Raw genomic sequence first — 72,089 nt, forward strand, 5'->3', positions numbered from 1 at the left:
CAAAAGGAAGCCGTAACAGTACCAGCTGAAACCACTGCCTGAGGAGGTATGCACCCTAGACAGACAGAAACAAACAAATTAGCTTCCACATCAGGACCTTAGTCCCAGGTCCACAGCTCAGTGATACTGATAATCAGAGGGCGAAAGAAAATTCAAAAGCTGAAGATACCTGGACAGTTGCTAAGTGGGAAAGTGTGAGTGCAGAGAGAGAGAAAATACAACTCAAGCTGAGACTGCAAACTAAAAACTTCCAAACACTGCAAAACTTCCAAACACTGCACAACCAAACAAATCACTAGAAAAGTAAGTTTATCCCAAGCAAAATTAAAATGAGAGAATGAACTAATCTGAACTTAATATTAAGCAGAAATGGAGAACATTTGTATTTCCGTAATTCTGTAGAATATACACTGGTCCACGTATGAGAACATTTACTGCAGCATTGCTTGCAGAAGGAAAGAGTGGAAAGACAGTTGATTAATTTGGGATGAGAAAGGAAAATGTAGCACAATGGAGAAGTATGCAGTAATCAGAAGCAATATATAGCATGGATTAAGGTCAACATTAATGGTTAGTGAAATAAAATTAAAGTTATGTAATAATTGCACATAATATATAATTTTGCACATTAAAGCACAAACACAAAACCAACACTAAATTTATAAAAGCTCACACAAATATTGGGGACCTCTGGGTGTCTTTGTCAGTTAAGCATCCGACTCTTGATTTGGCTCAGGTCATGATCTCATGGATTGTGAGTTCAAGCCCCACATTCGGCTCTGTGCTGAAAATGTGGAGCCTGCTTGGGATTCTCTCTCTCCCTCTTTTCTTCTCCTCCCCCACTCACATGTGTGCTGTCACTCTCTCAAAATAAATAGGTAAATGTTTTTAAAAAGAGGCGGGGGGTGTGCCTGGGTGACTCAGTTGGTTAAGTGTCTCACTTTGGCTCAGGTCATGATCTCACAGTTCATGAGTTCAAGCCCTGAATTGGGCTCTCAATTGTCAGTTCAGAGCTGCTTCGAATCCTCTATCCCCCTCTCACTCTGCCCCTCCCCTGCTCTCTCTCAAAAATTAAAAAAAAAAAAAGCTTAGGGGTGCCTGGATGGCTCAGTCAGTTAAGACTCTGAATCTTGATTTCAGCTCAGGTCATGATTTCTCGGTTCGTGATTTGAAGCCTCACATCAGGCTCTGTGCACTGGCAATGTGGAACCCGCTTCTCTGTCTCCCCCTCTCTCTCTGCCCCTCTCCTGCTTGTGCTTTCTCTCTCAAAATAAATAAATAAACTTTAAAAAAAGTAAAAACAAAAAAAAACAAAACAACAAAATAAAGCATACACAAACATTTAAGTAAATGCAATATGATGGAAGTTTATGAGCAAGAATGAATGCATCTTAGGATAGACTGAGGATAAAAATAACTATTTTTAAAAAATAATAAAACTGTTGACAACGTTTGCATGAATTGATGATAACAGTGTACCATGAGCTAAGGAAAAGAAAACACAAACAGCTGGTCTTATCCACCTGAAGTACTTGAAAAAGAAGACAGGATATGAACTAGTCAATCATAGCTTAACATTACAAAACCTCTTCCCTTCTGTGAAATTTCAACAGAGAACAAAACAACAATTTTGATAAGACTGTACTTTAAAAAAATTATGATTCAACTACTGAACATAATACAATGAAGAAAAAAAATACTTCTCTTCAAAGTGTGGGATGAGTTAATTTCACATCACTTACTAGTGAATGGGGATGCATCATTCAACAAGGATTTAAGACTTTAACTCAAAATGGCTGGAAATCCCAATTAAACTAGAAAACTAATGTTTCAATAAAACAAAAGTAGGAAAATTGTCTCCATGAAAGCTATTATTATATGTCATCTTTTTAAAAGTTCTTTTCTTATCCTGTAAATGGAAGGGAGCTAACCAAGTTTGCTCTCTATAAGTTGCTCTCTAGAAAAACTGATATTTATCCTGTGAAATTCAAAAAATATTTGTTCACTTTGTTTTTTTTGTTGTTGTTTATTTATTTATTTTGAGAGAGAGAGAGCACGAAGAAGGGAGGGGCTGAGAGAGAATCCCAAGCAAGCTCCATCCTGTTAGTGCAGAGCCCCATGTGGGGCTCAAACTCACGAACCATGAGATCATGACCTGAGCTGAAATCAAGAGTCAGATGCTTAACCGACTGAGCCACTCAGATGCCCTTGCTCACTTTAAGTAGCAAAAAAAAAAAAAAAAAAAAAAAAAAAAAAATCTGTAAATAGCTGAGTGCTTTTCATTCCAAAATACCTTTCACCACTATTGTGTTCAATGATAAAATCATAACAATGTTGTTTGGTAACAGATGGTGACTGCACTTATTGTGGTGAGTGCTGAGTAATGAACAGAATTTTTGAATCATTATGTCATACCCCCAAAGCTAATATAACACCAGACGTTAATTTATTTCCATTAATAATAATGAATAAAAATACAAACTTTTTAAACATTATATGCTTTGCATAACAGAATCTACAACACGTCCCTTCAGTAGCCTACAAGATGACTATCTAAACCCTTCATGAGAGAATCAAAATCTGACAAGCCCATCACACTGCCCTTCAGAATTTCTGTTTAGAATAATCTCATAAATCACTGAAGCACCTTGGTAAGTATGTGTCTGTGCTGCTGCCCAAGAAAAAGCAGAAATGGTGCCTGAATTTTGCAGACAGTGAAGCTTATCCACAGAAAACTGGAAAAATATTTTGACAAGGAATGATCTAATGATGGTTTTTGAACAAAGGGTACTGGGCTGAATTAGCACACAAAATTGTTTCCACCATTTAATCTTAATTAAAGAGTTCACTTAGTAAGTAATATCCTACTGTTGATAATAAAACCAATTAATAGATAATTATCTTAAAGGTGGGAGTAATTCATTACAATGAATCTGACAGGCTGTTTAAATAAATTAATCTGACAGTGTAATCAAAACCACTGAATCATTTAGGATATTTATTTATGCCACCAATATTACCATCTTTGTTTAAATCACTTTCAAGCAAAAGTCTCTCCAATCTGTAAGTAAGTTACTTTTTTAAATTAGTGTTTTCAGGGGCACCTGGGTGGCTCAGTTGGTTAAGCATCCGACTTCAGCCTAGGTCATGACCTCGCGATTCATGAGTTTAAGCCCCACGTTGGGCTCTGTGCTGACAGCTCAGAGCCTGGAGCCTGTTTCAGATCCTATGTCTCCTTGTCTCTCTCTGCCCCTCCCCTGCTCATCTCTCTGTCTCCCAAAAATAAATATATGGTAATAAAATTTATAAATTAGTGTTTTCATTTTCTTTTGGTAAATACCCAGTAGTGAAATTATTGGATCATATGGTATTTCTATTTTTAATTTTTTGAGGCACTGTTTTCCATAGTGCCTATACCAATTTACATTCCAAAGAGCAGGGCACAAGTTGTCCTTTTTTTTTTTTTCACTTTTTTGCCAATACTTATTTCTTTTTATTTATTTATTTCTTGTCTTCTTTATTTTAGCCATTCTGATAAGAGTAAGGTGATATCTTGTTGTGGTTTTGATTTGCATTTCCCTGATGACTGGTGATGTTGAGCATATTGTCATGTGCCTGTTTTCCATCTGTATGTTTTCTTTGGAAAAATGTGTATTCAGGTCCTCTGCCCATTTTTAAATCAGATTTGTGTGTGTGTGTGTGTGTGTGTGTGTGTGTGTGTGTGTGTGTGCTGAGTTATATAAACCATTTATATATTTGGGTATTATAATACCTCTTATCAAATGTTTCATTTGAAAATATCTTCTCCCATTCAGTAGGTTGTCTTTTCATTTTGTTGATGGTTTTCTTTCCTGTGAAAAATCTTTTTATTTGGATATAGAGGAAACATACCTCAATATAATAAAGGTAATATATGAAAAACTCACAGCTAACATCATACTCAATGGTGAAAAACTTATAGTTTTTTCTCCAATATCAGGAACAAGACAAGAATATCTATTCTCACCATGTTTATACAACATAGTATCTGAAGTCCTAACCGCAGTAATCAAACAAGATAAAGAGGCATTCACACTGGTGATGAATAAGTTAAACTGTCCCTATTTGCAGATGACATTATACTATACATAAAAAAGCCTAAAGACACCACCAACAAAGCATTAGAATACATTAATTCAGTAAATTTGCAGGATACTAAATTGCCATAAAGAAATCAGTAGTGTTTCCATATACTGAAATGAAGTGACTTTAAGAAGAAACAGTCCCATTTAAAATTGCACTGAAAGGAATAAAATACCTAGGAATAAAGTTAAACAAGGAAGTAAAAGATTTTTACTCTGATCAAAGCAATTGAAGATGACACAAATGAATGAAAAGATACTCCATGCTCATGGATTCAAAGAATCAACATTGTTGAAATGTCCACACTACCCAAAGCAATGCACAGATTTAATACAATCCCTATCAAAATGCCAACAGCATTTTTCACAGAACTAAAACAAATATTCAAATTTGTATGGAACCACAAAAGACTCTGAATAGCCAAAGCAATACTAAGAAAGAAAAACAAAGGAGGTATCACAATTCCAGATTTAAAGATATACTACAGAACTGTAGCAATCAAAAGAGTATAGTACGAGCACAAAAAAAGACACAGATGTCAATGAGCAGAACAGAGAGCCCAGAAATAAACCCACACTTTTTGGGTTAATTAATCTACAACAAAGGAGACAAAAATCTGCAATGGGGAGTAGACCGTCTCTTCAATAAATGGCATTGAGAAAACTGGACAGCTACATGCAAAAGAATGAAACTGGACCACTTTCTTATACCATCCACAAAAATAAATTCAAAATGGATTAAAGAACCTAGAACACAGGCAGCAATTTATCTGATATTGTTTGTAGGGATATTTGTCTAGAGATGTCTCCTAAGGCAAGAGGAAAAAAGCAAAAATAAACTATTGGGACTACTCTCAAGAGTTTTTGATCCGTTGAAAATATATGTATTTATGTATCATGTGGTTTGATCTTCATAATCTCAGGCTGTAAAAAAAAAAAAGGTATTCTTATTGACAAAATCAGTTATAGCAAGTTTGTGGCTTACAACCTGCAAATGTAACTAAAGCTAAGGGATGCATAAGAATCAGTAACAAATCAAAATTGCCTTCTCTCTCCTCTGCCTTTATCAACAATTGGACATGTCAACCCCTCCCCATGCCATTGGTGCATTATTTTATATTTAACAAAGTGCATTCCTTTCAATTGTCCTATATGTTTGTAACAACCAACTCTGAAAGTAGATGAAATATATTTATATTCTCAATTATTAGATAAGGAAATAAAGACAAGGAGATAATGTATTCACTTATTCAACAAATACTAAGGCCACAAAGGAACAGGGGGAATGTGCTAAAGCTCTAGAAATACAAATATGCAAAAACATAATCCACACTGTCTAAGGTCTTGTAATCAATAAAGGGTAAACAGATAAATGTAGAAAAAGAAAAACTACCATTTAGGAAGAAACTCTATATGATGTGTCAAATACTGTACTAGTCAGCTTCCATACAATGTCTACTTTAAATTTCACAAGAACCCAGAAAGATAATTTTACAGTTAAGAAAAATTAAAATTTGCAGAGATTATCAATTAGCTCTAAATCTTACAGCACAAGCTCATATCTGCAAACTCACTGCATGATTCCAAAGCTCGCCTTCCAGAATAATAATGAGTGCAACAGTGAGCTCTATATGTTCTGATAAAAGAAGAGAGTACAATGGGAACTTGGGGTATGGAGACAAAGAGCAGAGAAGGTAGAAAAGAAAGATTTATAGACAAGAACTTTTATCAGTGTGGTAGGTGGAATTTTGAAAATGATCTCTGCCCAAAATTATATGTCTTAATCCCTAGAACCTGTAGATTTAATGACATATTGCTCACACAATTAGGTTAAGTTTTCTCACACAGCTGATCCCAAGATAGGAGATTATCCAGATGAGCCAGATCAAATCATAGGAGTTCTCAAAAGCAAAGAGCTTTCACTGGCTGGTGGCAGAAAAGGTAATCAGAGATATCCTAAGCATGAGATGGATGCCATGTGTCACTGCTGACTTAAAGATGGAGGGGGCCACATGATAAGGAAGGTTGGCAGCCTATACAAGCTGACAGCCAGCAAGAAAAGGACTTCAGTCCTACAAAAACCAGGAACTGAATTCTGCCAACAATTTGAATGAGCCTGGAACAGATTTTTTCCCAGAGCTTTGAGCTAAGAAAAAACTGAACACCTTGATTTCAGCCTTGTGATCCCCTAGCATAGAATCCAATTGAGTCCACCCACGTTTTTATAAAACTACAGAACTATGACAGCCAGATAACAATTAATAAAATATCAATAGTAAGTTTTTACCTATCAATAAGTACTTTAAATGTAAATGGATTAAATTTTCCAATTAAAAGATGTATAATGACTGAATGGATTTAAAAAAATAAGATCAATGTGCTGCTTACAAAAGACTAATTGATTGTAGCTTTTTTTTAAATTTTTTTTAAGTTTATTCATTTATTTTCAGAGAGACAGAGACAGTAAGAGTGGGGGAGGGGCAGAGAGAGAGGGAGAGAGAGAGAATCCCAAGCAGGCTCTGCACTGGTAGTGCAGAGCCCGATGCGGGGCTTGAACCCATGAATCCGGGAGATCACGACCCGAGCCGAAACCAAGAGTTGGCTGCTTAACTGACTGAGCCACTCGGGTGCCCCGATTGTAGCTTTAAAGACAAACAGCTTTAAACACTGAGAGTGAAGGGATGGGAAAGGACATCTCAAGCAAATTATAAAATAAAATCAAAGAGGAGAAAACACTTCCAAACTTATTTTACAAGTCCAGCACATTCTGATACCAAAACCAAAAAAGGACACTGCTAGAAAAGAAAACTGCAGGCCAATATCCCTGATGAATATAAATGCAGAAGTTCACAATAAAGTACTAGTAAACCAAATTCACCAGCACATAGAAAGAATTATTCATCATGATAAAGTGGGATTTATCTTGGGGAGACAGGATGATTCAACATACACAAATCAATCTGTGATATGTCACATAAATAAAAAGAAAGAAATGAATAATAGCATCATCCCAATAGATGCAAATAAATTATTTTTCAAACTTCAGCATCCGTTCATCATAAAAACTCAACAAACGAGGCATAGAATGAACATAGCTTAACATAATAAAGGCCATATATGACAAGCTAAGTTCACAGGTAATATCATACTCAATAGTAAAAGTTGAAAGCTTTTCCTCTAAAATCAGGAACAATACACAGTTGCACACTCTCACCACTCCTATTCAACATTAGTACTGGAAGTCCTAGCTAGAACGATCAGGCAAGAAAAGAAATAAAATATATCACAATTGGAAAAAAACTAATAAAACTTTCTCTATTTGCAGACAATATGATTTTATGTATAGAAAATCTTACAGACTCAATAAAAAACTGTCAGATCTAATCAGTGAATTTAATAAAGGTGCACGATACAAAACTAACATACAAAATTAGTAGTATTTCTATACACCTAATAATAAATTTTATAAAAAATAAATAAAGAAGGTGCCTGGGTGGCACAACCAGTTAAGCATCCAACTCTTGATTTTGTCTCAGGTAATGATCTCACTGTTTGTGAGACTGAGCTCCGCATTGGGCTCCACACTAAGAGCACAGAGTCTGCTTGGGATTCACTCTCTCCATCTCTCTCTCTCTCTGCTCCTCCCCCCTCTCCTCTCTTTCTCTCTCTCTCTCAAAATAAATAAATAAATAAATAAATAAATAAATAAATAGATAAATAAATAAATAAATAAACTTAAAAAAAATTAAAAATTAAAGAAATAAAATAAGAGAAAGAAATACATGACATTTACAAAATAGCATCAACACAATAAAATACTTAGAAATAAATTTACTAAGTATGTGAAAGATCTCTACTCTGAAAATTATAAGACATTGATGAAAGAAATTGAAGAACACAGAAAAAAGTGAAGAGTTTCTCATGTTCATAGATTAGAAGGATTATATTGTTCAAATGTCAATACTACCAAAAGTTATCTATAGATTCACTGTAATCCCTATCAAGATTCCAATGGCTTTTTTTTTACATAAATTAAGAAAACACTCCTGAAGTTTATATGGAGCCACAAGTTTTTGAATAGCCAAATAAATCCTGAGGGGGAAAAAAAAACAGAAGGCACCACACTTTATTATTTCAAGTTATATTATAAACCTATAGACATCAAAACAGTATAGTTTGGGAATAAAAGCAGAAGTACAGACCAGAAAAAAAGAACTGAGAGCCGAGAAATAAACCCAAGCATAAACAGTCAGTTAATACTTGACAAGGAAGCCAATAATCAAGGGAGAAAAGACAGTCTCTTTAATAAATGGTCCTGGTTTAAGTGTACATTCAAATGTAAAAAAAAAAAAAAATGAAACTAAACCCATAAACTTACATCACTCACAAAAATTAACTTGAAATGGATTAAAGACTTAAAAGTGAAGTCATGAAACCATGAAACTCCTAGAAGAAAACATAGGAATAAGCTCCTTGACTTGATTCTTGGTAATAATTTTTTAGACATGACACCTAAAACACAAGCAACAGAATCCATAATAAACCAGTGAGACTATATCAAACTGAGAAGCTTCTGCCCAGCAAGAGAAATTAACAACAAAGTGGAAAGACAATCTGCAAAATGAGGAAAAAATACACACAAGCTACATACCTGGTAAAGGTGAATAAGCAAAGTACATGAAGAATTCATACAACTCAATAGGAAAAAAAAAATAACCCAATTAAAAAATGGGCAAAAGGTTTGAACAGACATTTCTCCCAAGAAGATATGCAAAAGGCCAACATGTAAATGAAAAGATATTCAACATCAGTAGTCAGGAGGTAAATGCAAATTAATACCACAATGAGTTATTTCTTGCTTGTTAGAATGGCCATCATCATAAAGACAATAGATGACAAATGCTGGATGTGAAGGCAAGGAAACCCTTGTGCACTGTTGGTGGGAATGTACACTGGGACAGCAACTATGGAAAACAGTATGGGAGATGCTCAAAAACTTTCCACAAGAACTACCACATGATCCAGTAATGTCACTTCTGGGAATACATCCAAAAGAAATGAAAACACTAACTCAAAAAGGTACCTGTACTCCAATGTTCATAGTAGCATTATTTGCAATAGCCAACACATAGAAACAACCTAAATGTCCACTGATGGGTAAGTGGATAAAAAATTTCTGGTATATACATAGAAAATAGATTTCAGCCACTCAAAAAACAAAAAACAAAAAACAAGGAAATCCTACCGTTTGTGACTACACAGATGGACTTTGAAGGCATTATGCCAAATGAAATAGTCGAGAAAGACAAATACTGTATGATCTCACTTTTATGTGGGATCTAAACAAACAAAACAAAACAAACTCATAGGAAAAGAGAACAGACTTGTGTTTATCAAAGGCAGAGAGGGAAGGGTGGGAGAATTGGAAGAAGGTGGGTAAAACCTCCAATTTCCATTTACAAAGTAAAGAAGTACTAGGGATGTGGGGAGCCTGGGTGGCTCAGGCAGCTAAGTATCTGACTTTGGCTCAGGTCATGATTTCATGGTTCATGAGTTGAAGCTCACATTGTCAGCACAAATCCTACTTTGGATCCTCTTTACAAACCTCTCCCCACCCGGCCCCCACTTGTGTGCTCGCTTGCTCTCTCTCTCTCTCTCTCTCTCAACAATAAACATTTTTTTAAAAAGTACTAAGGATGTAACATAGAACACAGTGACTGCAGCTAACACTGATGTATGATATATATGAAAGTTGTTAAGAGACTAAATCTTAAGAGCTCCTATCACAAGGAGAAAATCTGTCTTTCCTTTTTACTCCTGTTTATTTTTATTATTGTATCTATATGAGAAGATGGATGGTAACTGACACTATTTTGGTAATTTCACAATATATGTAACCAAACCATAATGCTGTACACCGTAAATTTATACAGTGATGTACATCAATTTTTTCTCAATAAAACTGGAAAAAATATATGTTTTAAAAAAACCCTATAGGACTGTTAGCTAATAAATGAGTAGTTTTAAGCCACAAAGCTCATGGATATTTGTCATGCACCAGTATAAACTAACATATCAAGGAAGTAACTCTTCATAGGGTTATCCTGTGTGTTCCTCAGAATAAGAGAAATAAGGAGAAACACATTCACAAGTATGGTGGTGTAGCAAATGCTTTAAATGTCCACACCTCTTGGGCTTTACCACTGGATAACTTTCCAATGCCAGATTCTGAGTTTCTTAGATTCAGGACTTTTCTTTTCTTTTTTTAATGTTTATTTAATTTTGAGAGAGAGACAGACAGAGGAGGAGCAGAGGAGGAGCAGAGAGAGAGGGAGACACAGAATCCAAAGCAGGCTCCAGGCCCTGAGCTGTCAGCACAGAGCCTGATTAGGGCTTTGAACCCACAAACTGCGAGATCATGTCCTGAGCCTAAGTTGGACACTCAATCAACTGACGTACCCAGGCGCCCATTTGAGGGCTTTCTAAGAAGTTGGTAAAGGCTGATCTGCAAAGGGCACGGCAGATCAGAAGAGCTAACTGGTTAATACAGCCAGGTAACAGCCCCCAACTGATGGCTAAGAATAATTGTGTATGGGGTGCCTGGGTGGCTCAGTCAGTTGAGCATCTGACTTCAGTTCAGGTCATGATATCACTGTTCATGAGTTTAAGCCCTGTGTCAGGCTCTGTGCTGACAGCTCAGAGCCTGCAGCCTGCTTCAGATTCTGCATCTTCTTGTCTCTCTGCCCCTCCCTGGCTAGCTCTTGCTCATTTGCTCATGCTCTCTCTCTCTCAAAAATAACATTTCAAAATTTAAAAAGCAAAAGTTTTCAGGGGACCTTCTGAAAAATTCCTTTTACCACTATGCCCTTCCTCCTTCCAGCTTAATAGGAAAGCAGACACAATAGCTGAAGCTTCAGCAGCCAGCTTGGGACTATGAGAGAAAGAACAAAAGAACTACAGAGACTTTGGCCAGGAAATTCATGAGTCAGTAAACCAACACCAACAACTACCTACTTCAGACTTAGTGTTACATAAAAAAAAAAAAGAAAGAAAAAAAAAAAAACTTTCAAGCTGCTGTTGTTATATGTCTATCACTTGCTGAGCATAGTTCATAAATGATAAGGAGATAGATCTGGAAAAGGAATTTGGATGTTGATTGTTTGCCTAATGGTCTGACCCAACAAGGTCAGAGAGATTTATCCCAACTTGCCATGTAACCGGAGAAATACACCATGAAATCTCAGGACATACTTTAGAAACAGCAGGAAACCCAGCAAGAAATTTCAGGACACATGGCAGAAACATCAACAAAGCCTTCCAAATTTTACTTATGAAACTTCCATGCCAACTTTATATTGCCATTTCACATTTACTTACACAGAACCTTTTGTGTTTTCAAAGCCATTTCCAATAGTATTAATGAGGCACTAAGCGACCACGTTTGGTGATCTCTGCATTTTTTGATAATGCCAACAACACATATTTCACTTCAACATCATTAAAAAATATCTTACCACATTCTAAGATCTCTAACTATATTGAAAGGAACCCCCTCCAACAGAAAACAAAACAATACTATTTTTACAACTCTGAAAAGGATAAATATAGTTCATTGTTTTCTAATGCATGGGGGATGGGGTCTATTTCTCTCACAGCATCTTACTACTACCGCAAAAGGTGAGATGAAATAACACATAAATTTTGGCACATGTTTAGACAGACAGACAGATGGATACATAGATGACAGATAAGGTTGCTGAACATTTTATAATGCAAAAAAAAAAAAAAAGCTTCTATTTCACTAACATTTGCTCAAGTCATCTTTTGCTGCATTGATGTCATCAAATTCAATAAATGGCTCCAAGTCGTGCACTGTTTTTTCCTTTGTGTATTAATGCTTGTGTTTCTGTTCCTTCAGAGGCATCTGATATTAAAAGCAAGGAGGAAAAATGAGCAGAGGAACCTTGTGCCACCCAGAGCAGATATCTGACGTTCCTCAATATTAAAAGATACTTATCATATATATTGCCAGGAGGCTAAGAAACCTACCTATGTAAATATGTTATCTGTTGATCTAAAATCATTTCTCATGTGTACGAGATCATTTGTATAAATGACGCTTGGAGTGGCATAAATACATTTTTCCTCTCTGCTTCTCATATTTATTCAATTTAGAAACCCCAGCAAGCCTTTATTCTTTTCAACACTGCAACATTAATACTGAGATGAAAAGACATGATGATATTTCTGCTTCATGCTTCAGTCCTAAGAAATTGCTCCAGAGTTGTACAAACTTTTCTTATCTTGTTACCTTTGTGACTTTAAGCGGCATTAAATAAGGAAAGCCAGGGTCAATTCAACCTTGAAGCATTTAGAGACACGTATCCTGCCCCAAACTAAGGAAAATCCATTGTCAAGAAAGGTAGTGCCATTCTCTAACGCACAGGTGAATGGTAATCAAATGAAAGAGAGGGAAGAAAATCAAAGGGATTCAGGAAGAGGTTCTATAAATGAAATCAAACCTAAAGGATTAAATTTGTCCTAAGGAGGTTTATTATTTCTTTGATTCCAAGATAAGAACAATTTTAAGAAGCCATTATCATTACAATAATGCTTCTGAGGTGAAAATCACTACATTTTATTGTCAGACACATCCTATTTTCAGGGGGTAAATATGGGGGGGGAATCAGATAAAAAATAATTAAAAAGAAAGATGTTACTGATCAGACTTTGTCTTCCTGTCTGTGCTCAATTTCAGGCACGGATGCGTCCAACCTGCTCACTCAGCTGCTTGTTGCATTTATTTGGTAGCTATTAGAATCCCACATCCTTACCTCAAAGTCAGTGGGCACTGAGCTGTGCCACACCCTCCTTCAAGCTCATGCAGCTGTTCTACATTTGCCCTACCGTCCCTCCACATGACACAGCAGCCTGCTCTGGGTTCCAAAACAATAGACAGAGCCCCACTGACAACCGTGTCTATCTCCACTCCTGTCTGATCTCAGGTGCTGCCTGAAAAACATACAGGTGTGGCCCTGACCAGCAACAGTAACATTAGCGAGAAACTCGTTAGAAATGCAGGTCTGCAGGACATCCCCTATACCCTACCCCAGAACTACTGAATCAGAAACTCTGAGGGTGAGGTTGTAAAAAGGCTTCCAGATGATTCTGATGAAGGCTAAAGTCTGAAAACCACTGATCTCAATCATTTCAGTATTTCCCAGAGTTTTGCTACCAAATGGGAAATTCCCTCTGTAACAGAAAATAAACAGACTGCCATCTACTAGCAATAGTAGCTGACACTTATTGAGGAACTGCTATAATCCAAGGACTGTTTTAAGCTCCTGATGAGGGAGTTACTGTTATAATTTGTCCCACTTACACTTTGAAAACTGAAGCAAAGAGGTTCAGTTATTCCAGGACGCAAAGATATGACACAAAAAAGCAGGATTCAAACACAACTGTCTGCTCCAAAGACGGGGCTCTCAGCCTCTTGGCTACACGGCCGCTGATCACCCTGTGTCTTGGCATTACGTCAGTGATTTCGATAAAGAAGACCAGGCACTCCAACACTAAGGGGCTTTAACACAGGCTTACTAAACCCTCAAGACAAAAAAGCGAGGTAAGCATTAATGGCCCAATTTCCCAAAAGAATAGGGAAATCTCACTAATCTGAACTTTGTTGATTTAGAATTAACAATAATTGGGTTATATTTTAGCTAACAGAATATGAAATTTTTCCATAAGAATTTTCAGACTTCTGCTTACAAAGGGAATCCAATTTGAAAATCAATCACATTTTACAAACGAAGAACCCGAAAGATGGACATTCTCTTCCTGGTGCCTTTGGTCCTAAAAATACATAAATAAATAAATAAACAAACAAACAAACAAACAAACCTTGAGTTGTCTTGTATTCACCCTGTGTCGAACACTCTCGGTCAAAAGAATATTACAAGTGGCAGTCTATAGGGAAGAGATCAGGAGAAACTGCCTGAATAAGTGACACACCTATTGGGGGCGAGTGGACATACAGGGCTGTCCGGGTGATAGTGCTGACAGTGCTGTTCCTATAGGACATTGGAAGCAAACTCTGATGGCACCGGTACCAATATGAAGGATGCTCCTCATTTCTGCACAGAACTAAGTGTAGGGCTCCAGGAACACTACAGTGTGGTACCCATGGGGCACTACGGCACTGAGCAAAAGAGCAGCAGCATCTGGCAGATACAAGCACACCCTGTGTGGACGGTGATTCCCAGGGGAAAACAGCTCCCCTGTGGGCTCTTCTGGCAGCTTAATCAACAGCAGACACCTGAGCAGCAGGCCTGAAGCGAGCGCCAAAGGAAGACAAGAAATGGCAGGGGCCACCCCTGAGCTCAGGAAAAGTGAGCCACCATAGCAAGTCCCAGAAAAGAAAGGGGGGGTGGGGTAGGGTGTGGGGGAGGGGGAGGTCATTGGTTCAAAAAGACCCGCATCAGCAAGGAAATTTAGGACAGCAGAAATTTCATATTGCATATTTATACTGCACTATTAGTTTACTTCTGTTAAGTGATGTCATATCCTTTTGGGGAGAGTTCAGTTTTTAATCATTCCAATCGCTACCATAAAATGACTGTGATGTTTAACTTTCAGATTAGTGATCGATTCTGTTGAATTTTTACCATAACATGCAAAGTAAAGCATTATCCTTTAACTTGTCTGCTTCACCTGATTTTGTATCTGCATTATACAGTTATCTAAAATGCTCTAAAATGCTTGAAGGTATATTTCCTAAAAAAAGAAAATGGAAATTGAAATGTTGTACCATGACTCATGTGCCTTTCCCCATCATGGTGAACTATTCACTGAGTGTGCTTTATATGCTGCAATCTCACTGCACTCGTGAAGAAACTATAAACCATTTAAAAGAAAAAATTATGTTAATTGGTAATGCATGTGACACATGGGAGACTTGATGCTATCTCATGCTGCACCTGAGTAACACAGTCAGTTAAGCATCTGTCTCTATTCTCAGCTCAGGTCATGATCTCAAGGTTTGTGGGTTGCAGGCCCTGCATCAGGCTCTGTGCTGGCAGCATGGAGCTTGCTTGGGTTTCTCTCTCTCTCTCTCTCTCTCTCTCTCTCTCTCTCTCTCTCTCTCTCTCTGTGTGTGTGTGTGTGTGTGCCCCTTCCTCACTCATGCATGCTCTCTCTCTCTCTCTCTCAAAATAAATAAACTTTAAAAAAATTAAAAAATATTTAAAAAATGCTGTTTCATTTATTTCATAACACAAAAGAAAACATTTTAACAAATGGAAAGAACAAAATAAAATGATGCAAAATATGTTGTATTAGGATTATTTTGCAGCAAAGGGCCATGGAAATTATTCTAGAATGACATTTTTTTCCCTAGCATGGCATTTTTTATTTCACATCCTATGACCAAGCAAGAAAGTTTGAATTCTGTGGCGTTTCAAATTGTATTTCCTATGTCACCTCCAATTATATAGAAAGAATTCCAAAGGCTGTTGCCTGAATAAGACCATTTGGATCACAAAGAAGCTTCTCTCGTTTGAAACAGATTAGCTTCTCAAACACTGTTCTAATTAAATCTATAGATTTGTAACTTCAAGATAAGAGGGGTTTAAGTTTTCAGTTTCCAAATCCATTTCCTCAACATAAGAGCACAAATTAGTCCTTTGAAGCACTAAAGCCAGTCACAACCTACTTATCCTTCAGGTTATATAATCTGATGCCAGGTTTTTTTTCCCCCAAAATTTACCATTTTCATCCACATTAAAAGCCTACTGAGGCAGATTTGAAGGGAACTCCTTGGCATCTTTGATGGGCAGACTCATTAACCCCAGTTGACCCCTATTAGTCTAAAGGGGTATAGAACAGAAGGGACTTTAACCTAATGAGCCCTTTTGAGTACACACACCAACTTTCCACCAGCAGCTCTTCCTTGTCCTGTTTTAAGTTCTCACAGTCTCAGAGCCCCCACTACCTGACCAACAGTGGGGGGTTACTATGCTAGCAATATCCCGAGCCCTCAGCCCTAGTCCTATAACGAAATAGGCAGCCCCTCCACACCCACTCAGATGCAACTGTTTTTTGTTTTGTTGTATTTTTTAATTTTTTTAATGTTTATTCATTTTTGACAGAGAGAGACAGAGAACAAGCAGGGGAGGAACACAGAGACAGGGAGACACAGAATCCGAAGCAGGCTCCAGGCCCCGAGCTGACAGCACAGATCCCCATGCAGGGTTTAAACTCACAAACCGTGAGATCATGACCTGAGCCAAAGTCAGCCGCTTAACAGACTGAGCTACCCAGCCACCCCTAGATGCAACTGTTTTTTAAACACTGCCTCAAGATGAGTCCTAGCTTCCAGTTTTCATTAATCTAGCCATACACAATTTTTTATAGCTACTTGATCACTTGTCTTTGTCTCTTTCTAAAGGACTTGGCATTTTTTCCATGTGGATTGAATCACAGGCACCTACAGTGTGCATCACTTTTTATCATATTTTGATTTTTAAAAATTATCTTATTAACTATTTTAGTTATTTTATTTTAATGATTTTAGTTTCTGTCATAATCCTAACAATGCCAGGGCTTTTAACACTCTAATTAAAGTGTTGCCCTTCTTGGACACGAAAGAGTTAAGGTTTGAACTCACCTCGAAATAAATTTCAAAGAGCAAACGATCAATGACCACAAACAACTAAACTTGCTATTTGTTGAGAACAGACAGAGCTATTTCCTTGGCACACAGCTGCGTTCACATCTGTGGAAGTTACTACATAGAAAGCTATATTATGACAGCTAAGAGTTTGTTAGGATGTCACTATGAGCTAGGTGTTGTGCCAAGGACTTTGCCTGCATTATCTCTTTTGAAACTCATCACAGTCCTAAAAGGTAGGCACTTTTATTGCCAGTATTTTACAGAGTTGGAAACTGACACATAAAATAGCTGTTAACAGTCCTAAGCCACATCCAGGTTGAGCGTTGGATATGAATCCAAGTGTCTGAATCCAGTCTGCAGGCTCTAAGTCTCTATGGACTTAATACAACTAACTCAGAGCATACAAGGTTTTATTATTGGAGGAAAGCCAAATTCTCAAATATGTAGTTTCTTTATTACAAATCATGCATTCAATACAGCCATTTGCAAAAATCATCTCACATGATGAATGAAATATACAATGCAAAAATCTGTATTTCAAATGCTTCAGTTTTAAGTTTTGGAAAATAAGTAGAGGCTATCTACAACTTGGTAAAAATCATTAACAATTTTCTGATGACATTCATGTGAAGATGAAAATTCATCCCCAAGAAATATTAGAATAGATTAGAAAATACGTGGATTAGGCTTTTACATACTAAAGAAATGAGTAAGCCTAACAAAATTATGAAGGCTATATAAACAGATGGAAATCTCTTTTAAGGGGAGAAAAAAAATTTAAATGTATAAAACTCAAAAATATTTAATCTTTTATGTATATACAAAAAAATTATAGGAGAAATACCAATATTCACAAGATTATGCCAACTGTATCCCAATAAAACTGGAGGGAAGAAAAAGATCATCTAAAGAATCTTTTAAGAGGCAACAGTTGAGAATTTAATGAGAAAAATGTATGACAGGATCTACATGTCTCCCTGAAGCTTGCACTCCAAACCTGTTCAGCCAGGGCATTGTCATCCTGACTGTATTTGAACCCATGGGCATGAGCAGGAAAGCACTTCTGCACACAGTCAGAAGTGGTGGCCATTTATCCTAGCTACTCAAGTGACCATGCAAATCTTCTCTAAAAATACGTGTGGACAACAGACCCTTGTTTAAAAACCTGTGACACGGAAGCTACTGCTTTCAAGACAATTCATTCTTTGACTCTTCTTAGTTAAAAGTTCTTCCTTATTTTTAGGGAAAATTTACTTCCCTGAAACATCTATCCATCCTTGCTCTGCCCTCTGCAGCAGAAGTTGGGCTGCTGGGTGGAGAAGAATCACTGTGTGGGGGTGAAAGAAACACAACCTGATGAGTAGAAACTATCCCCCCCCATCCCCCACCAGCAGGGTGGACCTTACACAACATGTGGGAAGGGCAGAGGAGAAGCATCGTCATTACCTGGTTGGCTCTGAATTTCTTTCCCTGGGGGAATGTAACATTGTATGTGATTTGGGAAGAAATGTCATCAGAATCTTCCCTCCCCCTACCACAGAAGTCAACCCAAACTGGTTAACCACTATATTCTATCACCCTGGATCACCAGTTCTTTTGGGGTACAGATCCTGGGAAGGAAAGAAGGAGCCTCTCCCATGCTGAGATTGCAAGCTGTGCTTGAGAACTGTGCTGTGCAGTGCCCAAATCTGAACATAGCACAATAGGAACCTGACCTCATTATTTGAAACTCTGGATGCCTTCAGCTTTGCCTTCATCCTTTGGACCTTCTGGTTAAAAGAACCAATAAATCGTGGTTTTTTAAAGTAATATGAGTTTAAGTATTTTCAATCAATCAAAACCCAAAGAGTTTTGTCAAATACATCCCACAGGGACAAATTTCACCATCCTTACATGTTTTCCTAGCATAAACCCTAACTGGAGGAGAATGCTAGGCAGGAGGACTGGTGGGTGGAACAAGCCAAGTATAGAGAGATTAGCAGTTGAAAGAGTGGCACAGTAGAGAATTGGAAAGGTAAGAGATGAAGAACTGTCCCCTGAACCTACCTTAACTTATCTAGAAACCTGCCTGCCTGATAGGATTTCTGGAGTATTAAGGAGTATCATTAAGCAATAAAAAGATCCTGCATTAATGATCCATGACGTTCTGAAGTCTCTTTACAAAGTAGAGAGACCTTCATGAGAAGACTGGAGATGAACTGCTAATATATCTGACAAGCCCAAGTGTGAAGAGACAGGAATCACAAAAACATTAGGAAGAGGGTTGTCATCAAGGTACCTGGGTATTGAAGAGACACCAGGGACTATCTCTGCCCACTTCACGATTTTCCTGAGAACACATCATGCTGTCACAGCCCAACTCTCTGAAGCAGGCAAAGAAGACCCCTGCCTATAGCTTATCTCCACTAGAGGATTTACATCTGGCTGATGCCTTGGTGTTAATTAAAAATGCCCATAAAGATTTTCAGAGAGGTTTTCAGGACAAAAGTCCTATCCCCAAACATTTTACTTGCTTGTCCCAGAAAATTATGCCATACAGTGTAATTTAAAAATTTATACTAACATTTTAAAAAATTAAATAAAGATAAATCTATCCATTGACAATAATTAAATCTAAGCTGTAAGTAAGGAAAAATATGAAGTTTCACCCAAATGCAGTGTCTCATCTAGTACTCTCTGCCTCTTCACAGATTTACTCTTCCCCTGTGGTTCTGCATATTTTGCTGTCTTTCATCAGTACAGCTAGAGAGTAAGCTACTAAATATATGCTGGGAATAAATTGTCTTCTATCAGCTACTTCCGTTTCCCTTCACACCTTCTGTGCTGAAAAGTCACTTCTACAAATATTCTCCATGAAAGGTAGCAAAGAATCAAAATGACATTTCACTAGGAGTGAATCAGCATCTCTTCTCATTGAAACAGCCTAGGCTCTTCACACATATGACATAAGTGCCACCATATATGGGCTTGAGGAAGTAATGGTCCAGAGTGTGGGAAACACCAGTGCCAGCTCCCTTTACTAACTGATCCACCACTGGATGCTCCAGTGAGTTTCCAAATGGAGAAAATCCTTGGGCAAGTCTGAATATAATACGAGTAAAGTATGGCCTTGTTAATAAAAAAAAAAAAAAAATCCTCAGGCATTTGAAATTATTTCCAGAGCCACTAGCCACATTTCTGTGTTAAGGAGGATTCTATATTAAAGAAGTAGTTTGCAGGCAGTCTGTTTGGAAAAAAACAACTGTGGGGTGATGTATTATATTATATTATATTATATCATATCATATCATATTATATTATATTATATTATATTAATTATAATATTTGAGTAGACAGGATGATTAAAATAATTATTCAGTGCTACCAGGTTCCAGGCACCATTCAGGCACTGAGGATAATGAGGAGCAGCCCAGAAGAGTCCCTCTTCCCATGTAGCATACATTCCTGCCAGGGGTAACCTTCAGACACCAACCATTATTTACAGGGTGTTATAGGCACATAAACCTAGATAAAGAGATTGAGAAGGATTCTTTGAGCAAGTAATAGTTGACCTGGACCTGGAAAGACTAGAGATTAACCAGCAAGCGGGGGGAGCAGGGAGGGCATTTCAGAGATGGGGGGAAATATGTGAAAAAGTGCTAAGGGGAAAGGAGATTGCTGGTCACTCATGGAAGTGAGAGATCAGCAGGACTGAAGCATGGAGGTATGGGTTCAGGGCGTCAGGATATGGAAAGGTAAATATGCCCTTGAAGGTCATGTTAAACATTTTTTTTAACATGCCCAAGCTGAACACTCCTCTAAATCTGTTCTGTGGAAGATTCCTCCATCTGGATAAATGGCAATTCTGTCTTGTTGGCTGCTTGATATCATCTGTGTTTCCTCTTTCGTTCATACCCAACATTGAATTCATCAGCAAAACTTTCTCATTTTTATCTTCAAAACATACTCTTCTAGTGAACTACCTCTCATAATTTTCACCATGCTATCCTGGCCCAAGCCACCATCTCCTCTCTCCTAGATTACTGCAATTGCCAAATAAATGGTCTATTTCTCCAGTTGCTCCCCAAGAGTATGCATTTAAAACAAGAGCCAGACCACATCACTGCCCTTCCCAAGGTCTCCAGACGCCCCCCTGTCTCACCTTACTATGGACCACAAAGCCCTACATTATCTGGTCCACTAGTAAACCTCTGACTTGATCCCCCACTTGTCTCCTTCTCATTCTGTGTGCCCCCTACCCAACATTCCAGCTTTCTTTGAAAGGTAGACATGCTCCCCTCTAAGAGCCTTTACACTTACTATTCCCTCTACCAACATTCTTTTTCTTCAAATATCCACATGATTGTCACCCTCTCAGTAAGGCTTTCCCTAACTATCCTATTTAAAGTTGTAAATCACTCTTCCCCTTTTCTTTACCTGGTTCACTTTTATCCCTAATAAATCACAGTAAATATTTGCCCTTATTTACTGTGTTCCACACACATGCTAGAATGCAAGCTCCATGAAGACAGAAATTTCTGTCAGCTGTAGTCGCTGTGGTATCCCTAGGGCCTGAAATATTGCTTGAGACAGAGTAAGTATTCACTAATATTTGGTGAATGAAGGTCTTTATCCTAAGACCAATAACAAGCCACTGAAAAGCTTTGAACATGAAGATTTATGATCAGAAACAAACTGTTAAGGTCTCTTCAGCTGCCCATGAAAAGAGTGTTCTGGAAGAAGTGGGCTAGGTGTGGTGGGCAACAGTGGATGCCTGGGAGAAAACTAACTTGTCTTCATTTCTAAGAGGAGTGAGTACAGTGAACAGAAGAAGCGAGGCTCACTATCGTTGGTGACGACTTACTGTGGTAGCCAGCTTCCAAGATGACCCACACCCCTTCTCCCAATGATCCATGCCATCTAGTATTCACATCTCCATGAGGTCCCCTCCCATGCTGAATGGGGGCTAGCCCTGAGGGACAAACTAAATATGACAGAGTGATGCCTTATGACTTTCAAGAGCAGGTTACCAAAGCCCTGACACCTTTCAGCCTGGTGTTTTAGAATACTCCCTCTTAGAACACTGAGCCCCTGTATAAGAAATTGTGCTACTCCAAGACCACCATGGTGAAGAAATCACTTGGGAAGATCACATGGAGAAGCCCTGAGACTACATATAGAGAAAGATGACTTACTAGTGCCCAGCTGTTTCAGCCTCCAGGCATGTGAGTCATCCTGGTTGAGGCCCAAGACCCTGGGAACCAAAATGGGCTTGCCCACAGTATCATATCTGAATGCCTGACCCTTAAAATCAAAACAAAAGTAGTATATTTGGGATAGTATGCTACACAGCAATAGATAACCAGAATGCTCAGTAAAGAGGATTCCTTTTCAGTGTAACTTCACCAACCAGGCAGAAGTTCCGGGTAAAAAAAAGAAAAAAGAAAGAAAAAAAAAAAGAAAACTTGAAGGACAGAATATCTCAAGGTGCCTTCTTTGTTTAAGGGCCTAGCAAGGATAAGCAAAATGGATCACTTTAATAAAAGAAAATGCAGCTGCATGCAGGTAGATTTTAATCTAAACTGTCAAAACTGTAGCTGCCTGATTTTTCCCCAGACATATTTTTATTGCATCTAAACCATTCAAGAAGCTGACAATTTGCTTGATTAGCTGAAGGAATTGGATTACCATGACACCTTCCTCTTCCAACCCTCTGGAATACGTTAGGGCAGTATCTCCTGTTAGAGCATAAATGGGAATGAACATTACCTTCTCTCAAGGACAAGGAGTTAATTGTTTTCTCTGAAGTTCATCAGAGAACTAATGGGAACTGTTTTTTCAGGAATATTTGATGCCTAAACTCTTTATGCTTTTTTGTACAAACCCAAGACTAAATTATTACATCTGAGGCCTTAAATTGTAAGTGGAAATAGTAGAAAATGAACTCCCCCTTTAAAATCATGAACAGAGTGTATGCAATAGATAGTTTAAATGACAAAAAAAATTAGTGACGTTTCATCAAAACGTGAAGAAAAAAAGAAGGCAAGAGTTCTACAAGCAAATATCAAGATTTTGCATAAAATTCAAGTATAGTTATTCTAGAAGCACTAATTAACATGGCATGTTGGAAAGCCTGTATCTGCAACAAATCCCACCCATGATAAGCTTATGCCAGGTTGTTGTCCTGCCCCATACTCTTAGCTTTATGAAAAAAAAATGCCAAAATTCTCAAAAGCATAAACCTGAACTACCTCAAACCCCCGCCCAGAGCAACACTGACACAAATGTACATATAGTTCGTATCTTACTTAGATTGTGATGGTCTCTCCAAAGGTCACGGTGGGCCTTTGTGTAAGGGTGCCTAAGCTATTACGGAAAGCCCATGATGCAGATAGGACAATAGTAAGAGGTCAACAACCTAAAGTCCTATTTTTTAGCAACACGCACAAAACCTTTGAGCTCACCCTTGCTGACACCTCCAACATCATTCTTGTTATAACTTCTCAAATCAGCATTATCCTTACCCTGCCTCTACAACATACCTACAACATACCTACCTACTACTGTGCACATGTACACACGTGCCTACACACAATCCTCCAGCACTACTGAATGAAGCTGCAGTTTCCTGGATATACTACACTATTTCAGGTCTCCCCGACTTTGTTCACATCCCTCTCCTTTCCTAGCATGTCCTTCTGCATGTTTTAAGATTCAGTTTAAGCATTGCCTCTCCTCTGAAACCTTTCCTCTTCCTTCCCTCCAGGCAGACCCTAGCCATTGTGTCCTCTGAGCTGAAAGAGGCCCCATACATCATTCTTTCACTTTGTGTCCCCACTTGTACTTGACATTTGGGAGAGCAAGTAACCTTATCTGATTATTTCCCTGTGAGAATCCCCTAAAACAGAGGCCAGGTCTCATTTATGGAAAGAGAGAAGGAAGTGTAATAACCCCTCCAAATGAAAGGAAAAGATTTGAGGACCCCACCTTTCAGAGACAGTGCTGTTGACCCTTTCCTTACACAAAATAAATCATTTCCTAACTCCCATCATCAGCATTACTTTCTAAATAAGGTAATCTAAAGTGCTTCCAGGAGTTACCTTCACATCATGACATTTATTAGACATAATTTTGACTGACAAGTAAATAAATCCATGCCACACCATTTTGTGGAACAGAGAAATATTGTCTATTTTACAAAAACTACCACAAAACTGCAAGAGAGACAAAAGTGCAGCTAAGCACTGTGCATGATTCTGTTCAGCATGCATCGTATAACAACACAGAATTCTACTCCCAGACACTCTGTGGTTACAGAAATACACATAATATTTTATGGACAAAGTGTCTTTAAATTATTAAGAATTTTTAAGATAATCAGAACAGCTGAAAGAAATACCAAATATGCCAATCTGATGAGTAAGTAAAGAGAGAGGGTCAGGATGCATATTTAGTAAGGAGAAATGGCTGACAGAGTTATTCACCTCTATGCCTGGGAGCAAAACTGGAGCTAAAAATAGAGACCCCAAGAGGATGAGGTACACTTGCTTTGTCTTTTAGTCTTCATCCATTTTAGGCAGTGACTATTTTGCCAGTTCTATGGGGATTCTAAACATTTGAATACTTAACAGAAGATTTGCTTGTGGGTGGAAAATACCATAAAATGTTGAATTCCATAGAAAGTTTCAAGGTAATATGGTCATCAACTTTCAGCTCAGCCTTTCAACAATGAATATGACAGTCACAATATAAAAATTGTACTCCATATTATAATCTAGTCAATTCTTCCTATAACAGACCTCTTATTTCGATGGACACATAACCTTGAAGAAATGAATGAGGCAGAAAATAGTTTTAAGTCAGTAACTATTAGAAACCTTTGTCATTTCAAAGAACCTCTATCCGATAAAAGCCATCTTAAACAGAAATTGAGCAAAAACAGTACCTGGGAATTATGGAAGAAATCTCTGAGAAATAGAATCATTTCTCTGACAAGTAGAGGCATTTCCAGTGCTGGAGCATTTATAAAGGGAGATGACTGGCAGTCTTACCTTCTTTGACTCTATATAGTGGGTGATGGTGCCCTTCGGAGGAGAGGACAATCAAACGAGTGATGTGAAACAGAATATACACCTTCTTTACAGACTGCTTGACCCGCCACCTCTCAAATATACCCAAAAGTATAAAGAATGAATCTACAAAGAATGAGCACCACCCACCCTAAGATTTAGCAACATTCTATCATTTTTTTTTGTTTTATCTATCCACCTTCCAACCTTTTCTTTTTCTTGAGAAGTATCAGATATGATATCATTTCGTTCACAAGTATGTCAGACTGCATCTCTACACATAAAAGCATTTAAAATAACAGTACCATTTTCATAACCAACACAATTTATAATTATTTCTTAATATCAACTAAGCCCAAAATCTACTCAGTTTTCTCTGATCATCTCAAAAGTGTCCCTTAACATGAGTAGTGTGAAGTAGAATCCCAACAAAAGTCACATACTGTATTTGTTGATATGTTTTGTAAGTCTCTTTAATCTATAACATTTCCTCCCCCCACCTCTCTCTCTCTCTCTTTTTTCATGACATTTACTTGCTAAATATTCTAGATTTGGCTGATTGTACCTTCATGATATTATATAAGATGATGCTCTATTCCTCATGTTTCCTATATATAGTTAAGTTTGAGACTTGATGGAATTCAGATTCAGTTTTTTTGGCAATAATATTTCAAAAATGGTGCTGTACATCACTAAGGAGTCACGTAATATCTATCTATCCCACTTTTAGTGATGTTAACACTGATCAGTGGTTCAAAGGGTATCAGCCTGAACCACTCATCACAAAGTACCCAAATATTATTTCACCTGATGATTTAGCATCTAGATTGCCTAAATCCATTATTTCATTAGGGGTTGAAAAGAGATTATGAAAACCCTTTATTTTTTCTGCTTTTATTTTGTGTTATTCTTCTGTTAAAAAGGAAAAAGATGGAAAAAAAAAAAGCCTCTTTCTCACAGGAACAGAAAAGCAGTCCCTAAACTCTAAAAGCTGGCCTGACATTCATTGCTAGACCTCAGGGTTCTTTTGCTGGATGTAAATAAATTCATAGAACATCAAATCACCTTGTGACTTTGAAGAAGTGAGGTTAACAGAAATAATAATAACAAGACCATTTCATAATGTTCTTTAACCACAGGCAAAAACAAGGTCACTGTGCAGACCACAAAAATATCAAACACTCACCTTTTCCAGATATGAATGACTGCTGCCTCTATAATAATTACAGCTTTAGTCTTGCTCTAGCCTTGTAAGATTTAGTAAGTACCTAATCATATCACTATTTAAATTAGATTTATTAAAATATCCAACCATAGATTTATCTTCCCTTCCAATCTGGAGCAAAGTACCTCTTCCTTGAACCCTCCCCAGCATCATCTACACCCTCAAAAACACAACCAGGAATAATATTTAAGCAGTATTTGGGCACCCCAGGGCCCAGTCAAGTTGACACATAAAATTAACTATCACCAAAAAATCAGCCATTTCTCTATAATATTCACTTTAAACAAAATGAAAGTGGTGATATCTTGTATAAAGATAAACTTTGTATTAAACTGAGGGGAAGAAAGACCTATACATGAACATCATGGGTAGTTTCAGTTACTACTCCTTTACAGGAATGTAGAGGCCAGGAAATCTCAGGGAAGAACTATTATAAATGATGAAAGAAAAAGAAAATGTGTCCAAAGAGGAAATATTAAGGAACTTACTCAAAAAAGAGAAAACTAAAGAATTTTTTTACTGTCCTTAAATAACAAAGATTTCTCCAAAGAGAGGTGTTGGGCAGTCAGTGCTGTGTTATGAAATATTCTACCAGAGAAAAAAATAATAAAGCCAAGGGTATTTGGCTACATCTACAGAATGTCAAATGATCCAGTCTTGGGTATAGAAGTGGCCCATTCAAGTTTCGAGAATAGCTCTAGATGATTCAAGAATTACCAAAATGTTAAAACCATATGCTGTCAAAAGATACTTTTGGGGATGCAATTCTATTGTTTAATTCAAACATATCCTCCCACCTGACAATGTGGAAAGTAGATAAGCCCATCTCTAATCCATCCCCAAAGGCTCCACTGCAAGCTGGCTGAGGGCTGCCTCTAAAAAGAGAGGATAGTTCAATTTTTAACTTTTTGGTTAACCTCCATGCTGTTTTCCAGGGTGGCTGCACCAGTTCACACTCCTCTTAACAGTGTTAAGAGGGTTCCCCTTTCTCCAAAGTCTTACCAACACCTCTTGTTTCTTGTGTTGTTAATTTTAGCCATTCTGGCTGTTACCTAATTGTATTTTTGATTTGTACTGCCCTAATGATAAGTGATGAATGGATAAACAAGATGTACATACATACATATACCCACAATGGAATATTACTCAGCCATCAAAAAGAATAAAATCTTGCCATTTGCAATGACGTGGACAGAGCTAGAGTGTATTTTACTAAGTGAAATATTCAGTCAGAGAAAGAGAAATACCATAATGATTTCACTCATATGTGGAATTTAAGAACAAAACAGACAAACACAGAGCGGAAAAAAAGAGAGGAAAACCAAGAAATAAACTCTTAACTATATAGAAAAAACTGATGGTTCCCCACGGGGAGGTGGGTGGGGGATGGGGTAAAATAGGTGATGGAACTTAAGGAGGATGCTTACTGTGATGAGCACCAGGTGTTGCATGTAAGAGATGAATCACTAAATTCTACACCTGAAACTGATATTATACTATATATTCACTAACTGGAATTTAAATAAAAGCTATAAAATAAAGTAACATAACATAACATAACATAACATAACATAACATAACATAACATAACATAACATAACAATAAGAGTAGAATGGCAAATGGGGTGGCCCATTGTTCCCTGCGTGGGAAGGCAGGCCAGCAATTTCAGAAACCACTCTGAGGGTGGAAGTGAGCAATGAGCTTCTCCATGGGCTAAAAAACCCAAGAGGAACCCCTTATATCTTCCTCCAGGAAGCTTGAGGCTTCCCTCGTAAAATTTCTAGAGCCCACTCTTGTTTCCAGGGGTGAGGACAGGGGCAAAACAAGTGAGTTTAGTAATTGCAGATGCTGCTAAACTTCACAGAATACAGGTCCCTGCATTAAGGTCCCTGTTTAAAGTCAAATTAGGTAGACTAGATGTAAACATGAAGATGGTGCTTCTCAGAGGAAACAACTCTGGGGTCTTCAGACATCCCAGAAGAGAAAGTCATTAATTAGATGCTTAGAATAATTCCTCTCCTCTAATTTAGTAGGTGGAACTTAGGAGTTAAATGACTGAAGAAAAGAGCTCCGACAAGAATAACGATATAAAAGGAGGATTTCTTCCAGAAGGGTGGACTCAAGGACAGCACTGTAACCGTGCTTTCCTGAGCTAAGACAGCAGGGTAAGGGAATTGTACAGAGAACACTCAATGTGGCAGAGGAAATGACTCCAACAGCTTTAATAAAGCTACAACTATTCTTTCTCATCCCCTTCTAACTCCAGAAGCTACTTCCTACTTATATACCTGTTTTCCCTTTTTCACTGACAAGAAAAGACAGCAAGGTAAAGGCAGACTGTTCCTTTAATAAACTGTTTTACCACACTTCGCGATAATGCCTATTTAATCAATTTCTCTTCCACAGTTATCTGCTGCTTTTGTTCTGTATATACAATATTCAACAAGGAGAAAAGAGGTTTGGTTCAAATGCATTCTCTCATTACATAACCAAAATGGTGCCAATGAGTGCTATTTTTCAGTGGGACTATCAACAATATTTAAGTTACCACAAATCCTTTTCGTCAGATGGTTACTCAGAGACTAATTGAGGCAAAATATTGAATCCAACACTTGCACACTTTATCCCCAAGTGCACATTTTTCCCCTTTAGAAAATGTTTGTCAAAGGGGAATGCCTGGGAAACATTCCCAAGAGTTCAAGTACCTGCGTAGAGTGGGCTGAACAGTGGCCCTAGAAAAGTTATAGACACATCCTAATCTGTAGAACCTATGAATATTACCTTATATGGCAAAAGAGTGAACACTACTTTATATAGCAAAAGATGTACTTAAGGATCTTGAGAAGATGACCTCTCCAAATGATGCTATTGGGCCCGAAACATAATCATACGTAACTTTATAAGACAGAGGTAGAGGGAGTTTTCCAACAGACACACAGAAAAGGGACCCACCTGGAGGAGAAGGCAATGTGAAGGCAGGGATTGGAGTGATGTGGCCACAAGTCAAGAAATGTCCAGACATGCCAGCAGGCACTTAGAAGTAGGAGAGGCAAGAAACGATTTCTCTTCTAGAGCTTCAGGAGGGTGCATGGCTCTGCTGCTATCTTTATTTTGAACTTTAGGCCTCCACAACAGTGAGAGAATACATTTATGTTGTTTTAAGACACCAAGCCTATGGTAATTTATCAAAGGAGCCACAGGAAATTAACACATTGTCTAATCCACACTGTATTCTTTACAATAGCCCATGATAAAGAACTTAAGTCTACACTGCGTGTTTGTTCAAGGTCTCCAAGACCTTCAGCTATAGCTAATGGGATCGGAAGTAGACAGTGACCCAAAGCTAAGATACTACAATGAAGCATTCAGGTTTTCCCTCTCAGCATTCTTAGCAAGAGACATAAAAGCCATCGTAAGACCATTTTGATCACCAGAGCTATAGAGTCTCATAGATTTGAAGTTAGAGTTGGTCCCATGGCAAACCAAAGTCATTTTCAAGCTAATATTATAGAAGAGTTCAAGCACTAAGTAATCTGGGAAATGGGAAAACGAAGAGCTGAGCAGAAAGAATCAAATACCAGAGACCTCACCTCATACTTCACAGAGAAACTACATGCAATCAGATGAGAAGGATATTTTCCCACCATCAAACTATCATCCTAACTGGACCTATGCCCACGCATGCTGCTGTCTTCCTATTACTAAGGAGAAACTGTCCCTGCCCCTATCTAAACAAAAACCTTTCACCTAAGTCACAAATCCCAGTCCCTCAAGGACTTCACTCCTGCAATTATCCTCTTTCTCTCTTCCTCCTTTCTCCATCTCTTCTGGATACTTCACAGTGGAAATCAAACACATCTTAGTGTTTGTTATCCTTCTTCAGAATCAGTCCTTGGAGCCCATGTCCTCCCCAGTGACCACCAATCATCTAACTCTGCTCTCTTCTAGCTCTTCAAAGGGGTTGTCTATACTCACTGTCTCCATTTACTTGCCTCCAATTTTCTCCTCAACCCAATGCAAAGAGGATTTCTCTCTACTGCTTTTTTGAGGTAAACCTTGTTAAGGTCACAAATGACCAATGAAATCCTCAGCTTATTTCAACTCTCATCAGCATTTGAAAGAATTGGTATTTCTCCTGGAAACAATTTTTTCACAGTTTTATGACACCACATTTCCTCCCACCTTCTGTAGTCTCTTTGTCTTCCTTGCTGACTTGTCTACCACCAGCCCCTAACCACTGTCATGCTGCCAGGATTCTGTCTTTGACTCTCTTCTGATCTCTACCCTGCTTCTCTTCCTAGATAATCTCCCTTGGCTTCAAAAATATAAACATACTCTGATAATTCAATTTTGCATCAACAATTTTAGTGTGTTATTGAACTTCACACTCAGATATCCAACTACTTAATCCCAATGGGTGTCTAACAACTCTCTCACCCTTAGTGTGGCTAAAGGAATTTTTTGATTCCCCAGTCCACACCTTCCTTGTCTTTCTCTTTTGAGCAAATGGCACCAACGTCCACTCAGTTGATCGAATCAAAAATCCTCAAGTCATCCTTAATTCCTCTCCTTCCTCATATTCTGTATCTAATCCAAAGCAAGTTCAGGGAGGTCTATTCTAGAATCATTCCTGACTCTACCACCTTGCACCAACTGTGTGTCACCATCTGTCAGTCAATTTCTGTAGCTGCCTGTTAACTGTAACCAGTTCTACAAATAGCAGAAAGATCATTTACTACATCGCTTATTACTCGTTGATAAATTTCTACTGCACCCACATTAAAATACAAGTTTCTTACCAAAGTCTAAAAGGCCCTGTATAATCAGTTCTCTGCTTATTCCTTTAACATTATCTCCCTTACTTTTCTCCTCAATCTTAAATTTGAGCTACATCAGCCTACTTCTTCCCCTCATACATTTCAAGGTCAGTTTTGTTTCAGAGCCTTCACCCTTCTTGTTCCTTCTAGTCAGAAGTATCTTCCCCAGACTTCAGGTGCCCAATTTCCTCTCATAATTCAAATGTCATCACAAAGGACTTTCCTGACTACCTGAGGTGAAGTAGAACCTCCTGGCCCATTACTGTCTGTCACATCTCCCTCTTCAATTTTCTTCACAGAATTTATCAGTATCTGAAATTTGCTCCATGAATCCACTTGCATGTTTGCTGTTTGAATTATCCCATTGCAATGTCAGCTCCTTGAGGGAATGACTTTGAGTTTTTCACTTTCATGTTCCCAAGGACCTGGCAGCACCCCCCCTCTGCCTATGCTGACCCTTGTTTCCCTAATTCAGGCTTAAAACAAAACTTCCAAAGCCCATTTGAGGAGTTAAGAATGTTATCTCTGGATTATACCCTGCTTTCTACTACTTTATACTTCTCCCCAGGAAAAGGAATAAAACCTTAGATATGTATAATCTATTTTCTGACTTGTCAAGGACATTGAGCTTTATAAACTAAGTGTAAGACTTTATGTAATCATTAAACATAAAGCAGCATAAAAATAACACCTGCCTTAGAGACAGAGACCAGTTGACATGTTGGACGAGTTGACCACAATGTTCTCCATGACTATTATCCATCTTTTTCACCTATTTCTTTTTTGTTGGCTCTATTTTAAAACCTGCTTTTTTTCTCACTTTCCTAAGAGAATTATAGCTCTGGAAAAGCAGCTGGCTAAGTTCCACTTGCAATGCACTGCTGATCACACAGAAATGCACACTGCTCCCCCGGCAGAGAAATGTGTGATGGCTGATTTGTGTCTTGCTGGTTGGAAACACGCAATGGCAAGTGGGAGTTTTACTGGGTTCCCGGCACTGGAGTATAGCAGGCATTCTATTCCTTTTAGCTCATGGGTATTTTTGTTTGTTTGTTTAGTTCGACAAGAAAACACATTTATTCAGGTGCTCAGTTGCAAAGTGAAATGTGGCTCCACGCAATGAAATCATGTGCAATGAAATTCAAACTGAAAGCTATAAACCTCCACATATTTAAGCTGAGCAAGCCAACTTCTCAGAGATTTTCAAAGGCAAAGTGAAATGCACATTGCAAATGCCAGGCTATACATATCTTGAGCAACATAATACACGTTTGACTAATCTTACCATGAGTGCAGGTTAAATTGAAGCCCCCTCCAAAGTAGATCTCTGGGTACCAAGCCTTACTGAGCAGATATCTGAGGCAGTTTTCACTTCCACTGACCACTTTCTGCAGTTTTATGGGCTTCCCATAAAATGGGGTGGGAGCAGTAAAACAGTGAGTAGTAGGTCACCCTGTGTTCATACTCACACTTGGGCACAGATCTTCATTTATCCTATCATTCTCCAATGAAGACAACCAGGACTCTTCAGAACAATGGCTGATTCTAGGACTAATACAAAAAATATACAAGATGAGCCTGGAGGTTCTTGTAGTAGAAGTAAGGAAATTCTTAAAAAAAAAAACAGTAACAACAACAACAAAACTTAAAAGCCACAATCATGGGAGTATGTCAACAGGCATAGGAGCCAACTGAAAGAACTCTGTATGGCCAAAGCTCAAAATATTTAAGAAACAAAATAAACAAAATAATGTTGAGTTATAACTCTAGGTATAAAATAAATATCCATGAGTCCATATTAATGTGAATAAACTATTGAATAAATAAGTAAATGAGTAAGAAGAGACAAAGCACCTATGCAGAACAATTTCAAATAATCTACGTAGATGCTCCTCCCTCAAGGAGATGGAGTACAACTTTCCACTCCTTAAGTCTGTGCTGCTTATACTGTCTTCCTTCCAAAGAGTATGGGAAAGGTAAAAAGATTAACTCTACAGCAGAGAAGCCAGACAAACACACATTTCCCCAGCCATGTGGTCAAGGTTCACATCAACAGTGATAAGTATGTGGTGAGAATGGCACTTTTCCTCTGTGGTCTTCCTCCTCACAATTTATAATCCCAGTGTAATCAGGGGAAACACACCAAGCCAATCCCAACTGAAAGACATTTCACAAAATACCTGACCAATACTCCTCAAAACTTTCAAAGTCATCAGCAAGGAGAGTCTGAGAAGCTATCGTGAACAAGAAAGGACCAAGGGAGACATGGCAATGAAATGTCCTGTGATATCCTCGATGGGATTCTGGAACAGAAAGAGGACATCAGGGGAAAACTTGGGAACTCTGAATGAGGTATGGACTTCAATCAGTGAAAAGATAGATAGATAGATAGATAGATAGATAGATATGCATAATATTAGGGGATATATACATTAGGAATATATTTTTCTGTATATCAAAACCTATTAAAAAACTGAGTACTTATCTTCAAAAATTCTGCTGGTTCCAAATAAATTTCTTAAAACATAGATATAAAGCTACTTTTCTTATTCAACAGTTACTTCCTTTATCTATTATCTTGTTTACCAAACACCTAAAAGTTACTTTCTTGCCTGTTCCAATAAGTCTTTCTCTCTCGCTATCTATCATACCATTGCATTTCGTAGAAAGAATGTGATTCTTTTTTTTATTGAACTGCAACTTTTCTTTCCTTCGCTTTGCTGTGAAATGTGAAACCCACAGAATTTGTTCTAGTATTGATGTGATCCCATTTGTAAATTTGACAGGAGTACAGATTTGCAACATCTTCATTTATCTCTTTCAACATTAAATCTCAGGTGCTTCTCAAAGTCATTTACCAAGACTCCTCCACTTCAGCTCCTGATTGATTTTCTAGTTTGTTCCCTCCACCAGTAGTATAGAATCTCTCCTGGCTCTCCTTAAATACTACGGAGAGCTGAGGTCCTCTATTTCTTCAATTTCCATGAACAGAAAGGTCCATTCTCAATAATAAACAGGACTGTTATAGTCAAGGATTTTCCCTGCTAGGAAAAACCATTGATAAAACTGTCTTTTGGTGAGAATGGAAGAAAAGGGAAGCTGGCATTTTTCTTTTCTTAATCACTAAATCCTTGATAGTTAGCATTTTTTTTTTTTTTTAAATCTTCTTGAGACTAGCTTAAGAGTCTCCTCTATTATTTGGTAACTTTGGAGGAGAGTGACCATTAAGTTCATATTACAAATTATCAATACAAAGTTACATTTCCGGAATTTCCCCCAGACTTCCACAAGGAGAAAATGTTCACACGTCTGGTATGTAAGCACACATGACAGTGAGCAAGTGTATGTGTTAATAAGCAGTGGCAAGGATTTGCACAGTAGGAACTGAGCAGAAAGTCAAGTCCTGTTGTCCCTTCCATTCTTCCAACAAGTCTGAGATAGCACTGCCTATTGGAATCTTCACCATTAGAACTGTTCTCCTAGTTTAAATGCTTTTTTTAGCCTTGAATCCCTGTTCCTCCTGGGCTCCTAGAGCCTTTCTAATATCAAAATTCTCTTTGTATGTCATTCATTTATTCAAACTATAACATATTTATGATGCTCAGGCTAAAACACCAAGAATGCTGATACTTATTTCGAGCCAAATGAAAGCTCTAATTAATAGGGAAATATATCCTTAGTTATATTTGTTCAGTAGACAAAATTCTCATAAAATCTGGAGTCAAGGGAAGAAAATTATAAGACAGACTGTCAGCGGTAGAAAGACAGGGAAACACTGGGTTATAGTCCTTAAAGATGGAGTTTGGTCTTGAAAAAGCCCCTAAAATTGTATAGAATTGGGGGAACTGAAGGAGAGCCCTTCATGTCTCCTCCAAGCTTCTCCTGTGAGAATTTAAGAGACTGATGAGGGACTACCTCTAGCAAGGGCATAGGGAGGATGCGATCCAGAATATATACTTGTGTAACTGAAGCCCAACACTCTGGAAAGCCAGTATGACAATCCATGCAATCAGAGGGAAGGAAACCAAGAGGGATGACACAGTAGGGGGCCAGGGTGAGGGCACCATGAGGACACAGTCAGGAAAGTGGGGCTCCTGGCTCAAACAGCTGGTACAGGAGGGTTGGAAGAAAATAGGGGGAATGGTAAGGAGCTGTGTGACAAACTGGGAGGAACAGTGAAAACAGCTTTTCCATACAGACGTAAAATCGCTCATAAACATATTTAAATCTTCGCAAGCTTGGCAAAGCTTCTGTTTTGTTCTAAAATGTTAGTGGTTTCATACAAACAGATCTTGGGAAGAGCTATGGAATCATGCGTTTACCAAAAATACCCTACCAAGGTCGTAAGGTTGGAAAAAGAATGAAATCTAGAATTATTATAAAACCCCTCAATGGAGAAGTTGAAAATCTTAGAATATAAGTGTGTTGAGGCTTTATACAGCTTTTCAAACACTACCTGAATGCCAGCTGTTCCTCTTATTCTAATTTTTATTAAATTGATATCACTTACATACACATTTGTATATAAATTCATTTAATTCATAATAGTCCGTAGAAAAAATAGTTGCTTAATGCTTACTCCCCAAGAAAGAACCTCTCATGCACTTTCTCCTTCCCAGAATGACTTCCTTATCCCTCTTTTCCACCCATTGACATTGTATTCATCTTTAGGTCCAATGTGAATCCCATATGGGGAAGTACAATCAACAGAAGAATGGTAGCTTCAACTGCAAATTTCCCTTCTTCCTAGACAGTCCCATAAAATGTGTGTAATACTGACTCAAAATTTACAAATCAAATTGCGCACCAAATCACATGTGCACCAAACTGCCACAGCTTTTCTTAGATAGTCATACTATATCTTCCCCAAGTAAGACCCTGAGAAGTCCTAGAGTGAAACCATCACAGCTTTTTTTTTTTTTTTTTACCAACTTGGCTTTGGAACTCTAGAAGTACCAAACACTAGTGAATACCACACAAACACACTTGTCTACCCCAATATTTGTTTGTTTTTTTTAGTTGAGGTATAGTTAACACACAATGTCATGTTTGTTTCAGGAGTACAAAGTAGTGATTCTGTAACCCTAAACCTCAATGCTTTTTTTTAAATGTTTATTCTGAGAGAGAGGGAGAAGAGAGGGCCTGGGCAGGGAAGAAGCAGAGAGAGAGAATGAATCCTAAGCAGGCCCCACAGTGCCCATTTAGACCCCGATGCAGGGCTCAGACTTATGAACAGTGGGATCATGACCTGAGCCAAAAACAAGAGTTGGAGGCTCAACCAACTGAGCCACCCAAGAGCCCTATACCTCAATGTTTATTAACTTGACCTTGGAACTTTGACTACTATATATAAAGATTTATGTATTATTTATTTATTCCTTTATAGATAACAATTATAACATATAAGTTTACATACATTATAAACCCTAACTCTCAAGCCATACTAAAAGTCATTAATGCAAAGGCCCTCTCCAAGCCTGAGGTCAGCGACCCGGTCTCACTCAGTCCTGTCATATTTAGTAGCTAGCAAATGTTAGGCACACAGTAGGAATTCAGTGGGATGAATGTAGTAAAAGGAGAGCAACATAAAAAATAACTAGCACTTATTGAGGGACTGTTTTATGTCAAGCACTTAGCTGGAAGTGTCACATTTAATTCCTACAAGTCAATAAAATAAACATTGCTATCTGTATTTTATACAAGGGAAAACAGACTCAATGGTTAAGTAATTTTTCCAAAGCTCATACAACTAATGACTATTTGGGTCAGGATATTTCTGTTTTAAAATATTGGAGCTCTAGAATATTTCATTAGAAAAATATTTCTGTTGCTTTGAAAACCCAAGTCTACATAGGAAACATTCTAGTAAAGAAGAAAATACACTGAAATATTACTAAACTGGTTTCTGATGACAAAAGCATTTTTTTAACTTTAATTAAAAATTAAAGTCACCATCTAATAAAATAGTCTACGCAGCCATTCCAAGAATTCTGAAAAATAAATCTCCATCTGACATTCATTCTTTTAAAATTGCTTTAGGGTTTGAAATAAATGTATTATATTTATCGAATATATATATCATCTGAAAGTAAAACGTAAAATGAAAACAAGACTTTTTTGTTTAGTGTGTGATGTTTACCAGCTGCTCCAGGGCTTAAGAAAAGCATTTAATTGAATGTCTAAAAATATAAATTTTTAACGCTTCAAGTCCAGTTTTATAGTCATGGAGACCAAGGTATACTTTCTTACTTTAAATTTAAAATTGCCCCCCAGTGGAAGAAAACAAGCTTTAACTTTGCAAGTTTCAAAAAAAAAAAAAAAAAACTTTGTAAGTTTCATCTAAAGATGTCATTACAGTAAACAAAAATGGTACTTCATTTTATGGCTAAGAGCATATCTTAAAAGAACTAATGAACAAAAATAAGGCCATATTTTTAGGGATGTGTAAGGGCTAGCACCAGCTGCTATTTAACCAGAACAATAAATATGTGAATGTCTATGAGATACCAGGGGGTATCTACAGACACTTGGTGGAAATGCCAGGCACTGTACTGGGCACTTGGTGATAAAACAGCATTCTTGAAAAAGATTTACTCTCCAGGCAAGGCTAGGAACAAGTTATAAATAACTTGGCATGATCTCTAAAAATAACATACAACAGGAAGATGTGCTATAGCATGTAAGGAAAGGTGGTATGTGGAGATGTTTACAAAAACGAGCTCCAGAAGAAGAGTTCTCCAGGCTAAGGACCTCAGCCAGAAGTAAGATTGTCATATTCAAGGGCAGAAATAAGGCCTGTGGGGCCAGAATGGGGTGAATGAACCAGTAATATGAGGTCAGATAGCAGCAGGGATCAGGAAACCATATGGATCTACTCTCAGAGTAATGGGAAATCACGGAGGGCTCAAAGTAGGGGAATGAAACACTGTGATTTCGCTGTTCACTGTGGGGGGCATGGAGGTGGGCAGGTAGGTGGCATCATGGCTTAGGATGATCTGTTTGGAGGGCAGAACTGAGAAGACAGAGAGAAGTGGATGAGCCAGAGGATACACTTTGGAAATGGGGGGGGAGGGAGAAGACTTGCTGGTGGACTGGAAAGCAAGGGGTAAGGGAAAGAGAGAAGCAAAAGGGATTCCTATGTTTTTAACTGGAACAGCCCAAGGCAACAACAGTCCATGTCCTGCAATGGGAACTACTTCCTAAATGTGTTTGACCACAGAATCCTCTTCTGCTCTGCTTCTTAACAAGTTATGACACCAGTGTCTGTGAAGCACCAGAGGACAACGCAGTTACGGGTCTAAATAGGCATCACTTCATCCTCTCCTTGGAGTCTTAACATATGTCTATTCTCTGTGGAAAAGTGCAGTGCAAAATGTCATGTTGCCTGGATTTTAATTTTCCTTGTGACAGGCTCTATCAATAGGTACAGGGAATTTAAAGGAGTAATTGATCAAACGTAAACAAGTCTCAAATCTGACAATATTTTAATGTGACTATATTCACTGGGACTACAATCCCAAATCTTACTGGCTAATGAACCCATTACTAAATGATAATGACTGCCATTTTTGTTTGTTTTTTCTTTTTGTATTTGAACACATTTTATTGAACTATATAAATAAAATATGAAGTCTTTTGAATGAATTATATTCTCAGTGTGACTATGCCAATAATTTTTTATTAAGGTACAATTGGCATGTAATATTAGTTGCAGGCGTTCAACATAATGATTCAATATTTGTATGTAGTGTTAAATGATCACCACAATAATGTGGGTTAACATTCATCACCATACAAAGTCACAAAAAATATTTTTTCTTGTGATGAAGACCTTTAAGTTGTACTCTCTTAGCAACTTTCAAATATGCAGCGGCATTATTAACTATAGTCACCATGCTTTAAACTATATTCCTATGACCTCTTTACTTTTTAACTGGAAGTTTGTACCTTTTAACCCCCTCCACCCATTTCACACAACCCCTACCCTTGCCCCTCCACCAATTTGTTCACTGTATCTATGAACTTGGTTTTGAGTTTCGTTGTTGTTCTAGATTCCCCATGTAAGTGGGATCATACGGTATTTGTGTTTCTCTGACTTCGTTCAGCTAGCATTATGCCTGCAAGATCCATCTATGTGGTCTCAAATACCAAGATTTCATTCTTTTGTACAGCTAAATAATATTCCATTTTATGTATATAAAATTTTTCTTTATTCACTTATCCATTGATGAACACCTTAGCTTGTTTCCAAGGCTTGGATACTGTAATAATTCTACAATTAACATGGGGGTGCCTATTGTCCTTGTGAATTGGTGTTGTTTTCTTACACAGAAATGAAATTGCTGGATCATGTGGTAATTCTATTTTTAATTTTTTAAGGAATCCCCATACTGTTCTCCATACCAGCCAGACCAACAGTGCACAACGGTTCCCATTTCTTCACACCATCCACAGCATTATCTCTGTATTTTTTATTATAACCATCCTAACAAGGTGATATCTCACTGTGGTTTCAATTTGCAGTTCCCTGATGATCAGTGATGGTGAGCATCTCTTCATGTACTGTTGGCCATCTCTATGTCTTCTGTGGAAATATATCTCTTCAGAACTTTTGTTGGATTTTGTGCTATTGAGAAATATGAATTATTTATATATTTTGGATATTAACTCCTTGTCAGATGTATAACTTGCAAATATTTTTTTCCACTCAGTAGGCTGCCTTTTCATTTTGTTGATGATACAACTACCATTTATGTTACATGTGCCATGCTAAGGGCTTCACGTAGATCAGAGCTTTTAATCAACATTTCAGTCCTGGGAAGTAGGTAGAATTACTTTAATTTTATAGAAGGGGAAGCAGCCAGAAATCACACAAGCAGGAAGGGAGAAGTGTCTATCTGTGTTTAATCCTGTGACTGTTTTTCCCAAAAATTTGGCTACCAGAGCTCCAGAGTTCCAAGTAGACTTCACCATTGAACAAAAAGCAAAGATAGGTAAGAAAAAAAAAAATGACAATTTTATCTAGTCCATGGAGAGTTAAAAATTAATTGTTTCAAATTTCTTTTTCCTCTACATTTATCCTAATTGCCAAAAATAATGAAAACATCTAAAGACGCTGGGAAAATCCACCAAGTAGGCGAGAATTCTTTTTTGTTTCAAGTTGTAAGTTCTCTGGCCTGGGTTGATTTTATTTAAAGCTTACCAAAAGAGTGTGAAACACTTAAAGAAAACACTATTGAAAGAGGAGGCAGAATGAGAGAAAGAACTGCCTGAGACAGCGTCCAGAGGTCACAAAGCCAAAGAAAAATCCAGAACTTGATATAAATACGAACTGGCTTGTTTTAGGAAAGAACAGCCCCCAGAAAAGGCCAAAGCAGACCATTCTTTTATTTAGTTAGTTTTTACTTGAATTCCAGTCAGTCAACATACACTATAACATTAGTTTCAGGTGTACAATTTAGTGATTCAACACTTACATACATCACACGGAGCTCATCACAACAAGTGCCCTCCTTAATCCCCTTCACCTATTTAACCCAACCCCCCCATCCACCTCACCTTTGATTATGTGCTTTAATTCCACCTATGACTGATATCATATGATATTTGTCTTCCTCTGACTTATTTTGCTGAAGCATAACGCTCTCTAGCTCCATCCACATCATTGCAAATGGCAAGATTTCATTCTTCTTTATGGCTGAGTAATACTCTTTTACATAGCTGTGCTCTCTCAGGTCACCTAGCATGGTAAACAGTGAACAAACATACTCTTCCACCTGAAATTCATCTTCTGTTTATTATGGTTCTCAGCCATCCTCTCCACTCTAGACGATCTTAGATATTGATCATTTCAGTACGTTTGTCTACCAACTGTGTTTGCAGCATAGGAGAGATTATTATTATCCCCGAATTACTGAGGACCCAGAACTTCCTCACAGGTGGGGGAATTCTGTGTCAACAACAAATGGGAACAAAATCTACCACAAATCCAAATTAAAAGTTAATCAGCATCTATTGTAGCTTCAACCATATCTTCAGGATAAGGAGGAAATAAAAGGCATAAAAAGAACACCAGCTTTTGTTTCTTTATTGTTCTATAAGGTATTTTGTATTGTTTTGTTTTGTTTTTGAGGTTTTGTTTTAGCAACTAAAGCAACTGACACTGAAGATAGGTAAAAATTACCAAGTTTGTTTTTTTAGTTAATTTTTAAAAATCCTTAACTTTGGATATCTTTGTGAACCAAATTGCTAGAAAGCCTGTCCTAATATTTTTGAGGTAATGTTTGTTAGATTATTTCAAATAAACTGATACTTATTCACTAATTACTCTGTGCCAAGCATTGAGAGATACAATGATGTCATCGTATATATAATGAGGATATATAATGATGTCAGACTCTCTTTTTGCCTCTCTGGCTCTCACTCTCTCTCTCTGTGCATATGTGTGTGTGTATTTGTGGGTGTGCATTCATAAAATCCTGCCTAAACTTCCACTATGTCGGATTCATTCTCTAAAGTTACTCTGAAATCTAGTCTTTGTCTCCCAGGTACTCAAGACACTTACTTAACATGATCTAATTTGCACACTTAATAAAATGTTCTCCAGTCTGCCTTCCAAATCAAAGTATGAAATGGGACTGGGACAGTGTGACCTTATGCAGTGTCACATGACACATGCAGGCATTCGAATCATAGCTACAGGGCTCTAATTTCCAACAAATAGTTGTTGAAATTCATATCGTACCTATTCACAGGGAAACTCAACAGAAACCTTGTAATGTTGACCCATATCCCCCTGAGCATCTACTGAGACAAATCTACTGATTTGTCCCCTAAGAAGTGACAGAGAGTGGGTCAGAAGCTTAGCTGGCACCTGGTCAGCTAACTTGAAGGGATCTACACAAGAGACTTGCACTGAGAGGGATAAAGAAGGAGCCAAGATTAGAAAAACAGAGCAAGCACACATTTACACCTATGAGCACTTAACGAAGTACAGGCTTTTTGTGAGGACACAGATATGTGGCCCATGGAGGTTAGACAACTATCTGCCTTCTGAGCCTTTAAAAATTTTTAATTTTTATTTATTTTTGAGAGAGCCCAAGTGGGGCTTAAGAGAAAGAGGGAGACAGAGGATCCAAAGCAGGCTCTGTATTGAGAGCAGCAAGCCCAGTGTGGGGCTTGAACTCATGAACTATGAGATCATGCTCTGAGCTAAGTCAAAAGCTCAACAGATTGAGCCACCCAGGTGTTCCTGCCTTCTGAGCCTTTTATACCGCGAGCCTTTATCACCTGCTTTGAGTATGTACTGTACAGATATGCAAATTAGTACTTGTCTACTAACCAAGGGTATTAATGAAATCACTCCTTCTGAAAATCTTAATTTAAATTAAAATTAAACCTACAGCCTCACAGGTCTCTAAGCTATGGATATGGTTTTCTATCATATGGTAACCCAGGGTCTTGGTATAGCCTGGGGAAGCATCTGTTGGTCTAAAGTGTTTTTGTTTCATTTGTTTTGTGCTTTTTTTCATAAACCTAAAATGATCAGGTGTATGCCCTGGCTTTTAGCAAAAAGTTCTAGGATTATATTTAAAAATTACTCAAAATTAAAGAAGGCATTAGAAATCCTACACTGAATGCCTAGTAGGGATAAAATGTAGCCAAATATACTAATGGAATAAATGTTTGTGATGACACTAAAGGCATTAAGGAAAAAAGGACAGCTCTCTGTAATGTGAGCAAGTGACATTTTTATCAAAATTATCAGTAACTTTGTCCGGACATCCACTGTTAAATGAGTGTTTGCTCTACCCTGAGCACAAGCTTTGTGATTGTGCACGTAGTTTCCTCTGCTTTTCCCAATAAAATTGTGAAGGAAATACTACTCTCCCAACTCATAGAAGAGAAAAAATAAAGCTTAGTGGAGGTAAGCAAATCACCCACAGTGATGATACAACTTAAGTAACAGAGCAGAGACAACTGTCCATCTTATTCCCAAATATGCAACAATCACAAAAAGAACACCAGCATGTGATCAAGCTGCCTTAAGTGTGAGGTTGAGTACGCCTGGTCTAAAATAAATAAATAAATAAATAAATAAATAAATAAATAAATAAAATTTAAAAAAAAAAAAAGCAAAGCACCTAACTCCTTTCCAGAGATACCCTTGGAATATGTCCCGAGAGGCAAATTTCAAGCCAAAGGTGAAACCACAGCAATAGCCAACGTGGTCCTTGACTGACCACTTTGGCCCCAGTGGATGTTTATTCCCGGAATTTCACTTTGGCATTATTAACTTAGCTGGTGTGCTAATAAGCTGACACTTGGAAATACCAATTGTGTTTATTGCTGGAACGTGCTATGATGTTAAGGCTATGGGTCACTATTTCACATGGTTCTCTGGTATGACACAGAGCAAAAACTTTTCCCAGGTTTTGAAACCAGGAAAAACACATACCTTTCTTGAAGAACAGATATGTTTCTGGGGCTCTCGTGTGCCTGGGGACTGATCACGTTGCCCTGTTTGCTCTGAGAGCCAGGAAGTCGAAGACCAGCTGACAACAATGTTAGGTATTGCCTCATGTACTAACAATTTTCCAGGTGTAATTTTATCACCCTGACATTTTTACCCCCCCTTTCCTCATAACTTTACATTGGTTTTCCTATGGTATTATACTGCAGATGTTTACATACTGATTTTCAAACCCTACTTGGGATAGAGACACTCACACATTTCTCTATTTCTGAGTGTGACAGGATCTCTATATTTGTACCTGGAACAGATAAATGACCCCCATTAGACTGGGACCTCTTCAAGGAAAGGAGAGATGTCTTAATCACCTCGGTCTCTTCAGTACAAGCCCTCCACTAGGCATATTGTCAGCACTTACGAAACACATACTGAATTGAATTTTGAAGTATCCCCAGGGAACCTTCAGGAAGGTCTGAAAAATGATTTAGAGCTTTGAACGACTGTCTCAGCACTTCGGCCCCCATTAGATGAGGGATCTCTTTGTTTACACTCTGGTTCTTGGTATAAGTGAGAAGAGAGAAGATTCTGCTACACTAGAGTCCATGTCTGAAAGTGCCAGTGTGCCTAATGGAGTGCTCATGACACAATACTCTTAACACAGCGCCTCTAACACACCACCCCTCTGAGAGGTAATATCCTTCTAAGTGCCCCCACGTACCCCGGGGGACTTAATAAATGTTTCCTGAATTAATGTTGACAAATGGGCATCTCCTTATTTCTTATATATAAAAGTAAGAAATGGTTCCTCTGGTGCCTTCTTTTGACTCTCCTTAATAATATATGTGGAGTGAATGGAGCACCGCATGGGGCTACAAACTAAGATGCTGGACTCAGACATATGTGTTCAAATCCCGATATGCCACTAACCAGCTTTGCAACCTTACCTCTCCTAAATAAGCAAGTTATCTGATACATTTGCCCATGTTTAAATGGTGAACAATCATGGGGTACCTGGGTGGCTCAGATGGTTGAGCATCTGAGTCTTGATCTCAGCTTAGGGTGTGCTCTTGTGGTTCCTGGGATCAAGCCCTGCATCAGGTTCAGTACTGGCAGCATGGAGCCTGCTTGGGATTCTCTCTCTTTCTCTGCCCCTCCCATACTTGTAGTGTCTGTCTGTCTGTCTGTCTCTCTCAAAATAAAAAAATAAACTTTAAAAAAATTAATAAATGATGAGAAATCTTAATATTTACCCATGAGATTACTATAAGGATCTGATACAGTGAGTTCTGTGCACTCAGACCAACACCATGCACATCGTGAGTACTCAGTAAATGGGAGGTTGCCTTACCTGTTTTCTTATATTCATTCCAAAGTCAAACAGAAAATATCTACCCTTAGGGAAGTGATCTCTGGCTAGCACACTTGTAACCAAAACACCCTCAATTTCAACCCCTAACAGCATCTCAAATTTGCTCAGTCCACTCTCTTTCCCCAAATCTAGGGTCAAATAAGCATGCACCCTCCTTCTTGCTCTAGAGAGATGCTGTGGGGAGGGACAGGAGGGGAGCAGCACTCATTAATAGATAGCTTCAAAATCCTCTTAACATACTAGGAATAGCTGGAAAATGACAGAGCTTCTTGACTATGTCAAAGAGATATTGAGAAATGGGATTTGAATTTAAAGCAAGCATCATTAACAAGAATGAAATATTTGGGAAGCTCATGGCTGATTTCTTAGGATTAGATTTAGAAAAACAAACACTCTTCTAAGTGAAGCATGGACTGAATTTATGAGCTAGAGATAATTCTTTGCTGTGAAAGATAAATCTCTTCAAAGTGATGACAATATAAAAGTATGTTTGCATTTAATTTAGTGTTTATGAAAAACATTGTATGCTTACCTACGTAGAACTCAAGCTCACAGGCGTACGAGTCAGTGATTAGTATAATCTCCTGCTGAAGCCTTGTCCTCGAGCCACCACAAGTCCATCTGGCTCCTCTGTATGCTCCATCTGTATGCAGGGAAAAGAGAATGACATTAGCATCATGTCTACACAAAGAACAACTTTGCGTTTAGAGACAGGATGAGGGAGCCACTGAATGCACAATTACCCAAAAGGTTGAGCCTCCTTAGTAAAGGAATGTACATCCCTGGGAACTGACCTCAAGGTCATGAGTACCATTGTTGTGGGGGGTGGTGTTGTGCAGCTACCCACAGTGGACTACAAAGAACTCATGTTCAAACACTTCAAGTCAATCTCATTTTTAAAGAGCCAAGCTAAGTGTTCTATCCATCCCCCCAACCCCACAGCCCTAAAGGCCTATCCTCTGGGCTCAAAAATAACACAGCTATTGTTGTTTTCTGTCCTATAATTATAAGTGAGCAACCAAATGACTACACCAGCTGCACTACACCCTGTCCCATGAGGAGCCACAATATGAAACATGAAGGCATCTCACTGAGCTGGCAGTGAGCCTCCTAGAATGAGCTCGTCAGTTCTAACAGATGGCTTATATTTGAGATTTTGCACAGTGTTTTCATATACTGCACAGTGGTTAAGAGCATGGGTTTGGAGTCTGACTGCATGGGTTGGAATCACGGTGACCTTGAGCAAGGATTTTATTCTCCATCTGCAGTTTTCTATCTGCAGAAACGGACTAATAATATGACTTATTTCAGAGAGCTATTGTGATGATTAAGTGAATTAATATGTGAATTAATATGTTTATTAGTCTGCTTGGGCTTCCATAACATAATACCATACACTGGGTGGTTTAAACAACAGAAATGTATTTTCTCATGGTTCTGGTGGCAGGAAAATCAGAGATCAAGGTTCTCGAAGTCTTTGCTTCCAGGTGTGGACCCTCTTTCTGGCTTACAGACTGCCATCTTTTCATTGTCTTCTCACCTCTCTCTCCTCCTCTTCCTAAAAAGCTCCTGATACCATCATAAGGGACCCACCCCCATGACTTCACCTCACCCTAATTAGCTCCCAAAGATCCCATCTGCACATACAGTTACATCGCAGGTTATGAATTTGGGGGGAATGCAATTCCTTTCATAGCAATATACATAAAGACTTTAGACCAGGGCCCAAAAATGGATTAAGTACTAAATAAATATTGACTATTATTATTCTTGTGCCAGCCACTTCATATAGAATGGTCTTACTTAAAAATTACAGTAGTTGGGGCACCTGAGTGGTTCAGTTGCTTCAGTGTCCAACTCTTGATTTCAGCTCAGGTCATGGTCCCAGGGTCATGAGATCAAGCCCCATGTCTAGACTCAGCATGGAGCCTGCTTGGGATTCTCTCTCCCCCCCGCCCTCTCTCCCTCTCGTCCTCTCACCTATTAGCACTCTCTTTCTAAAATATGAAACAAGCAAAAAAAATATTAAAAATCACAGTAGTGCAGCAATCCCTATGAAAATAACACCAGCATTCTTCACAGAGCTAAAACAAATAATCCTAAAATTTGTATGCAACCAGAAAAGACCGTGAAGAGCCAAAGAAATCTTGAAAAAGAAAAAGAAAGCTGGAAGCATTACAATCCCAGACTTCAAGATATATTACAAAGCTATAATCATCAAGACAGTATGGTACTGGCACAAAAACAGACAGATCAATGGGACAGAATAGAAAACCCAGAAATGGACCCACAAATGTATGGCCAACTAATCTTTGACAAAACAGGAAACAATATACAATGGAATAAAGACAGTCTGTTCAGCAAATGGCACTGGGAAAACTGGGAAAACTTCTCTTATGGAGAAGAATGAACCTGGACCACTTTCTTACACTCTACACAAAAATAAACTCAAAATGGATGAAAGGCCTAAACATAAGACAGGAAACCATCAAAATCCTTGAGGAGAAAGCAGGCAAAAACCTCTTTGACCTCAGCTGCAGCAACTTCTTACTCAACATGTCTCCAGAGGCAAGGGAAACAAAAGCAAAAATGAAGGTCCCAATAGGGACCTCATCAAAATAAAAAGCTTCTGCACAGCTAAGGAAACAATCAGCAAAACTAAAAGACAGCTGATAGAATTGGAGAAGATATTTAGAAATGACACAGCAGATAAAGGGTTAGTATCCAAAATCCATAAAGAACTTATCAAACTCAACACCCAAAAAAACAAATAATCCAGTGAAGAAATGGGAAAAAGATCTGAATAGACACTTCTCCAAAGAAGACATCCAGATGGCTAACCAACACATGGAAAAATGCTCAATGCCACTCATCATCAGGGAAATAACAAATCAAAACCACAGGAAGATACAACCTCACACCTGTCAGCATGGCTAACATTAACAACTCAGGCAACAACAGATGTTGGCGAGGATGCAGAGAAAGAGGATCTCTTTTGCACTGCTGGTGGGAATGCAAACTGGTACAGCCACTCTGGAAAACAGTATGGAGGTTCCTCAAAAAATTAAAAATAGAACTACCCTTCGACCCAGCAATTGCAGTACTAAGCATTTATCCAAGGGATACAGGTGTGCTGTTTCGAAGAGGCACAGGCACCCCAATGTTTATAACAGCGCTACTGACAATAGCCAAAGTATGGAAAGAGCGCAAATGTCCATCGATGGATGAGTGGATAAAGAAGATGTGGTATATATATACAATGGAGTACTACTCGGCAATTGAAAAGAATGAAATCTTGCCATTTGTAACTACATGGATGGAACCAGAGGGTATTATGCTAAGTGAAATTAGTCAGAGAAAGACAAATATCCTATGACTTCACTCATAGGAGGAATTTAAGATACAAAACAGATGAACATAAGGGAAGAAAAATAATATAAAAACAGGGAGGGGTACAAAACATAAGAGACTCTTAAATATAGAAAACAGGGGTTTGGGAGGGGTTGTGGGAGGGGGGATGGGCTAAATGGGTAAGGCGCACTAAGGAATCTCCTCCTGAAATCGCTGTTGCACTATATGCTAACTAACATGGATGTAAATTAAAAATTAATTAATTAAAAAAAGAAAAATTCCTTAGAGGAAAAATAAACATTAAAAAAATTTTTAAAAAAAGAAAGGAGATTTCAAATAACACAGAAAAAAAGGCACCTTGTTTTTTGTATCTTGATTTATATAAACTATGAAGAAGAATTATGAAGAAAATTGGTAAATGTCATCAATACCTGGATATTTAATAATATTTAGGAATAAATGTCAAATTTGTATATGTAATAATGGTATTATGATTACATTTTTTTAAAGCCAAAAATAAAAAATCACAGTAGTGCAGACATAGGTATATCCTCTTCATCTGAGGAGCTCAGGGAATTATCTGCCTTGACCTGATGTAACAGAACTGTCTTGACCTCAGTCTAAGTCTAAAACTAATGTGCTTTGTTTTACCATACTACACTTTAAAAAAAAATTACCAAAAGCTATAAATTTTCTATACCATTTTTGCTATTAAAATGTGAACATTTAAAAAATATTTTTATAAAAACATATCTAATCCTACAAATACCCTTCTTAGATGGAAAGAAATTTTCACGGCTTAAAACAAAAAAGGCACCTTTTACACTCATATTCTATGTGCAACCACAGATAGGCAGGGAGACTTTGCTCATCATCATCACTCTGGGACTCAGGCAGGCAAAGCAGCCACCTTCCCTGAAATTACAGATCAATGCACAGAGGATGGAAAGAGTTCCGATGATCTCATACCAATGGCTCAATGTTCCAGCCTAGAATTGACACACGTCACTTCTCACAAATCTTTGGCCACGACTGATCCTTTGACCCCAGATAGCCACAATATGGCTGAGAAATACAGCCCTATCATGGGCTTCAAGGGAAGAAAACCAGAAATATTTGGTGGAAAGCCCTAAAGCCTACACAACATAACATCTGACAGTCAAATGCTGAAGCATAATTTTTCTAACACCGCAACAGTATTAAGGACCTATTTATAAAACAAAGGGAAAAAAATGTCTACTTTAGTCCCAACTGATGGGGTGATTTTTGTCTTTCCCTCTTGGTTGGTAGCTGAAAGTAGTATAATTATTCTTTTACTCCTGGACAAGCCAGCTATGGGGAAAAACTATTAACTTATGGGGTTGGGGCAGTGGAGAGGGGGATGGGGAAGAAGGTCAGAGGATGGGTAAGAGCCTGATTTCCTATGTTTAAGGGATGATGTCTTCATCCATTTAGGCTGCTACTGAATGAATATATTTTTTTAAATTTTTTTTCTTCTTTTTTCTTTTTTTTTCCTGAAGGCTGGGAGGTCCAAATTCAGTGCCTGGTGAGAGCCTACTTCCTGGTAGGCTGGTATAGACAGCTGTCTTCTCACTGTGTCCTCACATGGCAGAAGGGGCAAGAGAGTTTTCAGGGTTTCTTTGATAAAAGCACTAATCCCACTCATGAGGGCTTTGTGCCCTTCATCTCCCAAAGGCCCACCTCCTAATACCATCACATTGGGTATTAAGCTTCACGATATGAATTTTTAAATATTCAGTCCATAGCATTTCACCTCACTGAACCCCAAAACGTATGTCCTTCTCAGACACAAAATACATTCAGTTCACCCCCAACATTAGCACATAATTAATACATAATTTGTGTTAATACAGTCATTAACCTGAAAGTGGCTTGACTCTTCCCAGCGTCAAGTCTAAGTCTAAAGTCCAAAGTCTCCTACACATCGTCTCAATCAGACCTGCATGAGGCTGGAAGTACAATCCATCCGGAGACAAAGCTCCCATCCAGGTGCCAACCTGTGAAACCAGACAGGATATGTGCCGCCAAACACAATGGTGGGACAGGCTTAGGAAAGACAGTCCCATTCCAAAAGGGAGAAAGAAGAAAAGAGTGACAGACAGATTCCAAGTCCAAAACCTAACAGGGTAAATTACATCAGGCCACGAGGCTCAAAAATAACCCTCTTTGGCTCAATGCTCTGTCTTCTGGACCCCCTGGATTGGGAAGGTTGCTCGTGGCTTGGTGCGGTGCTGCCCACATCACAGCTGTCTTCCAGAGCCCTGCCCGTGCCACAGCTCTGTGCGGGGCCCCCTCACTCCCTCTGACCGAGACCCTGAATGGGGCACCTTGGTCCCCTAAACTACAGAGGCAGCCCCATCCTTTGAAACCATTGAGCCTTCTGGCCCATGCTCTCTGGGCCCATGGTGGCAGTGAAATCCCTGATGATCCCTCAGTCATTTAGGGAGGTCACTCCTCCCTTGTCTTGAAGAACAGCACCTGGCTTCTCAATCACAGAGATTAATGTCCTACACTGCCACACATACAATGTCTGAAAACCACTGTTTTCTATATTTTGTCCAATTTTTAGGTGGGAGGATAAAACCAGTCTCTATTACTCCTTCCTGTCTAAAAGAATTTTCTTAAGAGAGAAATTGGCTGTTTACTTTTTATTTTGTGCTTCATCATCACAAATTCGTGTTATATAAAATGCTTTTCTCTTACAGAAAATGAAAGATTGAATTAAACTAAGAAATACAACACTCTGAAGATTAACTCAATTTTTATTTCCATACATCAGAAGCCCTACTTACATTTAAAACGGTCTTTTATTTCCAGTTTTCATTTCTCGGGTTATCCTTATCTTCACTAATTTCAATCACCATAGGATATGTTTAACCTTCTAAAATATTTCTGGCATGTCTATGCCGTATTTTTATTTTTTTTTTTATTTTTATTTATTTTTTTTTATTTTTTAATATATGAAATTTACTGTCAAATTGGTTTCCATACAACACCCAGTGCTCATCCCAAAAAGTGCCCTCCTCAATACCCATCACCCACCCTCCCCTCCCTCCCACCCTGCCCTCCCTCCCACCCCCCATCAACCCTCAGTTTGTTCTCAGTTTTTAACAGTCTCTAATGCTTTGGCTCTCTCCCACTCTAACCTCTTTTTTTTTTTTTTTTTTTTTTTTCCTTCCCCTCCCCCATGGGTTTCTGTTATGTTTCTCAGGATCCACATAAGAGTGAAACCATATGGTATCTGTCTTTCTCTGTATGGCTTATTTCACTTAGCATCACACTCTCCAGTTCCATCCATGTTGCTACAAAAGGCCATATTTCATTTTTTCTCATTGCCACGTAGTATTCCATTGTGTATATAAACCACAATTTCTTTATCCATTCATCAGTTGATGGACATTTAGGCTCTTTCCATAATTTGTATGCCGTATTTTTAATAGGATCTCATAGAATTCTCAAACTAGAGAAAGTCTTAGCCAAGGTGTATTGAAATCTCTTATTTTTCCACCTGACAAGTGTACCTAGCAAGGTTTTGGGGGCAATATAATATAATGTGGTTACCCACATGCAGAGTAAAAGCAAAAATCATTCTTCCTTTCATTAAATCCCTGATGCACTAAGCAATCAACTAGGGAGCTCAAACGAGTGCCAGGCACTGATCTAGACATTTTTTGCAAGCTATTTTCTTTCCTACTCTGCTGGTGGTCACAGTCTAACAGTGGTGACAGTTACATAACAGATAATTAGAACATCCTGTGGAAAATGCAATAGTGGAGGTAGGCACAGGATACAATGGGAATAGAAGGGAAGGGATTTTGTTGTTGCTACTGTCACCAAAACCATGACTGCATTTTCCTCCTTAATATCAGACACGAAACATCCTCTTAACTTTGTATTTAAGTGTTGCACACAATCAGAAAAGTATAGATATCATTTTCACAAAACGAACTCCCTTAGGTACTCAGCACCAAAATCAAGAAGCGAAATGTTACCAGCGACTGAGAAGCCACCTCCAAGTCATACTACCCCTCAAGGACAATAATACTAGTGATTGGTTCTGCCTGGGAAAGTGGGGTTCCTCAACTCACAGGAGGTGCCACGTAGGGTAATTTCTACTTCACTGCTCTCTTCACTGCACCAAATGTCCCTCTCATTAAAGCCCTCTAAAATCTTCCCAGAGTCACAGATTCCACAGAAGCCTCTTCTATATGATTAAATGTAGGATGTTACTATATTATAAAGTGTACAAACACATGTGTATAATTTGTGTAACTCCTGTTCAAAAAGATTTTTAAAATACCATCAAGGAACTTTCTCTTTACAACTTTCCCGGAGACACTTAACACACTTTTAGGATAATTACACAGATGATCCTCTAAACAGCAGCAAATGCAAGTCTAAAAGTTAGGAGACACCAATGATTCTACTTATCAGGCATAAATAGTTTTATCTTATTTGAGAACAAACTCTTCAATCCTCCCTTTGTCTTCCAAAGTCAAGATGATTCATCAGTTAGGAAAACAGAATAGATAGATAGATAGATAGATAGATAGATAGATAGATAAAGCAAGCAAGCAAGCAAGCCATGGGCTAATCCAAGTACCAGACAAGTTGTTTATTGAAATCTGACAAGAGCCTTCTTCAAATTAAAGAGGAGGTGTGAGCATGGCTCTGTGGCTATGGAAGGAAATGCCACATTCTGAAGAGGTTTACAATGAAGTAACTCATGCTATTAGGGATTTACTTTAAGTACAGCAAGTTAAAAAAAAAAAGAATAAAGGGATTAAAAAAGCAAAAAAAAAAAAAAGGAAAACAGAAAACTATAAAAAAATTTTCCTGTCAAAAAGGAAGTAAAATGTTAATTCTAACAAGAGAATGTAATGGGAAAGGGTAGATGTTCGTTGGGAAAAATGATTATGACAGTAAGCATACTGAAGAAACTGTTCCAGTACTGACAGGGGTTCTCTCTTTTTCCTGGTCTATTGTCTTTACGATATCATGCTAGTTTTTCTCAAGCTTAATGAAATGCTTTTATCCCTTGGATTTGATCTGGGTATATAGCTAGTAAAAAGAAAAGGGAGATAGAAGGAAAGTCTAATAACGGGAAAATGCCTAAGCCCCAAAACACAGGAACAAGTAAATTTCTATTTTAATAAATGTAATGCAAGGTTGCTGTGGACACCAACCCTAATTAATCATTAAATTAATTCTTAATGCGGGTAAATTTCCTTTTAAATTTGCACTGGAAAATGAACATGTGGTATGCTAATGGGGATCAAATTACAATAAACAAAATGTTGCCGACGAGGATTTAATTCACATTTACTGCTTGGTCCTTGGTTGTATTTCACAGGACCAAATTTGCCTTCCATTCCCTTGTTAGTTAGACTTTTTTCATTAAAAAGAATTTGTAACACTTCACAAATTTTGTAATCCCATAACTCAAACAATTAGCTAGCAAGTCAATACAACCAGATGTCACTGTATCAAAATTATGTGAAAAATGCTAGTCATTGCCCAAGTTTATATCACTCCAAAGACCCCAGTTAGTGCCATTGCTATGACTGAATCTATTTAAGCCCTTCAGGTAGCTCTGGCTTCGCAAAATATCTCTATTTTTTTTAAAGTTTGTTGTAAAAGTTTTGATACCATTGGATTTAGGGTTATCTCCGGGAAACAACATATGACACTTCAAATTCCAGAACAGCATTACTCTCCATGTTCAGATAATGCATCTATTTTCTCCCTGATAATCAAGCTCAGGAAAGAAACTTCAGCAATTCTTCAAGTTATAATCCATACCAAACTTTTACCTCTAAAACATACCACTTGACAAAAATAAGCTTAGGAACCAGAACTATTTGAAAGACGATGAAACAGATCTCAACACATGCACAACACATCTATAGTTGTGGTCTTGCCATCTCCTACCCACCATGTGGCCCAATCTAACAGCTTGGCCAAATTTCCCATCACCAAATATTCCTCCCTCTTGATAATGAAATCAGAGGCTCCAAGTTACAATCTAATACAGATGATTCTTCTTCCTCAGCATTATTCCAACATCTTGGCTATATGTTAACTCCACTAAGCTTAAGGATCAGGCCTCCTGAGGTCATGGCAGAAAACTCCCTGCAGGGTGACCCTGCTAGTTGGCTGCTTTCTCTCTTAGGCTTCTTCCTCGCTCTTTTCTGCCAGGGAAGGGTCTTCTAACATCCTTTTTCACTCCTGCTCTCACGTATAAGCACTGCACTCCCAGCCTTTAAAAGTCTTGCTGTGTATATGAATATGAAAAACCAACCTTTGAATTAATCCCCCAAGTGGGAGTCCACAATTTGAAAATCCAACCATTCAATCAGATCTCTCCATCATTCCCAGTAATTTTGTGAATTAGTACAATGGTACCTTTACACATATGTACTCCTGGCAGGCAGAATTGAGAAATAATTCTGCAATAAGTGGTATAAAAGTAATGGCTGAAAAAGGGACAAGTTGCACACTACGGACCTATTCATAGAGCAAAGTCCTGTGTAGAATGTGCAGTCTTGAGTTCTCTTAAAATAAAGATCAAATGGTCTATTATGCTAGAGCTTCAGGAGGCACAATTTTTAAATGGGTTGATTAGGGCTGGAGACTCTATGCTTTTCAGGCTTTTTGCCTCTCTCTCTCTCTCTCTCTATATATATATATATATATATAGTCTATGGAGTCCCTCTTGCACAGTTATAATTTTATAGTTCATTTACAAATTCTCAAATGGGTCAGGATCAGCTCCATAGAAGCTTATTTTTCTTTTGGTGAGATGATTACTTGATTCAACCCACAGTCACGCTAAGACTTAGTACTAACATAATGTGCTGTGTACTGAGCCATCTGCCCAGAAGTCCCATCAACTTTCTCTTCTTAAGGCTTTGTAAATTCTGAGATACTGATGAGAAAGAAAAAGGCATGATTCTGGTAGAAACCACCCCTCTCAAATTGTCACTTTCTACTGAGTTCCCCTCTGGATGCCACCAATACAAATGGCATTTCCTGTGTGGGAAGGACTCTGTGTCACATTTCTTCCAAGTTCCTTGGTGGACTCACTCACTCCCACTCACTCTTGCCTACCTGAAAGGTCAATTCTAGTAAATCAGGTACTGCAGAGAACATGCCAGAGAGAGTGAACTGCCCACAATTTCCTGTGCTATTTTGCCATTTGATCCCATTCAGCTTTCCTTCTCACCTTGTAGGGACACCAAAGTCACGGCAGAATCACCCAGAGACCTGATTAAAGATGCATATCCCTGTGCACTAGGCCAAACCTACAGAATCAGAAACAGTGGGAGAAGTGGCCAGGAATCACCTTTTTGACAAGCCCCTATATCACCCTTAGCACATTAATCTTTTAGAATTTCTAGCTTATGTAACACCTAAAGAAGCAGTAAATACACGAAATAATCGAGGCCTCATTGCTGATAATCCATAGCCCAAATAATTGGGTTCTCATTGGCACTGTCTAGCAAATCAGCCATAGCTGAGGGCACAGCATGAGGGGTGCCCAAAACTTGGAAGAGAAGGCAAGAAATTACAACATCCTTTCATTATAACACACCCCAACCGAGCACCCCCACCACCCTGGTTTTAAAGCTTGTCTCTACCTCTATTCTACCTGATTTGGCCCTGTGTGGCTCCCATTCTGCCTCAATAAGAAACCTATTTTTATATGTTTCTTCACTCGTTCAAGAATGGACTTGTTTATAATGCTTCATTCTCAGATATGAGGGATCACACTAAATTCTCCTCCTTTCTCCTCCCCTTCTAGCCCCTTTCCAGGGTCTCTTTCACATATCAGCCACTTTACAAAACAATGTTCTTACTGAAACTACCTCAGAACTTGCTCTTAATATCTACCCAGGTTTTAGCTCAATAGCAGAGAGAGCACTTTACATGGCAGTCCTTTATGTTAAAGCACCAGGAAAGAGGTGAAGGACTAGAATCTCTTCGGACCACCCTGTTGTTTTATTTATGAAAATAAAGGTTTTCTGCAACACAATGATACTTCATATGATCCTTAGGGCTAGTATCTGCCTTAAAACATTATTCAAAAGTAGTAACACAGCTTCAGACAGTAATCCAGAATTCATCGCCACTTGAAAGATGCACTTTCTTCCATTAGTACAACATCAAAGCTTGTGAACTTCATTTTGTTTATTTAAAAGATTTGCTAAATAGAACTGGGAACATTCTGTTTTATTGTGGATGGTTAAATATTCAAAAGATTACTCTGCTAAAAATTGCTCACGAAAGTAGCTGTGACACTTTGTAAATGAGCAGCACATTTCCAATGTGTTAAAATGTTTGAAATACATCGAACAAATGCTGAATTTCATTCTGATCCGGCGGCCACACTCATCTCCCATCATAATTTTTTCTGAAAATACAGCAGAATAAATTGACATATGTTGGGCAAAATGTTATGCAAATTTTGATATTTTCTCGACAGTACAAATTGAAATGTGGATTGCTGTTGCAATCATCAACTTACAAGTGATGTTCTTAGGGAATCTGGCAATCACAGATTATAACATATTTAAAAATATTTGTAATTTGTCTTAGAATATAGAAAGCTTATAAAATAAAAAAATAACAAAGACCAAATAAGAAAGATTTTTAAAAGATAAAAAGAGGGGAGCCTGGGTGGCTCAGTCAGTTAAGCATCCCGACTTCAGCTCAAGTCATGATCTCATGGCTGGTGAGTTCAAGTCCCATGTCAGGTTCTGTGCTGACTGATGCTCAGAGCTTGGAGCTTGTTTCAGATTCTAAGTCTCCCTCTGTCTCTCTGACCCTCCCTTGCTCACACTCTAGTCTCAAAAATAAATAAAGAAAAAATTTTTAAAATAACAGATAAAAAGAAAATTAAAGCAGTAATTTTTAGTATGCAACATTATCCTATCAATGAGAACTACAGTTAATATTTAGAAAGCTATTGTTACCGTCTTTTGTGTAACACAGTTTAATATCTTCTTTCAATATATTTGTAGACCACTTTCTGTCCATTAAACTATTTTTTCAATGTTTATTTATTTAATTTGAGAGAGAGAAAGAGAGAAGAGCAGAGGGAGAGGGAGAAAGAATTGTAAGCCGACTCCATGCTCAGTGCAGAGCCCAACACAGGGCTGGATCCCACCACTGTGAGATTGAGATCATGACCGGAGCTAAAATCAAGAGTCAGAGGCCCAACCAACTGAGTCAGCCAGGTGTGCCTCTATTAAACTGTTTATGAAGATAAATGAGACCTCCCTTTTCTTCTGTCTGGTTTTCACTGTACATAGGGAAGCTGTAGATATTTTATATACTTACTTTGTAACTGAAAACCCTGCTAAACACCTCCCTTATTACTCATAATTTTATTCTGAGTAGGCAGTTATATCATTTGAAAAAAATATTGTACTTTTCCCTGGTTATATTATTTTCTTACTGAAATGTCCAGAATCTTGTCAAATGAGAATCCTGGGTATCTTTTGATATCCTTGGAATATCCTTTTTTCATAAATTTCAAAGGAATTAGTCCAGAGGTTTCTATCACGTATGATGTTAGCTATTCATTTCCAGTCATCTTAATCACTTTGGTGAGATACCCATCTATGTCTACTAAGATATCTTAAAATTGGAATTGAAATCTAAAATCTTTGCATATCTACTAAAATGGCTAAGTCTACTTTCTTCTGACTTTTGATAAACTGTAAGTAAATTTTCTAATATTAAATTATCCTTGAATTCCTGCAAGTAATCCTCCGTCACCATAATTTAAGCTTTGTAATATAGTGTCTATATCCACTATGAGTGTTTATTTTGTATTACAAGTCTGTTTTAATACTTACGGTCTTATTCTAAAAATAATTTTTAAAAAACCTCAATTTTCTTACTGCAAAGCACTACTTTAATATTGCAAAACAGTAAAACAAAGACATGGAAGAAGAAAAAAACTGGAATTCCCCCATGATCCTCTAGTGCCCCCTCTGAACATCATCACTATGAATTCTTTGGTTTATTTTGAATTTAGTTAATTTTCTACTGATGAAAGTTTGGATGGCTTCAAGCTTTTTGCAATTATAAACATTATTATAATGCATAATCATATATCTATGTATCATATACTGAAAACACACACACTTTGGCATATATGTGGGGATATTTCTATAGATTCTCAGATATGGAATTGCTTTTTTAAAAGTTCAATTTTAAGATATAGGTAAACCGCCACTTTAAAATGGCAGTTTTGAAGTTGCCACCGACTAATAATGTATAAAAGAGGAACTGCTTTGCTTCTCCATACTTTAGACACAAACATATTACCAATGATCCTTAATAACATGATCATTGAAAAGCTATCCAGTTATTTAATTTATATTACTTTTTTAGTGGGAATGAGGATCTTTTCATACATTTATTAAACATTTGTGTTCCTGATTTATGAATTATCTTTTCATGAAATTTATCCCTTTGTCTATTGTGGGTTCTTTTTCTTATTAGTTACTAACTCTTTATCATATGAAAGGCATACTGGCTTTTGAGAGTAAGTGTTGTTAACAATATTATAATTTTTCTTTTGATTTTATATGAATTTTTCTGTGTGCATTTTTTGTGTTTTGTGAGATGGTATTGTGTAATATATATATTGACTTAGAGTGAATCTGGGGTCTAAAATCAAATTGGGTCCACAATTCCATGAGTAAAAGAACATTTAAATAACCCCTTGAGGCGCCTGGGTGGCTTGGTTGGTTAAGTTTCCGACTTCGGCTCAGGTCATGATCTCATGGTCCGTGAGTTCCAGCCCCGCGTCAGGCTCTGTGCGGACCGCTCAGATCCTGGAGCCTGTTTCAGATTCTGTGTCTCCCTCTCTCTCTGCCCCTCCCCTGTTCATGCTCTGTCTCTGTCTCAAAAATAAATAAACGTTTAAAAAAAATTAAAAAAAATAAAGAACCCCTAACAGTGCCTAGCACCTAGAAAATTCTTCATAAGTATTGATAAGTCTTATTATTGCCCATACTTATCCAAATTTCCTTTATGGGTCTTGGGTTTCATGTCAATTCATAATTAGGAAGATTTATCCACCCAAATATGATTTAAAAATACAAAGACATCCAGGCTTCTTTCTATTGCTTTTAGAGTTGCTTGTTTGGTTGGAGAGGATTTTTGTTTGTTGTTTGCTTGTATGCATACATCTAACTCTGTGGTCTATCTAGAATTTATTGGACTTCATTATTTTCTTTTTTCTTTTTAATTTTTCTTTAACGTTTATTTATTTTGAAAGACAGACAGAGAATGTGAGGGGGGTTGGGGCAGAGAGAGAGGGAGGCACAGAATCCGAAGTAGGCTCCAGGCTCCGAGCTGGCAGCACAGAGCCCGACGTGGGCTTGAACTCACGAACCGCGAAATCATGACCTGAGCCGAAGTCGGCCGCTCAACTGACTGAGCCACCCAGGCGCCACGGACTTCATTATTTTCTAAGTAACTATACAATTTTCTCAGCACTCTTTTTGTTTCTAAATGATCCATCTTTACTTCATAGGTTTGAAATGCCATCTTCATCATATAAATTTCCATATATTTTTGGATTTACCTTCTGAGTACTGCAGAATTGCATTATCATGACACATTTTAATATTTGCTAATGTAAGACTTGTTAATATTTCCTGTTTTAGAATTTCCTTTTCATCTCACAAGTAGTTTCTTTCAGATAATCATCAGCCAGCTTGTCAAGTTTCAGAAAAAGTCTGTTGATAATTTGGCATTGCAGTGTTTGTAGATTGATTTAGGGTAAGTTTACATTTTTATAGTATTAATTGATTCTATTTAAAGCCAATTTCTTCCAGTTTTTCAAAAACTCGAATCTGTTTTTTCTAATCATTTCAATCAAGTATGAAATGATTTTTGATCGAAGATACAGATTCTAGAATACTTTTCCTTCTTTCTTTCTTGTACCATATTATACCTGCTTCTCAGCCTTGGCAATATTTCTGGTGTTTTCTCTCAATATTATATATGATATTTAAAATAATGTAATATTAATCTTTAAATTATAGTTTCATGTTTTATTTTTATAAACAATTTAAATTCATAATTATTTTCCAAATATATAGAGTGGAATTTCTTTAAGTCCCTGTTATCAGTTTGTTTTTAAATGTCTTTAGCTTTTATAGCAGTTTTAGGTTTACAGCAAGGTTGAACAGGAAGTACAGAGACTTTCCATGTACCTTGATCCCCCCACACTAACAGCCTTCCACACTGTCCCCCACCAGAGTGGTACATTTGTTACAGTCAGTGAACCTACATCAACACATCATTGCCCAAAGTCCATCGTTTACATCAGGGTTAACTCTTAGTGTCTATACTATGGATTTTGACATGTACCTACCATTATAGTATCATACAGAACAGATTCACTTCCCTAAAAATCCTCTGTGCTCTGCCTATTCTTTCCTCCCTACCTGCCCCAAACTGTGGCAACCCACTGATCTTTTAACTGTCTACATAGTTTTGGCTTTTCTAGAATATCATGGAATAGAGACCATATAGTATATAGCCTTTGCAAATTGGACTCTTCCACATAGTCATATGCATTTAAAATTACTCCATGTCTTTTCATGGCATGGTGGCTCATTTATTTTTACTGCTGAATAATATTCCATCATCTGGATTTACCACAGTTTGTCCATTTCGCCTCGTAAATTAGCTGCTTTCAAGCTTTGGCAATATAAATAAAGCTTCAGTGAACATCTTTGAGCAGGTTTTTATGTGGACATACTTTCCAACTCCCTCAAGTAAATACCAAGGAATACGGATACTGAATTATAAGGTAAAGTTATGTTTACTCTTTTGTTAAAATGTTTATTTATTTATTGTCGGGGGAGAGGGAGAGGGAGATTAAGAATCCCAAGCACACTCCATGCTCAGCATACAGCCTGACACAGGCCCAATCTGATAACTGGGACATCATGACCTGAACCAAAATCAATAGTCAGATACTTAAATGACTGAGCCACCCAGGCACCCTATGGTATGTTTAGTCTTGTAAGAAATTGCTAAACTGTCTTCCTAAGCTGTTGTGCCATTTTCCATTCTCATCAACAATGTCTGAGACTTCCTATTGTTCCTTGTCAATATATGGTGTTGTCAGTGTTCTGGATTTTGGCCATTCTAATACATGTCTAGTAGTATCTCACTGGTGTTTTAATTTGCAATTTCTAATGACCTATAGAACATCTTGTCATTTGCTTATTTTATCATATATGTATCATCTTTGGTGAAGTATCTGTTCAGGTCTTTTGTCCATCATTTAACGCAGTTGTTTGGGTTTTTATTGTGGAGTTTTAAGAATTTTTTGGATATTTCACCAGTATGAATAGTCCTTCACCATTATGTCTTTTGCAAGTATCTGCTCCCAGTCTGTAGCTTGTGTTCTCATTCTCTTAACAACGTCCTTTGCAGAGCTGAAGTTTTAATTTTAAGGACGTCCAGCTTATCAATGATTTATTTTATTAATCATGCCTTTGATTTTGAATCTAAAAATTCATCACCACACTCACGTCATCTATACTTTCTCATATGCTATCTTCTAAGAGTTTTATAGTTTTGCACTTTACATTCAGGTCTATGGTCCATTTAATTTTTGTGAAGGTAAGGTCTGTGTCTAGATTCTTTTTTTTTTTTTTTTTTTTGCATGTAATGTCCAGTGGTTCCAGCACCATTTGTTGAAAATAATATATTTTCTCCATTGTATTGCTTTTGTTCCTTTATCAAATATCAGTTGACTGTATTTATATGAAGCTATTCCTGGGATCTCAATTCTGTTCCACTTATCTATTTGTCTATTCTTCTGTTATCGATTTTTTTATTTCCTTTTGTCGAAGACTGTAGTCTATATAATACCATGAACTATATTTGTAGAAACTTGTGTTATAGCCTAGAACATGATCAATTTTTGTAAATATTTTATATAGGCTTTTAATGGCATCTTTTTTAATTTGGGGGTTCAGAATTTAACCAATAAGTTCAAAGTGTTCAATTTTTTAATTCATATTTTCTTGTGTAGGTGACTTATCATGAGAGGCTTATTAAAAGTTTTCATTATTATCAAAGAATTATAATTTTTGTGATACTTTCCAATTTTAATTTATATAATTTATAAACATGTTGTAAGAACTTAAAAGCTCAAGATTATTGGGGCACCTGGGCGGATTGACTTTGGCTCAGGTCATGATCTCACAGCTCAGAGCCTGGAGCCTGCTTTGGATTCTGTTTCCCCCCCCCCCTCTCTCTCTGCCCCTCCCCCACTCACACACTGTCTCTCTCACTCTCTCAAAAATAAATAAACATTAGGGGTGCCTGGGTAACTCAGTCAGTTATGTGTCCTACTCAGCTCAGGTCATGATCTCGTGGTTTGTGTGTTCAAACTCCTCATTGGGCTCTGTGCTGACAGTCAGAGCCTGGAGACTGCTTTGGATTCTGTGTCTCCCTTTCTCTCTGCCCCTCTCCTTCTTGTGCTCTGTGTCTCTCTGTCACTCAAAAATAAATAAATGCTAAAAAAAAACAAAAAACTTTTAGGGGCTCCAGGGTGGCTCGGTCAGTTGAACGTCTGACTTCGCTCAGGTCATGATCTCACAGCACGTGAGTTCCAGCCCCGTGTCAGGCTCTGTGCTGACAGCTTGGAGCCTGGAACCTGCTTCAGATTCTGTGCCTCTTTCTCTCTCTGCCCCAACCCACTCTCATTCTGTCTCTGTCTCTCTCAAAAACAAATAAACATTAAAAACAAAATTTTAATTAAAAAAACTTATAAATAAACATTAACAAAATTTTAAAGCTCAAGATTATTATATCTTCACAGTGAATTGTTCCTTTTAACATTATAGTGACCTTCTATCCCTATTAATACTTTTTTTGCCCCGACAACTGGTTTGAATGATACTAATTTGGCTGTCGCAACTTTCCTTGCATTAGTGTTTGCATTAATGTTCACCTTGTATAGATTTTCAAAATTTTTACATTTTGTTTTCTGATATGCAATAGATACAACATGAACACAGTGGGATTATGTATTTTTAATCAATTGACTAATATGTTTTTAGTTACCCTGAACATTTTATGTATTCTATTTAACATTCTTTAGTTGGAGAGGGAGGTACTTTTTTGTCCTTCTTTTGTGTCTTCTTTAAACTAACCACATTTTGTCCACTCCTTTTTCTTCCACTCACTGGTTAGAAGCAATCATTTTATTTCTCTGTCTCCAGTGGTTGTCCCTAAGTTTTTAACATAAGCACTTGAATTATCTTCAGTAGTTCTACCCTCCTCCTCCACAATACAAAAACCTTATAATCTATCCTCCATGTGTTTGAATGCCTAATATTTTTATCCAAATTTAGCTTTTAAACACTCCAAATTAGTCATCATTATTACTTTTTTAGTAAATATTTAGAGTACCCACATGTTTAGGAATTTCTTTGCTTACCATTCATCTTTACAACCAAATACTTTCTAGGTTCACTTTCTTCCTTCCTGATGTATTTGTTTTCTTTTGCTTGGTTGGTTTTCATAAGAAACTATATTTTCAAAGGGATAGCAAGCACAGGATACACAGGCTTTACATCTGATTCTCTACTACCTGGAGGCTGTTCAGTACAACAGCTGAGAGCACTGGCTCCAGAGGCCAGCTGCCTGATTTCAAATCCTGGCTCTGCTGCTAGCCACCTTGACCTTGAGCAAGTTACTTCCTCTCTCTCTCTCTGGGCCTCAGTTTCCTCAACTGTAAACTGAGATGAAAGCATCAGTTAGTGCACCTGTTCCTCTTCCCTGGAGGCTGTCTCTTGCAGATCATGAAGAATCATGCTGCTCATTTTGATGATATCATCTAACTTTGGGAACAGGATATCCAGATCTCCCTGGGGCAGCTGCTACAGGCAGCTCCTGATGTCCAAGGGGGAGAGCCCGAGCACTGTCCAGGTAGGAGACCTTACTGTCAATGAGCTCCCTGACAGTCACCCTCTGATAGAACAACCATCTGTCCTAAGAGACCCAACAACCCCATTCAGAGTCCTGTCCTGGAGGAAAGCACATCAGTCCCACATTCAGCCATGACAGAAGGCATGGAGCTTGGCCATCCTGGAACGATACACCTGCAGTGGGCCCTGATATATTTTTAAGGTTATTTTTTAAAAAAAGGCCCACACTTTTTTGAAAAAAAGCCCTTAGAGACAGTTTAGGGGAGGAGCCAAGATGGCAGAACAGCATGGAAGTTTTTTTTGCATCTTGCGTCCATGAGATACAGCCAGATCACCATTAAACCATGCGGCACACCTAGGAAACTGATTTGAGGATTAACACAACAATCTGCACAACATGAAACACAGAACTCAGCAGGTACATGCCACAGAGAGGTGAACTGGGGGAGAGAGAAACCATGGAAGGCAGGGAGCTGTTTTTGCTTGCTTATGTGTGCGTGTGTTGTTTTTAATTTTTTAATTTTAATTTTTTTTTTACCTTATCAATTCCCTTTCTTCCTTCAAAATGATGAAATGAAGGAATTCAACCCAAAAGAAAGAGCACGAAGAAACAACAGCCAGGGGCTTAATCAACACAAACACAAGCAAGATGGTTGAACCAGAATTTAGAATCACAATAATAAGAATACTAGCTAGGGTCAAAAATAGATTCAAATCTCTCTCTGTGGAGATAAAAGAAGTAAAAACTAGTCAGGATTAAATTTAAAAAAATGCTATAACTGAGCTGCAATCTCAAATGGATGCCATGGCAGCATGGATGAGGCAGAGCAGCAAATCAGCGATATAGAGGATGAACTAATGGAGAATAATGAAGCAAAAAAAGAGAGGGGGACTAAGGCAAAAGAACACCATTTAAGAATTAGAGAAATCAGTGACTCATTAAAAAGGAGCAATATCAGAATCATAGGGGTCCCAGAGGAGGAAGAGAGAGAAAAAGGGGTAGAAGGTTATGTGAGCGAATCATAGCAGAAAACTTTCCTAACCTGGGGAAAGACACAGACATCAAAATCCAGGAAGCACAGAGGACTCCCATTAGATTCAACAAAAACCAACCATCAACAAGGCATATCATAGTCAAATTCACAAAATACTCAGGCAAGGAGAGAATCATGAAAGCAGCATGGGAAAAAAAGTCCCTAACCTACAAGGGAAGACAGATCAGGTTTGCAGCAGACCTATCCAGAGAAACCTGGCAGGCCAGAAAGGAGTGGCGGGATATATTTAGTGTGCTGAATCAGAAAAATATGCAGCCAACAATCCTTTATCCAGCAAGGCTGTCATTCAAAATAGAAGGAGAGATAAAAAGTTTCCCAGAAAAACAAAAATTAAAGGAGTTTGTGACCGCTAAATCAGCCCTGCAAGAAATTTTAAGGGGGACACTCTGAGGAGAGAAAAGATGAAAAAAAAAAAAAAAAGAACAAAAGCAACAAAGACTAGAAAGGACCAGAGAACACCATCAGAAACTCCAACTCTCCAAGAAACATAATGGCAATAAACTCCTATCTTTAAGGACTCACTCTAAATGTCAGGGACTAAATTCTCCAATCAAAAGACATAGGGTAACAGAATGGATAAGAAAACAAGATCAATCTATATGCTGTTTACAAGACACCCACTTTAGACCTAAAGACACCTTCAGATTGAAAGTAAGGGGATAGGGAACCATCTATCATGCTAATGGTCAACAAAAGAAAGCCGGAGCAGCCATACTTATATCAGACAATCTAGACTTTAAAATAAAGACTGTAACAAGAGATGAAGAAGGGCATTATATCATAATTAAGGGGTCTATCCATCAAGAAGACCTAACAATTGTAAAAACTTATGCTCCAAGTGTGAAAGCACCTAAATATATAAATCAATTAATCACAAACATAAAGAAATTCACTGATAATAATACCATAATAGTAGGAGCTTCAAGACCCCACTCACAGCAATGAACAGATCATCTAAACAGAAAATCAACAAGGAAACAATGGCTTTGAATGACACACTGAACCAGATGGACTTAACAGATATATTCAGAACATTTCATCCTAAAGCAGAGGAATATACATTCTTCTCCAGTGCACATGGAATGTCCTCCAGAATAGACTATGTACTGGGACAGAAATCAGCCCTAAATAAGTATAAAAAGATCGAGATCATACCGTGCATATTTTCAGACCACAAGGCTATGAAACTCAAAATCAACCACAAGTAAATTTGGAAATATAACATATACTTGGAGACTAAAGATTATCCTACTAAAAAATGAATGGGCTAACCAAGAAGCTAAAGAGGAAATTAAAAAGTACATGGAAGCCAATGAAAATGGTAACACCACAACCCAAAACCTCTGGGATGCAGCAAAGGCACTCATAAGAGGGAAGTATATAGCAATCCAGGCCTTCCTAAAGAAAGAAGAAAGGTCTCAGATATACAACCTAACCTTACACCTTAAAGAGCTGGAAAAAGAACAGGTACTAAAACCCAAAACCAGCAGAAGACAGGAAATAATAAAGATTGGAGCAGAAATCAATGCTATCGAAACCAAAAAAAAAAAAAAAAAAAAAAAAAAAACAAGAAAGCAAAAAAACAAAAAAAACAAAAAACAAAAAACAAAAAACAAAACCCACAGTAGAACAGATCAATGAAACCAGAAGCTAGTTCTTTGAAAGAATTGACAAAATTGATAAACCACTAGCGAGGTTGATGAAAAAGAAAAAGGAAAGGAACCAAATAAATAAAATCAAGAATGAAAGAGGAGAGATCACAACCAACACAACAGAAATAAAAACAATAATAAGAGAATATTATGAACAATTATATGCTAACAACATGGGCAATCTGGAAGAAATGGACAAATTCCTAGAAACATATATATTACCAAAACTGAAACAGGAAGAAATAGAAAATTTGAACAGACCCATAACCAGTGAGGAAATCGAATTAGTAATCAAAACTCTTCCAAAAAACAAGAGTCCAGCGCCAGGTGGCTTTCCAGGGGAAGTCTGCCAAACATTTAAGGAAGAGTTAACACCTATTCTCTTGAAGCTGTTCCAAAAAATGGAAATGGAAGGAAAACTTCCAAACTCTTTCTATGAAGCCAGAATTTCCTTGATTCCAAAACCAGACAGAGACCCCACTAAAAAGGAGAATTATAGACCAATTTCCCTGATAAACATGGATGCAAAAATCCTCAACAAGGTATTAGCCAACCAGATCCAACAATACATTAAAAAATTATTCACCACGACAAAGTGGGATTTATACCTGGGATGCAGGGCTGGTTCAATATCCACAAAGCAATCAATGTGATTCATCACATCAATAAAAGAAAGGGCAAGGACCACATGATTCTCTCAATAGATGCAGAGAAAGCATTTGACAAAATACAGCACCCTTTCTTGATAAAAACCCTTAAGAAAGTAGGGATAGAAGGATCATACCTTGAGATCCTAAAAGCCATATATGAAAGACCCAATGCTAATGTCGCCAACTGAGAGCTTTCCCCTAAGGTCAGGAACAACACAGGGATGTCCACTCTCGCCACTCTTATTCAACATAGTATTGGAAGTCTTAGCCTCAGCAATCAGAGAGCACAAAGAAATAAAAGGCATCCAAATCAGCCAGAAGGAGGTCAAATGTTCACTCTTCGCAGATGACATGATACTCTATATGGAAAACCCAAAATATTCTACCAAAAAACTGCTAGAACTGATTCATGAATTCAGCAAAGTCGCAGGATATAAAATCAATGCACAGAGGTCGGTTGCATTCCTATATCAACAATGAAGCAACAGAAAGAGAAATCAAGGAATAGATCCCATTTACAATTGTGCCCAATACCATAAAATACCTAGGAAACAAAACAATAGAAAAATATTCCATGCTCCTGGATAGGAAGAACAAATATTGTTAAAATGTCAATACTACCCAAAGCAATCTAATATTCAGTGCAATACCTATCAAAATAACACCAGCATTCTTCACAGAGCTAGAATAAACAATCCTAAAATTTGTATGGAACCAGAAAAGACCCCGAATAGCCAAAGCAATCTTGAAAAAGAAAACCAAAGCTGGAGGCATCACAATTTTGGACTTCAAGCTGTATTACAAAGCTGTAATCATCAAGACAGTATGGGACTGGCACAAGAACAGACATTCATATCAATGGAACAGAACAGAGAACCCAGAAATGGACCCACAAATGTATGTCCAACTAATCTTTGACAAAGCAGGAAAGAACATCCAATGGAATAAAGACAGTCTCTTCAGCAAGTGGTGCTGGGAAAACTGGACAGCGACATGCAGAAGAATGAACCTGGACCACTTTCTTACACCATACCCAAAAATAAGCTCAAAATGGATGAAAGACCTAAACCTAAGACAGGAAGCCATCAAAATCCTTGAGTAGAAAGCAGGAAAAAACCTTTTGACCTTGGCCACAGCAATTTCTTACTCAATATTTCTCTGGAGGAAAGGGAAACAAAAGCAAAAGTGAACTATTGAGACCTCACTTCTGCAAAGCAAAGGAAACAATCAGCAAAAGTAAAAAGCAACCGACAGAATGGGAGAAGATATTTGCAAATGACATATCAGATAAAGGATTAGTATCCAAATTCTGTAAAGAACCTATCAAACTCAACACCCAAAAAACCAAATAATCCAGTAAAGAAATGAGCAAAAGATCTGAATAGACACTTCTCCAAAGAAGATAACCAGATGGCCAACCAACACATGGAAAAATGCTCAATATCACTCATCATCTGGGAAATACAAATCAAAACCACAGGGAGATACAACCTCACACCTGTCAGAATGACTAACATTAACAACTCAGAAAACAACAGATGTTGGCAAGGATGCAGAGAAAGAGGATCTCTTTTGCACTGCTGGTGGGAATGCAAACTGGTGCAGCCACTCTGGAAAACAGTATGGAGGTTCCTCAACAAAATTAAAAATAGAACTACCCTATGACCCAGCAATTGTACTACTAGGTATTTATCCAAGAGATACCAGTGTGCTGTTTCGAAGGGGCACATGCACCCCAATGTTTATAGCAGCACTATCAACAATAGCCAAAGTATGGAAAGAGCCCAAATGTCCATCAATGGATGAATGGATAAAGAAGATGTGGTATGTGTGTGTATGTATACACACACACACACACACAGAGACACATACATACACAATAGAGTATTACTCGGCAATCAAAAAGAATGAAGTTTTGCCATTCACAACTACATGGATGGAACTAGATGGTTTTATGCTAAGCAAAATTAGTCAGAGAAAGACAACTATATGACTTCACTCACATGAGGACTGTAAGGTACAAAACAGATGAACGTCAGGGAAGGGAAGCAAAAATAATAAAAAACAAGGAGGGGGACAAAAACAGAAGAGCCTCTTAAATATGGAGAGCAAACAGAGGGTTACTGGTGGGGTTGTGGGACGGGAAATGGACTAAATGGGTAAGGGGCATTAAGGAATATACTCCTGAAATCATTGTTGTACTATATGCTAATTAACTTGGATGTAAATTTAAAAAATAAATTTAAAATTAAAAATAAAAAAAGCTCTTGGGTCCTAGGAGCTGTGCTTGTAATTTATCATAAATGAAGAAGTCCTGACTTGCTTATGTGGGTATATGAGAAAGTAAGGCAATCATTTTTACAGAAAGTGGAGTGAAAAAGGTACTACAAAACAGCTGAAGAGTACTGATCCACAAAACACAAAGTCCAAAGAAGGAATTTATCTTCAGTGGATATGGCAGTTGAGAAAAGACTTAAACAATCAGTAAGCTTTTGACTAAGGAGGGAGAAAGAGAAATTAATTAGAGAAATTAGAAGTTAGTCAGATGAGGGACTACACAGGGCATATTCAGAAACCAGCCATTTGGATGTCACTTAAAGTAATTATAAAGTAATGAGATATGACTCTAAAAATAGTGTGAAATGTGAGATTAGAAGTCCTTCGACCCAAGATAAGAACACAGGTAAATACTTAATCTGGAAAGACATAGGGATCTGTTGAAAGTTCTAGAGCAATGGGGCAGCTCAACAGGCTATTTATTTGGGGAAGACTAATCTGATTCCAGAGATATGATGAACTGAAGAGAGAAGAGAGAGAAGGGTGGAAACCATTTCAAAGGTTATCCATACTGTATGATCAAGAAATAACAGAATCTAGGGGCGGCCGGGTGGCTCGGTCAGTTAGGCAGCCTACTTCGGCTCAGGTCATGATCTCACAGTTCCTGGGTTCAAGCCCCGCATCGGGCTCTGTGCTGACAGCTCAGAACCTGGAGCCTGCTTCGGATTCTGTGTCTCCCTCTGTCTCTGCTCCTCCCCCACTAACGCTCTCTCTCTCAAAAATAAATAAACTTGAAAGAAAGAAAGAAAGAAAGAAAGAAAGAAAGAAAGAAAGAAAGAAAGAATAACAATCTGAGACATGAATGGCAGCTGTGGGATAAAAAAGGGAAAGTCAATTAAAAGAGCTGTTGTAACACTGAATTTCTACAGAACCTTTCTGTTCTTTCAGTCCTGCAGGTTTTATGTCTCCTGCCCATATGCCTAGAGTCTGGGCTTTCTATCACATATCCTGTTGAGTAACTGTGTTTCTCTGGTTTTTGTCAGTCAAACTGGTGTCTCATACCATCAGCTTTGCCCCCTACTCTGTAAGGGCAAGAGGACTCATATGGGAGGTTTATGCATCTTGTAGTCATTTAGGTACAGGATCCATAAACCTCCACATGTGTAAATCTGACCTTTACTAAAAGATGCCGGGTGTCTGATTAATCCAAATTTCTGTGCCTGTTTCAGTAAGGAGACTTCCTAAGCAGGATTCACCTGCTGGAAATTTTCAATAAGATTCAGAGACTGGATGCTTTCCATGATCGCAGGGAGTTCTTTTTCAGAGTCATTAACACTCAACCACAGGGTGCTCATCAGGATATCTCGCTTGGGCTCCCTGCAGGTGAGAGGAGTGCGATGCCAGAATAATTTTTAAACCTATTAGGATCTTTCTGCTTGGGATTTCACAAATGGTGATAAAGGAGCCCCTCATTTCACATAAGCCTTGTGGTAAGTTTTCTGAAAATATTTTCAAAGTAATTGTGACAAATCAAAAGAAATCCCTGCTTGTCACTGAAAATGGCCCACAGGTTTTTTTTTTTTTAACATTACTTCTGTAGTAAACCTTTTACCTAAATCACAGAGATAAATGAAAAAGACAGGTGTAAGCCTTAGTCAGCCTATTCATTTCATAGGTAATAGAATAAATATTCATAATACCCAGACATTACATTTTGATAATAAGGTAGTTTTTACTTCCTAGGGGAAAGCCATGCTTTTTATTCTTAGGAACATTTAATTTGATCAGTCTCAACTGTATACACACACACACACACACACACATATATATATGTACACATATATATGCTACACATATGTGTGTGTATATGTGTGTGTGAACACATGATATATATTCTATTAAGCTATTTTTATAACTATTTTTTCTTAGATACTGTAACAAACCTCTAAACAGAGTTCTTGCATACATCAAACCAGATAACAATGTTTCTAGAAGGAAAGGTATCGAGGCTCCACATGTAAAGAAAAATATGAACACTTAATGATTCAAAATATAGGTACCAGAGTAGCACCTGGGTGTCTCAGTCAGTTAAGCATCCAACTTCAGCTCAGGTCATGATCTTACGGCTCACAGGTTTGAGCCCCGCACTGGGCTCTGTGCTGACAGCTCAGAGCCCAGGGCCTGCTTCAGATTCTGTGTGTGTGTCTCTCTCTCTGCCCCTCCCGTGCTCTCACTCTGTCTCTCTCATAAATGAATATTTAAGTAAAATAAAGAAAGGCTAAAATAAAAAAAATTTAAACAAAATATAGGCACAGAGGGATAGCCCATAAAAGCAGAGCCAACAAAAAACAAATACATAAATAAATTGGTAAACAAACAA

At 37.9% G+C, this 72,089-nt stretch overlaps 1 long non-coding RNA gene across 3 annotated transcripts; it reads right to left on the minus strand.

Moving 5' to 3' along the window:
* Positions 1-11,933: 11,933 nt before the first annotated feature.
* LOC132680177 (uncharacterized) lies at positions 11,934-45,360 on the minus strand. Of its 3 annotated transcripts, XR_009610561.3 has the most exons (5): positions 45,256-45,360; positions 39,388-39,508; positions 32,352-32,433; positions 14,022-14,087; positions 11,934-12,045 (listed from the first exon to the last, which is right to left on the minus strand). It is a non-coding gene; the product is annotated as an uncharacterized LOC132680177 (long non-coding RNA). The 3 variants fall into 3 exon arrangements; XR_009610562.2 differs by lacking the exon at positions 39,388-39,508; XR_009610560.2 differs by lacking the exons at positions 39,388-39,508; positions 45,256-45,360 and adding an exon at positions 33,063-33,179.
* Positions 45,361-72,089: the final 26,729 nt, after the last annotated feature.

The sequence above is a fragment of the Panthera onca genome, chromosome A1 (genome assembly GCF_046562875.1).
Source record: "Panthera onca isolate mPanOnc1 chromosome A1, mPanOnc1 haplotype 2, whole genome shotgun sequence".
Classification (NCBI taxonomy): Eukaryota; Metazoa; Chordata; class Mammalia; order Carnivora; family Felidae; genus Panthera; species Panthera onca.